We start from the raw sequence: 64,837 nt of genomic DNA, 5'->3' as shown, positions 1-64,837 counted from the left end.
AATTATGGAAAAGATGGTGACAAAAACGGGTGACGTTTTTTTTTTTTTTGAAGTATAAAATATAAATGGTTATTGAAAAAAAATATTCTTTTCTTTTCCTTTAAAACAAATTAGTTACATCTTGGGCGATGCATAAAAAATTTGACCTTTGTGGTCCCATTCTGCCCCTTACTTTTATAACATGGGTTCATTCTAATTCAATAAATCTTTTACAAATATTAAAATTTATTAAATAATTATAAATAATAGATTCTAAAGTTAATAACTCAAATGAATCAAGGTAGATTTTCAAAAGTAAGTCATAAAATTTAAATTCTGAATGCATTTCTATAATTTGAAAATTTTTCACATCTAGGGTGTCCACGGTTTGGATAAAAACCAATCCAAACCGAAAAATCGAACCAAATCGATAAAATAAAACCGATTTTATTTGGGTTTGGTTTGGTTTGATTTGGTTTTAGATTTTTGAAAACCGATAGTATTTGGTTCGGTTATGGTTTTATTCGAAAAAACCGAAGAAATAACCAAACCGAACCGATGAATTATATACATATATTTTATTAATATACCTACTTAATATATTGTTTTTATAAACAACTTTAAAGATCTTACATATATTTTCATTTAAAAAAAATTATAATTTACTTATTGAAAGCAAAAATGCCCCAAATGAAAACATTTATCTTATTGATTTCATGTATATGAGTGTGTATGACAATTCTTTGTGAGACTGAAAATGTTATTGTCTCTTCCTTCTAGGCAAATATAGTGAATTTTAAAGTTTTATTGATAGTAAATTTAGTGATCGAAAGTTCAGTAATTTAAGTCATTCTAACTATTTTTCGTTTTGAATGGATTGTTGTCACTTTTTTCACATTTTGAATGAATTGTTTCTTTTATTTTTGTGTATGGTTAATAACCGAACAAAACCAAACTGAAACCAATAACCATCAAACCGATGAATGTATATTATATTTGGTTTGATTTGGTTTTGATAATTTTAAAACCGATTAAATTGATTTGATTTTAATTTTGATCAATAACCGATCCAAACCAATCCGTGAACACCCCTACATCTAGTAATGGAGAGAACCATGACATTGGATAAAATAAAGAATGAGAAAATGCTCATCATGACACACTTCCTTTATATATTTTTGTATTGATTGAAAAAAAAAAAACTTATCCATCTTAATGCTTTTAACCATTTTTTACAAATTTCACTATTAACCAAAATAACGATTTTTCTGATAAACAACCTCTTATCCTAAAACGCTTTCCTTTTTTTTCTTTCTTTCTTTCATTCTTTTTTTCTGGTTTTGCTTATTAAAGTCTATGGTTCTACCAACCATAGTTAGGTCCTATTCCAGAAAATTAAGAAGCATTAAGTTTTTTATTCATAAAGAACGTTGACACCCTTCATCCTATGCTCATTCAATTCAAACATCCTACAAAAATAATTAGGCCATTCAAGACCCCACTTACATTTAACATGTGTGACCCTTACACTATTGAAACAGATTTTGAAATAGAAAAGGCGCCTTCTTCAACGAAGCTTGTTGAAATATACTACTCTCTGGTTTAAATTGGTTCGTCTTATTTTAATATTGCACGAAGTTTAAAAAAGTAAATTAAAGATGTATCAAAATATTCTAAACAAAACAGAGTACTGAAAAAACGATAAAACAAACAAATAGAAACAGAGAACTACTAGTATTAGTGTACGACATGATAAATTGTTGTAGTTTGATACTTTTCTTTTTGAACTGCTTGCATTCCTTGATGGTAAAAGAGCAAAACACATTCAAATACTGCAACTGCGTGATGCATTACAAAATAAATACTGTATATCCTACGATACGACTGACTGTTCTTTATGAGGAACATAAATCAGTAGTGTGGTAATCAAGTATAAAATTGACTCTTACACGCCATAATTAAGCAGAAAAAACAGCCTCAACAAGAACATGTTTCTTCCTAGGATATCCCAAACCAATCATATGATTAAGATAAACAGTCCCTTCCTTCACAGTTGCTGCGGTACTTAAACGATGAATAGCCCCTTTGGCCTTCCCCACAATAGTGCCACTCTCCCAATCATCAGAGCTCTCAACTAGTCTTGTTGGATTTCCAGCCACAACAAGCTTGGTTGGCGACAGTAACTCCATGCCATCGCCAAATTTCAACGATCCATTGTCAATCTTTACTAGTTTAACTTCATCACCTTTGGCGATTTCAATCTTGAACAAATTGCCAGAGAATGTGTGACCCACCAGTAAGTATCCGTTTGGATGATACACTATTCCGTTTAGCCCAATCAGTTTATTGTACCACTCTTTAGGAGTAAATATTGGGTTCTTGATTGTGTATTTAAGTTCACCATTCGCGCCTACCTTCCATATCTTGTCTGCTTTGGCATCTGTTATGTATGCATTCCCCTCTGTATCAACTACCACATCATCCGCAAATGCTTTTTCATCCTCTGCAGATTTGAGTATAGCATTATTACAGTTAAAATCAAGCAATTAGACAGAGAACTCAAAGATGGATCTAGGATGATCGATTATGTGAGTTCAAACTGCTTTCGTCTCAAACAATAATAAAATCACACTCATTTTGAGCGCACTCACTCTAAATCCTAAATTCGCCTCTGTCGAGAAGTCATTGCTTGATGAGCATATCTCAAAAATGTATAGTAAATGAAGTGTTCCAACACTATCACACCTGGACATGTGAAACAACAATTTGACTACAATAGCACAAGATGCCAGCTTTCAGTGCCTTGTTTATTGCTAACCATTTAATGGCCCTAACTCAATTCCAAGTGATATCTAGTCATAAGTCTTAATATAATAATATCTGCATATGTCTGAGGCTCAATAGTTGGTCAAAATGAAATTTGCAAAGCTATACAGGAACAGATAACAGAAAAATTATTCCAGGTCACATAGAGTGATGTATATAAAAACAATGTTAGAACTTCAAATTCAAAAGGCTTAGCTGTCTCAATAGGCTCATTTCAGTTGTCACATGCAAATACAAAACTTGCAGTACGTCTCAAGTTTCTTTGTTGGAAGAATATTGAATTCTAAAGGGAATGGAACTTTGAAGGGCATGATATAACACAATAAAAAATCTTTAATACAAAAAAATATTGTTAGATGAGCTCCTTATTTTGTTCCCTTTAAATATGTTGCTCGGACTCTTTAAAAATGTGTTGGATCCTTCAGAAGTAGTGTATTTTTGAAGGACTCAACACACGTGTGACAGTATTTTTAGAGAGCCTAAGCAACATAGCTTCAGAACAATTCTCTAACAACTGATCTTTCAAACATTGAGGGGCCATTAGCCGCACAACTAGAAAGAAGATCCACAAAGCAACTGAATAAATAAATCTTTCAAGAGATCCTATGGCAGGAGCCAGGAAGAATGGTACTAGTTGTTCCTTTATGTAAAGTAAGGCACATTTTTTAAGCTTTTATGCTTTCACTTATTCTATCTCATCTTCTACCATAACACCACATGCTAGTCCAGCATTTATAAGATCAAAAGGCAATCAGGGGAAATCATACTTCTTTCAATCATTTTGTCTTTCTTAAACATCACATTTAAATGTCGTGACAACTCCATTTAGCATAGATATTGAAATAATATTTGGTGATTATTTCAAATAATTGTTCAAATTATGCATTTTTTCCACGAATAGAACTTCACAATTTTGAACAAGTTTTCAAACAACCATTTATTTGGCTATGAATTTGATTAACTAATTCACTTCAACTTGAAATAAACAAATTGAAGTTTGAAAAACAAGTGTGAGGAGTATTTCAAACTTCATATTCTCTTGTCAAATGTTCACTCATAAAAGTTCAATTACTTTCCCGGTGAAATTCATGTTCAAACACCACTGAAACTTATAAATACCATTTTTCAACTTGAACTTCAAACATTTTTTTAAAATTTCAATCAAACCATGGACAAGTGATAATAATCTATTATTTCAACTTCAAACTTACAATAATTGAATACAAGTTTATTTAGTACTTCAAGTCATGAAATCCATGTCCAAGCCAGGTCAGAGCCACCCTTGCTCAAGGGGTGTCAAGCGACATTCCTTTGCCGGAAAATTACATTGTATATAGAGGTTAAATTTTGATTTAATAAATATATATACAAGTTAAATTTTTGTTTAGTAGTTAAAGGATTGTGATAACTCCTTGAGGTTGCGTGTTCTAGCCCTAGCCTCATAATTATTTTTTTACTACAATCCTTAGCTCCGCCGCTGGTCATTAAAAGTGATGAACTAAAGAAGAAGAACAAATTTCAAATTAAAAGTGATGAACTAAAGAAGAAGAAGAAAAGTAACAAAAGTTTCTTATTTTTCAAAAACATCAAATGTGATGAAATAAATGCAATCTGGCTTTGACTAAATTGCAAACGTATATGGGAAAATAAAAGTACGTAATCAGATATAAGTTAGGATAGGTTTAGTTATCATGGGATACGTTATATAGAAATAAATTATATTGGAGATTAATTATGTTGGAATTATTTTATTATTGACTGTTTGATTTGTTGTATTCAATATAATATACATTGCATAGATTTTAAGAATAAGTTGTTTGTTTACAGAAATACCCTTCACTTTGTTTAATTTTTTAAATTTTATTTGTAAGCTTTAATTATTCATTCTTAAAAATAAAATTTTCATTTTATGTAACTTAGATTTTTTTATGTGTGCATTTTCATGATTGTACGATATGTGTTTAAGAATAAAGCATTCATCTTATTTAGCTTTAAAATGAAATTTACATCTTAAGTTTGTTAAGTAAAAATGATTTATTATTTATATCACATTATTTAAGCATATATCACTCTTAAATTGTAAAATATTAAAGTTATCTTCATTTTAGTTGATAAAATACAAACTCTCAAGTGATTAAAAAAAGTATAATTAAAAATATGTAATTCAGTAGTAGAGAAATCAAAATATAAATAAACATAAAAATTAGTCAATTATATTTTTTAATAAAAATTATATTTATATATCGTAATCTTTTAATAAAAAAAAATGAAGAATTATCATAAAAATAATCGTAGTGAAGGTTGTAAATATTATACATGGTATTAAAAATAATGTGAATATTCATAGTTATAAAAAGTAATGTATTAAAAAAGTTTAAAGGGATTATTTTGTCTTTTTATCCTGTGATAAATTATCTCGATATTACTATTTCACTCAAAGATAGGAATAATTAAGACCTTAAGGAGTCGTTTGGTTTGAATACAATTTATGATGGAATAAGTTATGCTAAGATTATTTCTTTTTGAGTGTTTGATTTGTTGTATTTAAAATAGGGAAAAAGGACAAAAATACCTCCAAACTATCGTAAATGGTATGCAGATACCCTCTGTCATACTTTTGAGACAATGGTGCTCCTACCATCAAAAAACTAGAGCATATATGCCCTTCACTCTAACGGAAGACTAAATAGGGACACGCAACGCAATCTTATCCGTCAATCCGATATTTAATAAATATCGGGTCTGTGGATAAGATTATGACACGTGTATGGCACCGTTAATATAAAGGGTATATATGCTCTAGTTTTTAGACAGCATGAGTATCAATGTCCCAAAAGTATGATAGAGGGTATATGCATATCATTTACGATAATTCGGAGTATATTTGTCTTTTAGCCCTTCAAAATAATATGCATTGCATAAATTTTAAGAACAAGTTATTTGTTTACAAAAATACAGTTCACAAAGGTGAAAAGTGATGCATAAAAAAAGTTTAAAGGGATATCTTTGTCATTTACTTATTTTATCCCAAAATAAGTTATTCCATGATTACTATACCACCCAAGGAGAATAATAACTTATTCTGATACAAATTATTAATTTCATAATAAGTTATTTCAAACTTACCAATCAAACAACAAATTAAATAACACAATAATTTAATCTCAAAAATATTTAATGTTATACTTCACCCAAAACGAGCCTTAAGTGGTTTCCTACCCACCCAAAAAGAAGTGGAGTATTAATTAAAGCTAAGGAAGATCCGGTAGTGAACTTTACTGCGTTCATTGGCCGGCAAAAAAGGACCACACAACTGAAGCACATCAAAGTATTTTGTAATTTTGATTTTATATATATATAATTTATTGATAAAATTTGAACCTATCTCTGACTCTACCCCACTTATAAGTTTATTTTATAAAGAAAAAAATATGTTAAATATCAATATGTCAATCTACAAGTTGGAAATTTCAATTTACGCGATACATTATTTTTAGTTTGTTTCTAAAAATTAATATATTTCTATAATTAAACTTAACTTTAAAATTCATTTTCTACTCCTAACCAGATATTTTATAATTATATAAATATATAGATTTTTTTTTTTTTTTACCACAAACTTCAAAATTCTTATTCTTGTATTTTTATTCTTAAAATTTCGTGTTGAATAAACAGTACTAGTAGTTATGGCATGAGAGTACTAACTATTTCTAGATATTATTCCCTCTCTTTCATATTAGTTGATCACTTTTCTTTTTACATGCATATTAAGAAATCATAAATAAAAAAATAATTTTACCATTTCATCCCTTAATAACATTTTGAAAATTTTATAAACAAATGTAAATACTTTTTAAAAAAATTATAGCAAAGTAGTAATAAATATTTCTGAAAAGGTGGATGACTAATATAAAATAATTATTTTAATAAGATGATCAACAGAGTTAGCCATGCTTGTTTCTTTTTCCTTTTTCTATTTGGTGACCTACATCATAGGAGCAAAACAACATCACGAATCTCGAGGCAAAATGGTCGCCATCAATGCCGGTCACAAGTGTATAGAAAAAAGTCAAGACAAAAACTAACTTCCAATTCATAACACTAATATTCAATTTATTATATTGTGTACCAATAATTATATTATTTCTCCCTAATTTTAATTGTCATAGTTTTTTTGAGTCAAACAATAATAATTTTGACTAACATTTTAGATATATTCTTATCATATATATATGGAAAAAAAATTGAAATTTATAGTACTTTTCGTATAATTTTTAAATATATAATTTTTTTGTTTAAAACATTAAATTAATAGAATCTAATTTAACTTTAAAATTTACTCAAATTAATTTTCGAAAAAATGCAAAATTAAAAGTGGAGAGAAAGTAGTAATCAATAAAAATGTGTAGGCTTATACTCCATATGTCCCTAATTACTTGTCCATTTTTCATTTTATAGTTGTTTCTAATTACTTGTCCATTTTGACAAATCAAGAAAAGATAATTTTTTTTACCTATTACATCCTCAATTAAATGATTAATTACTTTGAAAAATGTAAAACTTTTCATCCACTTCATAATTATTAAGAGTAAAATGATAAACTCACTATATCAATAATTGTTTTCTTAATTAGTGTGTTAATTAAAAAATAGACAAATAATTAGGGACTGAGAGAGTAACTTTCTTTGTAATAAGTCAATTAATTCATTCATATGTTATTTAGCGAATGATGGGTAATTAATTTGGAAAGGTCATCAGACTACTATAATAAATACAGTAATTATGTAAAGAAAAAAAGAGACTACCTGGACCGCTAAGTTTGGTGAGAAAAACCCGGTTCCACGACGTCAAATCATAGGCAGCCAAAGCGCTATACCGATTCCCCAACACATCAGCGACGGCGACTAAAACCCGGTTCCTTTCCCGGTCTATAGTAAAACCGAGCGACGCATTACCGGTCAAATCAGCCTCTTTCACTACCGGAATTTCCTGTAGCACGTCGCCGGGAGAATAATCGGCCTCAACCGGAATCACACCCAAACCGCCTTCGAAAAAACTGACAATGAACCGGCGGTTAGCATTGTCCCATTTAGAACACTCACGTAACCAGCCGGTGCTGTGATAATGGTAAACGTGAGTCGTCGGAGAAGAAGTTTCTAGATGGATAATAAAGGCGATTGGAATTGCAGATACAAAAAATAGGAGTAGAAGGAACTTGGTTGAACAGAAGAAAGAAGCCATATTTTAGCGTGTGTTATTTTTATGGAGAGAAAAATGTGGTATTTTGATGTTTCTTTTGAGGGTTTATAAGGTGAGAGTGAAAGTATATAGTTAGGTGAAAATTGGAAAGAAGATGGGGGGGGCGTCACCAAATTTGGTGGCGTTTGTTTCAAACGTGTTAATTAAAATTTTCCTATTTTTTAAGGAAAAATATTAATTGAAAAAGGTTTTGAAATGTTTTCCCAATAATTTATAAAAATAAAACTATGTTATTTTCCCCTTTCCTTTTTAGTTGTCATACTGTTTTTTTTTTAAAGTCAGACAATATAAACTTTGACTAACATTTTAAGATGTATTTTTAATCATATTGATATGAAAAAGATTGTAACTTATAATACTTTTCATGTATGTCTTTAAATATCTAATTTTTTATTTTAAAAGATCAAATTAATTTAATTTTAAAAGTTAGTTAAATTAATGTTCGAAAAACCAACATAAATAAAAGAATGGAGGGAGTAGTATTCTTTTTGCCGCCCTTCGTTAAAATTTGGTCATAAAATTATCCTTGGTATTACCAAATTTGCCAGAATCCCTACCCTCATTTGCTACTCTCCGTTTTTTTTTTTTTTTAATTTGTTCGCTTTGAACTTTGTATATTTATAAAAGGGAAAGGCATAAATTTGCTCTATAACTTGTCTCGAAAAGTCAGTTGTACGCTTAAACTATCATGACGATTTATTACACACTTATTCTTGATAAAAAGTGTAACTAATACCACCCCAGAACTGACGTGGAAATAAAATTAAATAAAAAAATAAATTAGGCGCATTTGAGTAAAAAATAAAAGTCAAAAAAAATATTTTTTTGACCCCACCCCCCTCTATTTCATGCTCATCTTTTCTCATTCTCCTTTAGACTTCTTCTTCATTTTTTTTGGGAAAAGGGTCAAATATGCCCCTAAACTATTTGAAAATATCTAGATATACCCTCCGTTTAAAGTTTGGTTCACTCATGCCCTCGCCGTCCAACTTTTGGCATAGATATGCCCTTATGGGCGTTAGTTGGTCTGCTGAACATATCCAGCTCATTTTCCATTTCTTTAAATGTCACATGGAATTGTCGTTTCATTTTGACTTTACCACATGACATTTATATGAAAATGAAAGGGGATCAATTATGCCCCTAAAAAATTTGGACCCATAAACACCTAATCCGACGCATAAATCAACCCTCCCTTTTAAATAAACTATCCAACTCGTTTTCAACAATTTTGTTTAATTTTATTTTTATTTTTGATAAATCCCAAAAATAAGTAATTGATTAATAAAATATAGGAAAAATATGAAAAAAATATATGAAATTAACGCCAAAAATTTACAAATAAATATAGCAACCTTAAATTCAACAATTTCAATAAGTTTTAAAATTTTTTATTTTTTTCGATAAATCCCTAAAATGACTAATTGATTAATAAAAAATATAAAATTAACGCCAAAATTTCACAAATAAATATAGTAACCTTAATTTCAACAATTTCAACAAATTTTTTTAATTTTTATTTTTTTGGGCAAATCCCGAAAATGAATAATTTATTAATAAAAAAAGGAAAAATATGAAAAAAAAATATAAAATTTATGCCAAAAATTCACAAATAAATATAGTAACCTTAAATTCAACAATTTCAAATTTTTTTTTTGGTAAATCCCAAAAATGAGTAATTGATTAATAAAAAATATAAAATTAACGCCAAAAATTCACAAATAAATATAGTAACCTTAAATTCAACAATTTCAACAATTCATTTAATTTTATATTTTTTTTCATATTTTTCCTATTTTTTATTAATCAATTACTCATTTTTTGGGATTTCCCGTAAAAAAAAAAAAAATGTTGAAATTGTTGAATTTAAGGTTACTATATTTATTTGTGAATTTTTGGCATAAATTTTATATTTTTTATTAATCAATTACTCATTTTTAGGATTTACCGAAAAAAATAAAAATTTAAAAAAATTGTTGAAATTGTTGAATTTAAGGTTACTATATTTATTTGAGATTTTTTGGGGTTAACTTTATATTTTTTTTCATATTTTTTATTAATCAATTACTCATTTTCGTGATTTATCGAAAAAAATAAAATTTTAAAAAAATTGTTGAATTTAAGGTTACAATATTTTTTTGTGAATTTTTGGCGTTAATTTTATATTTTTTTTCATATTTTTCCTATTTTATATTAATCAATTACTCATTTTCGGGATTTACCGAAAAAAATAAAAATTTAAAAAAATTTATTGGAAATGGGTCGGGTAGTTTATTTAAAAGGGGGGTTGATTTACGGGTTAGATTAGGTAAACATGGGTCCAAATTTTTTAGGGGCATAATTGATCCCTTTTCATTTTCATATAAATGTCATGTGGTAAAGTCAAAATGACATGACAATTCCATATGACATATAAAGAAATGATAAATGAGCTGGATATGTCCAGCAGACCAACTAACGCCCATAAGGGCATATCTATGCCAAAAGTTGGACGGCGAGGGCATGAGTGAGCCAAACTTTAAACGGAGGCTATATAGACCTTTTCGAATAGTTTAGGGACATATTTGACCCTTTTCCCTTTTTTATCTTATCAAAACTCTACAATTTCTCACTCAATTTTATCATTACTTGAGAATTCTCCACTAATTTTACTCATACTTAATTCAGCAAAGTGATTCACAAAAAAAAAATCTAATCTAAATTTTACACAATCAATTAGCATCAAAATAACATTAAAGAGTCAAACCCTAAGTTCCTAAACATTTATTACCAAGAAAAGTTAATTGCTCCCCACCCCCACTTATCAAGATTATCAAGTTTACACAACGCTGCAAATTTGATAGAATGAGGGTTTGGGTTCAATGATGATTTATACATAGCAAAATTAAAATTGGCTCGACAATATAAAATTAAAATATCAAACTAAAATATTTATTTCAAGTTTCATAACCCATTACCATTTAAACACTACTAACTAAAAAGAAAATTCAAAATAAACCATTACCAATTAAAGTTCATTTGACCCGTATTTGAAAAACTCAAAAGAAAGGAAGGTGTTTAGATAGGGTTAAGAAGCTGAGAAATATAAGTTTTGGGTTCAAAATTAATGTCAATGATAATGACAAGTGGGATGAAACCATATTGAATAATAACTTTGATTTAATTTGCTATCCATGTCCCCCATTCCTTCACGAATTTTCTAACCATCTTTGCTACTCCGTCAATCTTATTTATTGCAATAGTTTGTTTGATATGATTTATAATCAGAAGAAAGGATTGAAAATGGAGTCATTCAGGTAAGAAAGAAGAGAAAAAATAAAGATAAAAATGGTGTCATTCAGGTAAGGAAGAAGAGAGAAAATAGAGGTAAAGTGGTTGGGAAAGAAGAGAAAAAATGAAGAGAGAAGATAGAGGCAAAATTGGTTAGGAAAAAAATGATTTTTTTTTCTAAAATTACACGTGTATGCTTGCATAGGATCTGGCAGACGCGTGCACACAACTCTAGTATGTGTGACTGGGTTTGTACGTTAGAAGGTGGTATTAGTTACACTTTTAACAAAAATAAGTGTGTAATAGGTCGCTATGATAATTTAAGCGTGTAATTGACTTTTCGAGATAACTTCAGGGGTAAATTTATGTCTTTTCCCATTCATAAAATATAATAATGAAAACAAGTTCTTTAAAGACATAGATTTGACTTGACATAATACATAAACTTGACTCTTAACTTGGCGTCAATTAATAACTATGACCTCTAACTTTGAATGTCCACAAATAAACACTAAAACTTTTATAAAATTGAGACACATTCGTCCTACATGACAATTTTGTGGCCTACATGTATTATGACATGTAGGACACGTGTGTCTACTTGTTCAGTTTTATACAAGTTTAAATGTCTACTTGTGCACACCCAAAATTGGAGGACATAGTTATCCGCTGAAGCTAAATTAAGAATTATGTTTATCTATTATGTCGATTTGACTTAAGTCTTTCACTAAAAGACTTTGTAATTAACAAAATTGTTATTACTATTTTTTAAAAATTATTATTTAATTATCTTTATAATATTTAAAAACAAGAAATCTAAATATAAGGTAAGAGGAAAATATATTTTAAAAAATAAGGAACCCATCCTTAAATAAATGGTAAGAGGAAAATATATTTTAGACCAGATGCATCACAAAAAAAATATAAAACAAAATAAAATTACATTAGGAAAAAATAGAAATTTGTCATCGTAATGCGGCCTAAAATTTGGCATATATACAAAAATTCACATTTAAAATTTATGTTAAAAAATTATAAATCACAATAATTAAAAATTTAAAATACTTTTAAAAAATAAAAGTTATGGTCAACAAAAATTTAATTGACTCTAGAAATTATATAATTGTCACAATAAATTGGGGAAGAGAATTAAATGAAATGTGTATTAAGTCGAATTTGGTACAACAAACAACTCAATTATCATTAATTTGACTTTAATTTTTTTATATTTGTCACATAAACTGGCAAAAAGAATTAAATGAAATGTGCAATAAGTCAAATTTCGTACAAAAAATAACTCAATTGTCATTAATTACAAAATAGGGATAGTTTCAAATATTTCCTTAATTTTGTTTTTATGTTCGACTTCTTTTTTTTTTGGAAAAGGGTCTGAAAAATATTCTAACTTTGGTCAAAATTGTTGTTACAGATACCAAACTTTGGAAAGGACCTTTTACCCCCTGTACTATTTAATAATGTATTTTAAAGGTATATATGTGCCTACGTGAACATCATAAGTATTATTGCATCATTTTAAATAGTAATATGTCCACGGGGCACATATATACATTTAAAATACACTATTAAATAATGCAGGGGGTAAAAGGTCCTCCATAAAGTTTGGTATCGTAACAACAATTTCGGCCAAAGTTATAATATTTTTCAGACCATTTTCCTTTTTTTTTTAATATACTTTTATGTAATTCTATTTTATTCCATTCAAATCAATACGTGAGAAAAAATATATTTATTTTGTTTTTTTCTCCATATATTTAGGAGTCTTTAGTTTTGCTGTTTTGCACGTATCCATATACTAGTTACAGTAGCCCGTGCTAGCACGGGCCCAACATATATTTTTATTTTTTATTTTAATTTATGTGACATTAATAAAATTTTAACGGTCAAACAATCTTTTTGTATGTTCTTTAAATTTTAAGTTGTTGATTATTGTGGATATGTAATTTTCAATATTCTCTTTGTCCCAATTTACGTGTCATTGATAGAATTTCGAAAGTCAAGCAAATTTTGTATATGTCTTTTAGATTTTGAAGTTATTTAATTATTATGAGTTATAGTACATTTTACGTATATGTTACTTTTTCTATCCCAAACTATGTGACATTAGTAGAATTTTGAGAGTTGATCAAATTTTTTGTATGTCCTTTAGATTTTGAAGTTGCTAATTATTGTGTGATTTGTAGTACGTTTCATGTTATTTCAAATAATATATGTTATTTCAAATAATATATGTTATTTCCTCTATCCTAATTTATATGACACTAATAGATTTTGAGCTTCAACCAAATTTTATAGATGTCTTTATAATATTTTAGGGTTTAATTACCTCTTTTTTATTTTTAATCCATTAATATGCTTTCTTCACAATTATCAGTAGAGCTACCTTTCAGTGTTGATGGTTTAGCAACATACCCTTAAAAGAACAGACCAACGAAAGCTTTTTCTTATTGCTTATTGTGCGTATTATTAAGTAAAAAGTATTCTAATTAATTCTACTAAAGATTCACTAATTGAATGCTGAGAGAAATTAATTAATGTGAGAAAAGTACTGAAAGAAAGACTTATTCCTACTCCATCCGTCCAATAATTATTGTTTATTATACTATTTTGTAATGTCCTACAATACTTGTCCATTTTATGAAATCAATGGATAGTTTCATTAATTATAGTCATTTTTCAATTATATTTTTTAATACATTATATTTATTATATAAAGAATGATATAGTAATATTACTCTTTTATTTATAATTTCTTAAAAAATGTATAAAGTCAATACTGGAGAAATATTATTGGAGAGAAAATAGTTGATATCAGTCACCAAAGCAATACAACTAAGTAGTAATAAGTGGGGCCCATGTTTTCAGAAAGTTGTGCGAATTATTTGTAGTTTTAAGGGGACAAATTAGTCCAATAGATAAAAAAAATGAAATGCAGCTGCACCACTCCTTTAACTAACCAATTGAATTACATTTTTCATGTGAAATTACAAAAGTAACATCTGAGGATTTTTTTGTCAATTCCCATAAATGGGAAGCTCCTCACATTCACTCTTATTAATAGTAGTAATATAATAATTTTCAAAGTTAAATTAGATTGTATTAATTTGATATTTTAAGCAAAAAAAATAAATATGCAAAATCTATACAAAAAGTACTATAAATTGTAAGTTTTTGCATATGAATATGATGAAAAAACACATTGTAAAATATTAGTTAAAATTCTTATAGTTTGACTCTAAAAAGGAAATCATAACAATTAAAAGTGTATAGAGAGAGTAATAAATAGGTAATTAACTTTCAAGAAGTTTAAAATAAAAGGTTGAAAAAAAGAATAAGATAGACAACATATATTAAAAATTGAAAACATATAAATAACAAATGGGCCCAAATGAGGTCTAACTTTTTGGCTGATAAAGTAGTAGGTAATTAATGGTGTTAAATTGTCCAATAGTATAAATTTTAAAGGTACAACCATAAAAGAAGAATGTACAACACTATCTAAGCACATATCATCCAACACTTGTCATGTGCTAAGTAGTAGATATTCTCACTTATTATATATAGTAATATTACGAGTCAATGTATAGAGATAATAAAATAATAGTAAATGATATTTGTTTATTGTACACTCTTTTAATAATGGGCAGAAAGTTTAATCTAAGTATTTTAATATAAGTAGTTTAGTCTATGTGTTTTGTATGTGTATCTCACGTTAATTAATAAAATTATATTTAAGAAAAATAAAACCATTTAAAAATAACAATTGACATTAAAATAAATGTTATATATATCTAAATTATAAGAATTTCATATTTGAAGAATAAAAAGTTTTTTAAAAAACATAACCTCTCTCTTCAATATTTTTAATTCTTTTATTTATTTAATTAATTATTTTATTTACCATAATTTAAGACTTTTCGTATAGTTTAAATAAGAAAAATTTTAATGAACAAATTTTTTCGTTCAATTTTGAAGTACTAAATATTATGAGTTCTTACTTCTAACCTATTACAAACCAATAAATATTATGAACTATAGCTTTTAAATAATTTCAAAGACATAAATAATAGGACGACTTAATAGCTAATTTAGCATGTGTGAATTACATGCACATGTAGACTTAGAAGTTATTAATAGCAAATTTATCAAAATAATGGACGAGATCTCGAAATTAAGATTCAAAGTTATTGATTACGAACACGTGAAAACATACAAATGAATATAGCAAAGGAGAAAAAGAATGATAATTTATAATTTTGAGTATGAGGATATACCAAATTTTAGTCTACATTATATTGTCATCACAAAATTTCTAAATATATATATAGTATTTGAGATATTAAATACCAAAAATATAAATTATTGAAAGTGTCTTTACTTTCTTTGTCCCAAACATATGGTGTACGTAGATAAAATTTGAAGAGTCGATTAAATTTTTTTTTAATCATATTTTTTGTTAATACCTTTTAAAATTTTAAATTGTTAACTATTACTATAGTTTATAGATCTTTTACATAATGTTTAATCATGTAAATTATTGGAACTTCCTTTTGATAATTTAGTATTTAAAAGACAAAGTGTTTTTTAATGCAATTTTAATTTCGAAACGCACACATATCGATGAAGACATGTGTTTCTAGCCTCTTTTACTGTACTTTATTTGTAATTTAATATTTCAAATATTGATCTTTATTATTTAAATATCACACAATAGATAACGGTAAAAAATACATATGATTTTTTTTTTCTTACTTAAGCTATCAAGTATTTATGTCTTTTATCTGGACTATTATCAACTATTGTTAAGCACACATTGACATATTGACTAATATTTAATGATGTATAGTGTACACTCCGACCCTTAAATAGTGGGATCGTTTGAATTGTTATAACTTCTATCAAATAATTTGAAATTTGATTCTAAAAGAACCTCCCTCCCTCTCTCCACTATTTTTTAATTAATTAAAAAAAATAGTGTTAAATGACACTTCACATGAATAATTAAACGAGTTGATTGAATTTTTGTTTTAATTTTTTTTAAAAATAATGATAAAAACACATATAAAGTATCATTCGTTTGCGAGTTTTCTATCTGAATTATCAAGTGTTTACATTTCCTATATGAATCATCATCTACTATAGTATCATATTACAAAATTTTATTGGCATATTAACTTGTCATACTTTTTTTGGCAATTATATTCAAACATTTAATCTAATTAGGTTCATGGTGTATTTTAATAAATAATTGATGATAATTTAGATTAAAAAAAATATAAATACCAAATTATGAAGACCAAATTGATTACCCGTAGACTAGTAACTGGGCCACGATTATATCGGATTGGCCCATTCGGTTCCAAATAATCCTATATACTCGTAAGTGGTCCCCGTGAACATCGTTTAGGCCTAAAAACAAAAAACAAAAAAAGCAAATAAAATAGCAAATTGTCTAACAGCTATTGGAAAGGGCTTCATTTCTTCTCTCTACTTCATCGTCTTCGTCCGAGCTCTTTCCTATCAGGTAAAACCCTAGCTTTTACTTTATACTCATTGCAATTTTTAATGTTTCTCAAATTGTTTATTTAGATTTGTTCTATACTAGTTTCCTGATCTGCAATGTTATTCTGCAAAGTTTTATAGGATCAACTTACCTGTTTTGCGGCGTTAGTTTTTCTTATTTTTGTTTAATTTTTTTTCATAGATCTGATAGATTTTGCTGTAATTTGTTTTGTTTGTGTGCACTAACTCAGATCTAGAGAGAACTATGCTATTTCTTTTGTTTGACTTGAAAAGGCTTATTTTTCAATCTGGATTGTTGAATAGTTTTGCTGTATATCTGTTGAATTAATCGAAATAAGGAGCTTTACTAGGATTTAAACTGCATACTTGATGTACCTTAGGGCTTAAGGTGAAAGGACTACTAAAACTTAGCCAAGGATTTAGAAGGAGTTGCTGGGAAGCGGAGAATATTGCAGTCTTTGAATTTTTTGATTTTTCTGTATTCAACTAGCATCTCTCTTTATATGCGTGTTTTATACTTGGTAGAATTATCCGAGCCACACAAAAATGGATCCTTCAGTTTAAAGAGACCTTCGAGTCTTCTTTTTAGACGAGTGATTCATGTTTTCAACCTCAGGTAAAAAGAATTTCTTTTGGATTAGTGGTTAATAACATTTAACCTTATTTAAAACTAATACCTTTAAAAATAATTTATACAAAGGCCCATAGATATAAAATTCAAAATATTACCCTTAAACAATGTATTGCTTGTTTGAACCAAACCAGACAACCAAGAGGTTGTTAAAGCAGTCCCTAAATTAAAATATACCTTTGAGTCTCTTATTTAGTGACTCAAGTTTAGTTTTTTTTAGAAGCGACTCTTTTGAGTTTGGTGCTAATGGCACATTTTTAAAGCCTTCAAGTTTTTTTTTTACTTGCACATAGGTCCTACCTTCCCATTTGCCCCTTCCTCCTCAACCTTGCCACCACCTCCTTTCTTTTTGAAACCCTATCATAATAACAACTACAAAAAACTACACTTTAAAATTCTACTATAAAACAGTTTTTAGTAGTTGCTGCTACAAGTTTGACAGTTGTTGCAACAAATTCAAAATATGTAGCAATAACTACTGAAATTGTCGTAACAATTATGAAAAAAGTTGCTACAGCTTTAGTTCTTGCAGCAACTTTAGAATTTGTTGTAACAACTTGTTGAATTTGCTGCAAGCTATCTTCCCCTAGTTAGAAATTTTTATACACAAAATATTCATGTCTAAAGCAAAAACAAATTGTCTAATAATAAAAAGAAAATGAAGAAAAGGAAACTGAAGATGACGAAACATGGAAGAAGATGGAGAAGGAGAGGAGAGGAAATCAAATTTTGGTCCCTTCTTTTATCTCCCTTTTCATCGTTTTCTTCCTTCTCTTTTTGTGTTTCATCATCTACGGACACTGTTTTTCTATTTGTGGAGAATATTTTTGAACTAGTGGATGAGATTTTGCAATCAATCCATCAACATCGGTGGTTGGTGTATGGGATTTCAAAGAGGGAGGCGGTGGCGTTGTGTAAATAAGACAAATTCAGGATTTTAAAAATGTCATTAACACTAGGCACATGAGATTCACTTGTAGCAAAAACGTAAAATTTATTTTACTTTTCCTTGAATAAGAGATTAAAGAGTTACATTTAGAAAAAAGTACCCTAGTGGCTATTAGGGGTAGGGATAAAGGTGAAGTAGGCAGCGACTCTCAGTGCAGCATGACATGTGGTCTTGGGTTATTGATGAAATTTTGCCATTCATCAGTTGAAATATTCCACAAATCATCTACAAGATGTAGCCAAATGGAAAGGATTTATTGCTTTATGGGGGAAGAAGTGCAAGCCTCTTTACCCCACAAAGGTAAGGATAATGTTTGTGTACATCTTATCTTCCCCAGACCCCACATGTGGAATTACACCGGGTATGTTGTTGTTGGGGCAGAAGTGCAAGGATGGATTCAGCAGAGAATATTTTCTCCATGGGTTGGGAAGAAGATGTTTTGGGTTAGAGAGCAATTTAAAATAGTAGAAGGAGAAGTGATAGAATTCAGGAAGGATGGAGGGAGATAGGAAGAAAAAGAATGATATCACGGTAAAAAGTGCAAGCTATGGTCAATTCAAATTTCATGTCAGTGTAATTAGAGGCCAAACAAATTAATGGACTGCTCAGGGAGTTGCAGTGTAGATGGACCAAGTATGAATCGTATGTGTAGGTACTCAGAACTTAAGATAATCTAATCACTTAATTCTCGAACTAGGATGTACTATTTATAGTATATCTAGTGTGGTTGGCATTAGTACTTACACTACTGTGCGCTGGTGGAACAATAGCATAGTACTAGACCCCCAAATGTTTGATGGGACTTGGTTTACTTCCATTCCTATGATGAGGTCCGGTTGTCTCACGTTGCATTACTGTTACCTCAGAGTTTAATTACTTGTAAAAAGATTACCTCAAAGTTTAATTGCCATCAACTCAATGTTTTAGGTAACTGTTTGAGGAAGTCATTCTTCCAGTTGTTTAATATTTGTTTCAATGTAGTTGCATCATTTATCTTGTTGTATGGTTGCGTATAACTTGCTTCTAACTACTTTTCATGCTCTTTTTGAGACCATTTAGTTGTTCTGTTGGTTAATGTGGGTGAGGGGAATTAACTTTTATCCCGTGGTGTTTTTGCAGAAGTTTGCTACATTCGGAATCAAATGGCTGGCCATCGGATTGCACATGCCACATTGAAAGGACCTAGTGTCGTCAAGGAAATAGTTATCGCAAGTGTACTTGGTTTGGCTGCTGGAAGCTTGTGGAAGATGCACCACTGGAATGAGCAAAGAAAAGTTAGGTCATTTTATGACTTGCTGGAGAAGGGTGAAATAAGTATAGTTGCGGAAGAATAGTTTCTCAGGGATCATCTCCTGTGATTTGGCTCTTCAATTAAACATGGACATACTCTTATATCGAAAAAAAAATAAGTTTGAAAACCAAGTATTTCTCCGTCTATTTGTTGTTGCTCCATGTTTGACTTCCAAGTTTTTGATTTTTATTGACCTGCTTGGGACAGGCTAGAATGAATTTTCTTTCATCAGTTTGAAGTGTGCCATTCAACAGGCAAACTCGTGTCCATGTTAAAAGTATATTATTTCTACTTTAATAGGTTCTTTTTAATAAAAGATTCACCAGAAAATTTATCCCCAATCAATACGGGACTGTATTTGCTTAGTCTAAATCTAGGTCTCTGTTCATTATTTGTGATTAAATGGATGTAGATGTGTGCCTGCAGGTCGGTAAAGAGATGGCACTGTTCTGTTGATTTATGCCTAATTATTGCTGGGAAAAACACTTGAACCGTTGGAATCATATTTTGAGTTCCAATCGTGAAGCATTTAGCAACTTTATCACAATCATGTTTGGAATTATCACGAGTGTTTGTTTCACACAGACTAAAGCTGGTGAAATAACATGTTTTTATCTACACACGAGCAGATTTTAGTAATTAAACATCTACAAAGTTAGTTTTTCAATCCTAAAATCTTCTCACACAATCTAATTTGTATTTCCCTGACTCTTTTTCCTTCCAATTTTGAACTATTTTGTTGAGTAATAAGCAACCTCAATTAGCTTGCAACTGATGTAGTAGGCATAGAAAATTGAGGCTCGAAGGTAAGATCATTCTTTCAATTAGAATAAGCTCATGCTCAACAAGAAAAAAATCATTACCAATTTTCTGTTTCCTCCTCCCCCCCCGGCATCTCTTTAATTTTAATGGTTTACAATTTTCTTTTTATTTTTTTAACCCTAAGTTATTACGTACTTCCATATATGCGATGAAAGTCAACTTCAATTCGAGTGTCAACTAAGTTACTTTCCCAGAACCAAATGGCAAAGTAGAGTAAATAAGAAAACATAAAAAGTTAGAACCTAGATATACATTTGTCTAAATCTCAATTTGTAATCGTTATACACAGTACAAAGATGTTTACCATAACCAATATGAACTTTCCCTTTAATTAATGAACAATGGCTTTACACATCTAAATTGTAACCGCACAAAGCAGAACGCAGTATAGTCACCAATGAGGCCGTGTCATAAAGAAACACAGTGTTTTACAAGGGTTCTAATTGTTGCTATAGATATAGATTTTTGTATAAGTTGTCAGCAGGCGGACCTTACCAGATACTCCTGGCTTCATCTCCAGGTAGCTGTCACCCTTAGAATCTACAGTTCAAGAAACAAAGATGGGAAATTAGAGAAGAGAGTGATAACAGTATAAATACCAATGAATAAAATGACCACCAACTAAGCATGGACATTACTAGAATATAAAGATGCAGCAGATAGGCATTGCTGCTACTCATGCTGTAACCTTGTTACTCAAGATTCAAGAAGGTTACTGCAAATAGTGCTTTGGTTATTCAACGGCCAACACACTAGCATAAGAACAATTTGTCAAAAGCAAAAAAAGAGGTATCTGCAAAAGTCTACTGGTTGGTTGGTAAGAATGAAAGGAAGAGTAAAAAGGAGCATTAGTAAATGAGAGTGTATTTCCAAATAAAAGAAGACACACTCCTCTATGTAAACCTACAAATATTAGATTAATGGCATTAATTCTTTCCTTCCGATCCTTTTAAGCAATCAACCACTCGCATATTTAAATACAGAAAGTGAGGCAACAAAATATCTAACAAAATCTAACTCCCATACTGACATGGACAAACTGTACCCAACGAATCTGAGGAGAAGATCCCCACCATATCAACTTATTAGCTATAGATCAAAATTCCTCAAGGTGTTAAAGCATTAAGGTCCCGAGGCCCAACTATCATGATAATCAGGAATGGCAAAACTATGTGTGTATCTGCCACCATTGAGCGATTAAGTGCAGAAAAGTAATTTCAAGTAGTTGGTTAAATTAATTGGCATGGCTAATATAAATAAAATGAGACTACATTTATCCATGCTAAAACACAATACACCTAACTTTGAATAGAAACTCTCCACATGTGCTGTGGGGAATCCATAAGTTAAACTTAATTCAATCAAACAATCAACAACTTGACTAAACTTCCATGACAGAAGAATCAAGTTCTTGATATGAGAAATTTTAGAGCATACTAAGATATTTTCATGAAATATGAATTTACCAAAACAAAGACTTTCTGATACAGTGAAATTTGTCGTCACCCATATTGGCAAATTTTTAAACACCTCCAGCTGCACCAACAGCTTTGCTCTGTAAATCTACTGTCCCTTCTGCATTGTCCTTGCACACTCTAAGATCTGCCTTGACATCTGAAGTATATACACAATGATTTGGAAGCCACCTATCAGTCTCCCAGAGTACATGCATTATACTCTCACGTGCTCCATAACCGTGACTCTCATATGGAAGAATTACAAGGCAACAAAGGGTACCGTGACCTTTCAGTGCATTGAAGAAATTATCTGACTCTATATTTTATGCAAAAAGAAAAACGGTTTTAAGATCAGGACTCTTGAAGTCGAGGCTAGCAAACTCATTAAATAAATCTTGGAAGAACACGGAGTAAACCAAGAACGTCTGCTACTTTATGCAATCAATGAATGTGCAAATAAACACATGCCAATTAGGATCAAACTGTGACTACAGTATGCAGGGAAAGGAGATTCCCGACTTCAAGATTCTTCATGCTACTATGAATTGCTAACTTCTCATTCCCTGTATGCACTACAAACCTCATCTATCTCCATCTCGGATTCATTTTCCAGAAAATCTCCCTCTAAACTACCCATAGTCAGCTTGTTGTTTTCCACTTGAACATTTTCATCTTCTGACTCACTCTCAAACATATCATCATCTTCATATTCCTGCAAATCTGTAAGAGTGTCCATTGTTTCCTTCTTCTTTCTGTAACCAACAAAGCTTAGAACTTTTTCCCTCCAAACAATCAAAGGATGTTTCTCGATCAACTCAGAACCTTCATAAGCACTGTTGATAAATACATGAAACCTTTTGCCTCTTTCTGAAACATAAAAGATCCCAAAATGTTTAAGCAGCAGTCTCATCAGTTTCTGAGGCATTACAAACTCCTTTCTAAAATGAGTCAAGTAATCTGTCACCAACCTCTTTCCGACTGTAAAACTCAGCAGCTCATGCATCACTGCAACTGCTCTCTTATTGAATTCCAGTGTTCCAGCCTTTAATTCACTGGCATCTGCATAAGGTGACAAGTATTCCCGCTTCTGAAAATCCTCTATTTTCCCCTTATATCTGGACAACACTTGTTTATAATCAGGTGGAAATTTCATGGGGAAAGACAAGGAAAGAGGACCAGGTACGTGATCATCTGGCGCATGCATAACCCCCAACGCCTTTCTTTCTAACTCTGTCATAGCCCAACTTGATTTCCAATTTGCAAGCTCTAAGTACTCACTTTCATCATAAGGTTTGAATGGCTGAACAACTCTAAAGTGATCAGGAAACCTCCGCACCCAATGGTTCCTAAAATCCATTGGCAACCCCAAATCTCTTCTGAAATGAACAATTTTATCTAAGGCAAGGCACTTGTCTACAGACATCATCAGCATCCTAGTCACAAGCTCTGCAGCTTTATCACTGTGTTGTTCAATAATAGCCTCCTCTTCCTGGACTAAATCCTCAGCCTCCTTTGTCAGACCACACCACAAGATCCCTCTATCATCCTTGTACAGCTCAAAAAGCTTGGGGGATTTCCGTAGGAAGTTCGAGAGTTTATGGGGTTTTGGGAGGTTTAGTTGTCTTCTATAATCATCAAGTTCCCTAATCGATATGATTTGTTGAGGCTCCTGCTTAAGGACTTCAAATATTAATAGGACTTTGGAGAGTATTTTGTGATTCTCTGTGACTATTTCAAGGTCATGCACCCGCTTCTTCTTGCTTCTGTCTTGGACTCTTTTACTAGTGGTCATTGATCGGTGCCATTGCATGATTGCTGAAGAATCTATGAACAACAACACATTTGATGAATTTAGTTCAGCAGATAAGCATCGACGTCTACCAATAAGGTTGAGCATTGTGTCAAACCACAATAACCAGAAAGGATTCTCCCAGAAGAACAAAGAGGGTATTGCAGTTGTTAGTCCAAATACTAAACAGAGCACTGTATGATCGATGTACTAGCTTCTCCGACCAACGCCACGATGCGGCATGGCAAGTTTTAACACATTGTAGCAGCAAAATAGGCCTCCCAATGAAACCAAATTGGCCTAAGTGAGTTCTCAGGGAAAGTACCTTGAGGGAATATCGAAAAAGAACTCTGTTAAGACTGCTAGTTCACTCTAATCTCACAAATTATACTAGAAAAATCACATATTCATGAGTATATTAATTGAATAGGACAAGGTTGAAAGAAATGAACCTCAACTGCTTCTTACGATTTTTGGGAAGAAGAAACAGAGGACTGTAACTTAATCAGAGCGGCGACTGGACCTCAAGCTCTTGCTGAAATCTTTTGTGTCTGCGAGTGTGAATCGATGAGAAGGAGGTGAATGTGGAGCTGTCTTCTGGAGCTATGATTGACGGTGTGAAATTGGCTGGAGCTCCGGTAGTTATGGGGCAGAACTGGTCGACGGACAGTGAAGAGGCGAGGAGCTCTCTGTTTTCGGCAAAGGGAGGGACGGTGGCTGAGCTCAGTGGACCTGTGGTGGTGCAACGGTGGCTGGTGGTGCAAGGTGGTCAAGTATAACATCACATCTAGGGCATGTTTTTTTTTTTTTTTTTGAGTGTAGTTAATTAATTTTGATGCGTAAGTTGAGTTTTCACTTAATTCTATATTATAAAAATAACACTATGTATTATTGAATATCTAGTGACAGATAAATACTTAGTAATATTTTTCTAATAATATACTTATTTGTCATATATGGACATTTAATTTTTTATTAATTAATTTTTATTTTTAAAATTAAAAAATCTAATGTAGTTATAATATGCAACCAAACATTACATTTATAATTAGTTTATTGTGTAATTATCCAATTATATACCTGCTATGCTAATAATTATATCAAATTCAATTAAGAGACGCTTTCTATATAGGGAAAATTGTATATATAATAACAACAACAACAACAACATACCCAGTGACAAAATTGTATATTTAATAGCAAACTATTAATTCAAATTAAATGCTATAAATATAGTTTGATTTAATTGTACCCCATAGCAAACTGTTGTTATTTCGTCTCTCTCTTGGTGAATCTCTCTCGCCACTCTCATTCTCTCCCTCGCCTCTATCGTTTTTTATACAAATGCAAATGTATAAAATGTGTTTGTATAAAGCGAGAGAAAATTGTATATATACATATATTTTCGTTCCCCTCTCTCCCCTCTCCCAGATCTCGCTCGCCACTCTCCCAGATCTCACTCGCCAGTCTCTCCCTCGCCTCTCTCGCTTATACAAATAGAAATGTATAAATTGCGTTTCTGTTTGTATAAAGCGAGAGAAAATTGTATATACACATGCAAATACATATATCTTCGTCCTATACACTTATAATTATACAATACAAATATTCTCTTGCTCAGTTCTCTTTTGTCTTTCTCTCTTTCTCGCTTTATACAAACACATATTATACAATTGATCTTTTGTATATGTATACCGAAACAGAAACATATTATATACAACTGCTTTCTTTTGTATATGTATAGCGAAATGTACATATTTATGTTTGCTATGGAACGCAATTATGCAAACTATAGCTATAACATACAAATATGATTTTGTGTTTGCTATATGTGAAAGTTGTTCTTCTAAATATACATTTAGTATAAAGACATTCTTCACACTATAACAATTGATGAACTCATTTAATTGACACATGAATAACTAAGAAAGTTTATTTAGTGGACAGTCATATAAGAGGACTAATAAAACTCTCCTTAAATGTTCATAAACAATCTGTTTCATTAAAGGTCGGGGGGAATTCCATAGTTGGGTACAAATAAACCAGTTAAAGACGAGTAGGCAAGGCGTTAGGCTAGTGTCAGTGGGGGTACATAAACGAGGACAAATTACATGATTTTGTACTGATCAGTTTTGATTTGTCGAGTGACGATTGCTCCATAGGACGTGAGGGGCCTGTCTTATAATAAAGGGGTACTCTCTTCTCTGATGTGCGCTATATTATTGTGTCCTATTCCTTAAGGAATGATCCGGGATTAAGCCACGTGGCAATACCCGCCAAAAGAAAGGGGGCCTTGAGTACTCAAATGCGTACGAGAAAAGGACAATTATTTAGCGCACTTAAATCTAGTGGATGTGGTTCCGTATTCATGAAAAGCCAAGTTTAAACTTATTAAGAAGAAATAGTAAAGGAAAAAATGTATACACATTGAATGCTGATTCACTAAAAAACTTACTAGAAAAAAATTTAATTGATACAAATCTTGATTAAGAAAAAAAATAATGAAAAGAGTGCAATGTATATTTGACTCCCTTAGTAAGTATATTATTTGTATCTCGAAGATAATGCATTTTAATTTTATGGTTTAACTTTTTAAAAGTCAATGTTATTAATATCTTAGTCACTAGGTATGCCATATTATTAATTAATTGACTCCGTTGAGTATCTATCTTACTGTTTGTTGAACATTATGTGTAGAAAAAACTTAAGTAAAATGTTAATTTATTTGATCCCTTTTATGTATCTTCCCTTTTGTTGAGTTATGTCAATAGCATGTTTATCTAATATTGTTAGAATTTTTTTCTTCTTCAATGAAAGATAAAATAATTACAAAGTATGTTGAGTTATTAATTCAATCATCTCATATTTTTTGATAATTTCATGAATAACTATCATCTCCATATAATTTGAAAATGTAATAGTCATTACTTTTTTATCAAATGACATGAAACAATTATACCCAAATAAGTAAATAGATAGCATATTTTGGATCAGACTCTATATGGTTCAGTTTAATCATTTGTAAATTGAACTCATTATAAGAAAATAATATCCAATTGTCCCTCAAAACTATCTTGAAAATATATACGACTAGCACCATTTTAGTGTATTCTTATTATGGAGGAATTAAATTTTGCTGATAAGCTTCTTTAAAACTATATTTGCCGTTTACTATTGACAAGATACATTAATATCTTAATTTTTTTAGATAAGAAATTTTATTACAACTCATTTACAAGGATGCTTAGTTAAATTAAATGATTGCACATTCGTCTGAGGGCTTAATAAAAGTTTACTGTTCATAATTTATTTATTTTTTACGTTTGGTTTGTATATCAATACAAATAAAAAATTACAAAGAACACTAACTCGAAGGATCACATCTACCACCATGCTTTATTAATACTAATAAGAAGCCGTCCATTACAAGAAAATGAAGATTATTGAATAAAAAAAAATAGGAATTAGATGAGGGTGACGACTAGCTAGAGAAAAAATTGAGAAGAGAGAGAAACACTCAAACAAAAGAAAAGAAATATGTTTTGAATGAATTTTAACTGTTTTGAGCTAAACAAGGAAAACAAATATTCTTTTTTTTATGAATCTCCTATTTTTACGTCTCCTATTAATTATCATTAATTTTTCAAATCATTTACTATTAATATATCCGCTTTTACCTTATTTATTTTTCACACTAATTAATTCTTGCTGTTAATTTAAATCATTTTTTATTTTACTAAAATGTTAAAATCTGCAATTTTTTATTGTTATAACTTGAAAGATAATTTAATAATGTCATAACTTATAATTATTAGTCCTATATATGTCAATTATAAAATTTTCGCTTTTTATATATAAATATGGTTGTTTTTGAAGAGAGTTTAAAAGAATGATAACTCAATAAGAAATACGTTAAATTTCCATCGGATATTTTTCTATTCGTCTCTTTTCCTCTACTACCTCTTTAATTTACACTTTCATATTTTCTTTTTATTTTACCACTAAAGTTATTACATCTCCCAGAGGTAAATGTCAAAGTAGAACCAACTAAGAACACAACATAAAAAGTTGGACGAAATCATAACCTAGCAATACATTGAGTACTGAATCAACAATTTCTAATCGTTGTACAGAGCAAAGATGTTTAGCATATCCAATATGAACTTTCCCTTCTAATTAATGAACAATAGCTTTACACTTCCAAAATGTAATCGCGCAAAGCACAGCGCTGTATTGTCACCCATGACATTAAAGAAGCACAACGTTTTATGAAAATACACAACCTGCACTCCTTTATAAGGGTTCTTATTTGTTGAATAGAATTATTGTATATGTCATCAGCACACGGACCTAACTGGGGACGCCTGGCTTCATCTCCAAGGTAGCTTGTCACCCTCAAAATCTACAGGTCAAGAAACAAATATGGGCAATTAGAGAAAAGAGAGGAACAAGAATATAAATTTGTGTGAATTAGGTAACTAGAAATAGTGTTTTGGTCATTCAACGCACTTGCATTGGGACAATTTGGAAAAAGGAAAAGAGAGGTATTTGAGAGGGTCTAATGGTAAGTAGCTAAGAATGGAAGGAAAAATAGAAAGGAGCATTAGTAAATGATGTGAATTTTTTTCACATAAAAGAAAACACATCTCTCTATGTAAATCTACAAAATTAAAAACGGCATTAATGTTTTCCTTTCCTATACTTCAAACCAGTCAACACCTTGCATCCTTAATGCAGAAAGCAAGGCATCACTCTCTATACTGAACATGGACCGAGTGAACCAATGAATTTGAGGAGGTTTCCAACCACAAACATATTACCTATTAGAATATAGATCTACTCAAGGTGTTCAAGGATAAAGGTCTATGACTATCACAATGATAAGGAATAACAAAGCTGTGTGTGAATTTGCCATTATGGATCGATAAAGTGCAGAGAAAAGTAGTTCAAATTTTTGGTGTTAATTAACTTGGATAATATGAATAAAATGAGAAACACAAAGCGCGTAACTTTGGATAGAAATTCTCCACATGAGCTGTGGGGAATCCAGACGTTAAACTTTATTCAAGCAAACAATCAATCAACTTGACTTCCATGACAGAAGAACAACTTCTTGATATGAGAAATTTTAGAACATGGGATTATATATTCATGAAATAGGAATTTACCACAATAAAGACCTTCTGATAGAGTGAAATTGGTCATCATCCAAATTGGCAAGCTCTTGAACACCTCCAGCAGCACCAACAGCTTTGCTTTGTGAATCTACTGTGCCTTCTGCATTGTCCTTGCACACGCTAACATCTGCCTTGACATCTGAAGAATAGACACAATGCTTTTGGAGCCACCTATCAGTCTCCCAGAGTGTATGCATTATACTCTCCCGTGCTCCATAACCATGACTCTCATATGGTAGAATTACAAGGCGACAAAGTGCACCATGGCCTTTCAGTGCATTGAAGAAACGATCTGACTGTATTTTTATGCAAAAAGAAAAAGGGTTTTAAGGATCAAGACTATTGAAAGCTAGCAAACTCATTAAATAGATCTTGGAAGAACCAGAAAATGTACGGAGTAAACCAAGAACCGCTGCTACTATGTTGCGTATGTTAGTTGATGGGAAATATTCAAGGAAGATATGGGTATCTTAAAACGTGATACTGAAATAAGAATAAGAGGACCATCATTTTACCTGCATTGTCAAGGTTCCTGGATTGTTGTCCTCCTCCCCATGGATAAGCAAGATAGGCTTTTTAATCTTATTGGCTGACATAAAAGGGCTCATCTCAACATAAGTACTGGTCGCCTGCCAAAGTGTTCTCTCCTCGTTCTGGGAAAAAAAAGTTCTTAGCAATGCGAGTGAATGAACTAAATCCTCCTAGAATGCAGAGAGACACACCAACTCATAAGGACTTTAGACTGGTTGGTCATACACATGACTGGGGAGGACTACCTGGAACCCAAAAGGTGTTAGTGTTCTGTTATAAGCACCAGAACGAGCAATTCCACAACAGAAAAGATGAGGTGCATGCGCAAGGAGGTTTGCTGTCATGAATGCCCCATATGAATGACCACCAACAGCAATTTTGTTTGGATCAGCCACCTAAAAAACAAAGCACCAGAAAACTCAGCCGTAATTTCTAAGTTTCATGCAACATATGTTTAGCAAGAAGAAGAAAAACTTACTCCACGGCGTATAACTTCTTCCACTGCAGCCTCAGCGCTTGCAACAAGTTGTTCTATGTACCTGGTTAAACCAGCATTTATTCAATAAACACCCAAATCTCCAAGTTCAAGATAGAAAAGTAAAAGAATTCACTTCAGCACAAGATGTAGACATAAATTATCCTTAAAATTAGCTCCGGAACATCAATAGTCTACAAGGAGGAGCAGAGGAAGCAAGTCCACTCAACATCCCACGACACCCTCTGTTCCCCACCCCAAAGAAAAGCAAAAAAGAGAGTAAAAGGGTGTAATAATGCTTCATCCCTTGTCAGTAATCACACAGGCGTAAAATTTTATGGAGGAAAACTTCAGTAGAATAGGTACACGCGGCATGGTAGTCAGCACGATACTCATACAAAGTGAAGTTTTTTGAGAAGAATTGAGTTCGTGGTTTTGATGGAGAAGTCCAATATGCGCTCCAACAAACAAATTTCAGAGGGACCAATTTTTTAGTAAATTAGCTTAGGGTGGGCTTAACCATCTAAAAACAAAGCACAGGCTCTGATTCATAAGAACAGTATAAAGATCAAACTTTCAGCAAGCACTATGAAGTTCAACTCATTTCATAAAAAACGACTAGAGCACCAATCAGCTCAAAACACAGGAGTAACTGATCAAGATGCAACTGAAAGAAAAACATGCAAAAGAAAGGAAATCTAAAATGAAAGGCAGTAGCTAGTCACATCATTTTCCAATAGAGCAATTAAAAAGAACGGAAGAACCAAGGAGAGCAGGATTTCACTTCCGGATGCTCATTGTACTGTAAGTTTTACCAGATAAACTGTTAGAACCCTTGTTAGAATCCTTGTGAATATTCTAGAAGATATGTAAATATAGTAGGTAACTTAATTTACTCCTACTGTACTTAGGTATTGATTTGTATTGATTTTCTTTCCTTTTTAGAGATAAACATAGTTATTTCAACCCCATAGCTTGAGGGAATAATCAAACCGAGTTCCTCTCATTTCTCATCCGCTTCACATGATATTAGAGTTTGGTTAAGGCCAATGACATAGGAAGAGAAAGTTCTAAACTTGGAAAAAATTTAAGGTAACTTTTCTTGGCTGTCTGATGAGATTCATTTCCCTAGGTGTTGCGACCAAATGAAATCACCACGAGAAGCGGAAGAACAGCGCGAGCAAACCCTAGCCAGCTCCGTCACGGTCTGACCTTCCACGCACCTCGTACATCAATCAGACAAATGCACTTTCCGACAAGATCTGCACACACGCCTAAGCGTGAGCACTGTTGTCGCCACTTTCTGGTGAGTTCTTTTTTCCATATCGCCTCGCCTCCTTATTCAAGACCATCAGATTCCGAGCACTCCCCGGCAAGACAATTCATCTTTCCACGATAAACCAAAAAATGCTCATGTTGCTCAGACTGAATCCAATGGTAATCTAACCAATCAGATGTTCTCTATATATGAGGAAGAAAGAATACAACGGCTATCTTCAGTATCAAGCAAATAAGCAGACATTTCCATCAATAGCTTTTGTTGCTCAGACGGATAATCTTGTTGTTTGTATCTCACAATCCACAACACTTTGTCCTTAGGTCATGGACTCAGACGCTTCTGACGACATTTCTAGTAAGAAATAGACATTTCCTGATATAACTTATTCTCCTTGGTCTCTTCCCACTATTATGTTAGCTAATGGCTCTATGGGTTCGATCAAGTCAATCCTTTACCTTCTTTGACTCTGAATAATGTTCTTTTTGTCACTGATCCTTTCAGCCTTCTGTCAATCAGTCATTTAGCTAAGACTTTAAACTGTTTCATCTCATTCTTTAGTGACTTATTTTAAATACAAGACCTTAGTACGGGAAGGATGATTGGTCAAGGGCGTGAGCCAGATGGACTTTATTATCTCAATTCCCCCAGCTCCACTATTGTTTGTTTGGTCTCCGACTTTCCAAATTAATCCACAAGCGATTTTCAAGAAAATGCTTGAGTTTTTAGCAAAAGTGTCTCTCCGGGTTGTATCAAATATTGTCAGTTGAAAGGCCTGAAAGACAGCATTTTTTTTGTTTGGGGGGGGGGGGGGGTAGTAGCTGGAACACATGAAAATTATGGTATCATTTCCAAAATTTGCCTAGACAAGATATGCCTTATTTACAAGATGGAAGATCTGTAGAATTTACCTGTCATTGGCCTCTTCATCACCCTCTCCAATAATTGGAATTGTCGGCCCTGACAAGACAGCAAACCTGAAATTTATGGTTCCGAACCAAACAGATCCCCAACAAAGATTAATACGCCCACACAAGCAAAATAACAGATATAATGAACAAAATTATTATGGATAATACAGAGAACAGAGACACACCTCCTTGCTAACCATAGGAGGGGGGATGTTGGCCCAATTCCAGCAAACTCATTTGGGGAACCTCGAACTTGGCTAGCTGCCTCTTTACTCTTAAATTCTCCAGGGTATGACCATACAAGGCATGGAAGGGGTCCATCTCTTGAGGGATCATAACCTGGTGGAAGATATAGGGTTGCAGTAAGTTGAACTCCATCTTTCCTCTGATACCTGATCATTTCTTTTTGCAACGATTCCAACTGTGGGTATGGATGAGGGAAGTTTGTAATTTGACATGCTCTTTTCTCAGGCCAGCTCAGAAGGTAGTACTGAGTGTTTTCAGTTTTGGATTCTTTAGAAGTGAGTATCTTCAACTCATTTATTGACAACTCCCCTTCCTTCTGATCAGACATCAAAGCAACAACAGTCTCAAAATATTTTTCCTTGTCACTCTGCCATATTCGTTCCTTACTCCCTGTATTTCTGAAATAATTCATGTCAGGTCATTTTCTTTGGCAAATGAAAAATATGGGAACAAGCATATACCACCAAACCTACATGTCAAACAAATCGAGAAACGGAATGTTCCCTTCTGGGGTAGCGCCACTTCCATTTAACAATATATAAGTGTCCCCATCATCTTCCTTCTTCACCTTCGCAATAACATATGTTCCAGCAGGAGTTCTCCGAGACATGGGAGAACCAGGATCAGAATACACATCTTCTGATGATCGATCAAATAGTATCCGGGGATTTACATCCTCTGATCCGGGAGATATAACCCATGTCCTCACCTTCCTTGTTTTGTACCACGATTCGTAAACCAATGCAAGTGTATCATCACACCAGGAAATCCCTCTGTACGTGTAGGAAGATCCCAATATAAGAACAACATAATTAATTGGACAATAATCTTTGTTCATAATTCTCGGTTGTTTACTTGACAAGTGAATCCCCTTGTCAAAAATAGAGGATAAATCACACCTGTTTCTTGTAAAGGCAATCATTGATAGCAATACTATCAAGGAGCATGTATTCTCATACAACCCTATATAACAAGTGATACATGCTTTCAAGTATCACTAATAAAGTTTATATCCAATTATTTTGCAAAATGAAAAAGGAAAAGTTATCAATTCTTTTTAAACATGGAAACTCAAGTCAAATATGGTTTTTTTACCAAGTAAAAGTTCACTTGAGGATTTTGAAATATGTTTTTTTTAAATGGTATGTTCTAAGGACTTTGAATTATGTTATTGCACCCTTCCACCAATATGAATTGAAAATTCAACTGCTTCTAAGTAGCATTACAATAAATGTTATCACAAAGCGGGAATCGATTAAAACGAAGTTGGCCAAATACTTCAATTGGCATAGTGGCATCAAAAACTGAACCATTGATGATTTCCATACTCTAATACAAAGTATAATTTGCAATCTAATACACCACAAGTAATATCTTCCTACCAAAAAATATTAATCATCTTCAAGCATGTATTAAAAATAAATGAAAAAGAAGTTGTTTCAACACACATATGAACTCCACAGGTATAAATCACATCTGTTGAGCAACAATTGTACAAAACACAGCAGGTACAAGTTTGTACATACCCATAACGAAGGTCCAGTTTATGTAAAATTTTAGGTTGTTCATTGTCATGTGGTGCAGGAGATTGTGTATAAACTATGTCACGTGGAGAAACGTCGACTTTAGCATCACCACCATCTTGTGTCTCAACCCTGAAACAGTTTCAGGAGAAACACATCAAATTAGTGACAATACCGACAATAAAGCATCAAATAAACGATGATACAGACAATTCCACAATTCAATGTGCAACTATCATAAATTGCCACTTCAAAGGGGTAATAAGTACTAGATTAGTATTAGCATCGAGATATTAGTGGATAAAAGAAACAAGTCATTCACATGAGAGAACACCTACCTTTCTTATCCCTTCTTTATAGACCTGTAATCATTCCATATTTCTTTTATGCTTATTTCCATCAAAAATAAAACATATATGCATATTGTGTGTGTTTTTTCTGATCTGAGGAATCATAAGCCTATAATATGAAGTTAAAAATCAGTTACAAAATCTGGACAAGTTATAAGACTGTTATTCAACCCCACTCCACCCAAAACCAGGGAAACGAGGCAGGGTTTGGTAACCAGTGCCTTCAGGAGTTAGCTAAACGACTTGTGTTTTAGATCACAAGTTCAACCCCAGGACAAACATACTAAGTTCAGCATTTGAGTAGAGGAGCGGGTCAAACATCCCCGAGTATCACAGATTGTGGTTGGCTCCAAATTAATTTCAAAAAGAACAATGGTTGGCTCCAAGTGGATTTTTCAGTCAAAAGAAAAAAATACTAGAATAGATTTCTGTATGCATACCAATAGAGAGTCGACGGTTTATCTGCTCTCCAATTGATTGATCGCATCCCTTTCCTCACACTATTGAATGCAATAGGAATATCTTCGGCAAGGGGTAAATCACAAAGTTCTCTCACAAATTCTCCATTGGCTTTCCACAGTTCAACCTTTTTGGGAAACCTTCCGCATGGTACAACAAATGAAAAAGGCTTGTGAGTTGAGGAGATCAAAATGTATGTTTGGTCTGGGGAGGGGTCCATTGAAGTGTATATAGCTGGTGGACCAAAGAGCTTCATTTCCCCATCTAAAGAAGCCAAAACCAGCTGTGTGGTAGCATAATACTCAAACAGATCTTCATCATATTCATCTTTGAGCAGATCCTGATAAGTTCTAGCTTGAATAACATTCTTTTTCTCATTAGATTGAATCTTGGGGCCAGAGGGAACCAAAGGTTTCCTTGGTGGATCTCCACGAGATAACGGGATGGTACATACCAAAAGAGTTGAGTCATTCACCCAAACAAAGCTGATAATAACAGAAACAGAGTTGTCAGTACAGGGGGGATAGTAGCATGGAATCAGCAAACTTTCCTCTTAATGACAGAATGGAAAATGACATACTTGTCAAAAACAGCATTTACATATACATCTGGTGACTTGAAAAGAGGTCTGGCTTTCCCAGTATCCACATTAGCAACCCATACTCTCAGTTTGCTGCTACTGCCATCATCCTGATACAACAATCAAAAATTAGATCTACCTTGTGACAAAGGACAAGGACCTTGTGTGAAATTAGGCATAAAAATGTCAGAATTATACAAAGTAAAACAGCTAAAGGAAAATCTACGATTAAATTTTCCATAACATCAACATACAAGTTTTATAGACATACACATAGACACGCTTTGCATATATATCAAAATACCTCATCAAGGCGGACACTGAAGGCTAAATGCTGACCATTGTTGGACCTTCATAAACGAATAAACAATCAGATGAAGAGAAATCATAATAATTGATCCAAATATAGAGGTAAATTAGGTCTCTATATGAAGAAAACATCTATATATAAAGGAGAATATGCAAGGAAAAGAGATTACCATGTCACGAAATTAATTTTAGCACCTTCGGGGAGACCCTGGATCTCTTTTTCCGGTCCTAGGCTACCATCTTCCATTAACTGATGGATGGCTATACCAGTATAGAAAGACCTGAGAAAGAACATCATAAGATCTTGTACGGGTGCTGCTTATTGACGATTGAAGTACTACAACCATCAAGGCATCAATCTTACTATTTTTAAAACAAGAAAACACTTCTCTCTAAGATTTTAAAAAAAGAAAGGAAGACGAACTATACCAGCAAGGAGAGCTTAATCTATGTAAAGAACATAAGAGACACCAACTATACAGCCAGAGGAAATAAAATAACCTAACATAGCGTCTCCAGCACTTGAGTGCTTGAAGGAAAGATCATGAGAAGCTTCATCATTACTCACATGCGACTCCTGGTATTACATTTCCCGTCGATGCGGATTCCAGCAAGCTTCTCCTCGGGTCTTGCTAAATCTGACAAAGGTGGCAAGGATCTCCGCTTAAGAAAAAGTATTTTATCCCTTAATGGAGAGAATGACAGTGCTGGAAGTGGTGGAGCATCAACAATATCTCTAATCTCAAAGGGAGGAAGACGATATCCCGTGACTGATGCTGATTCTACATCTGGTAAAGTTTATGAGAAAACAAGAAGATTTAATCACCATTTGTGAACTATGCTAATTCTATTCAAAGAAAGTTAAAAAAAAAGAGTTAAAGAGTCTCTAAAATATGGAAACCAGGGCAATAAAAAGAATGGGAAAATAAATGAACTTATGAAATATACATTACCACACACCCCACCCCACCCAAAAAAAAACGTAATTAGCCTATCCAGTTTAATCTACAGAAGGTAAATACCCATATGTAAACATAAAGCGTGTGCAGTGATAGGGGAGAAAAAACATGAAGCAAAGGAAGAGGCTTAACGGATGGGCATGGAGAAAAGCGAATGACTTTATTATTGTCTTCAAGAACTAAAACAGTGAGGATAATTTTCATCCATGATTCAAAGCTTTCCAGCTTATAAAATCCACTGAAGGAGGCTTTAGCTATGTTACTTCAATAGGAAGTTAAATTGCCTCAGAGATGAGGAACAAAAAGCACATCATTTCATACTAAGGAGTTCGTTTAAATGTGAGTTGCCTTACGGCCTAAGATCTGGAATAAGTGCATGTGTACTTTGGCAAAGATTCTCCTTTCTCTGTGTTTCTCATTTTAGCATGTAAGGAAATCATTTCTTCAGTAGCACATTCAAAGAACTTTTAGATGCTAACAACTTGCAGGAATGAAAATCAAAGAGTATCAGACCCAAATCCCATAAAATTCTTCAAGAATTAAGTGGTTGATATAAATCAATCAATCAACATTCAACAATCCACAATCCACAATCCAAACCAGTAAGATTGGTTACACAAATCCCCTTTCATTGATTCCGCTCAATCAGATCCTTTCCATTCCAATAAAAGAAAATTGGTTTTTAAACCAAACTAGACAAACCGTAAATCCCACACTTCTCTAATTTTTTTTATGAATTTCTATTCTAATAGAAAACAACTAGTTAAACTCCAATATATCAACTAAACGGCTAAATAGCGGTACTGCAGCGGTTCTCTTACTTTATCCATTTTTTACTAAAACAGGATTCATTGACATCACCTATGAGAATTTACCAACTCTTCTCCTTTTATTCATCAAAGCTCCTCCTAATCTCCATCAAGTTAAGGACTTAACCTAATCTATCATCGGAAGAATGGAATACATCATTTACTAACAGATTATTCAGGCTCCATTTCATTCCAGTCCTATAAAAATTATATTTCAAGACAAAGTGATAGTTCTCTGAATCAAATACATATCTATACACAGATAACTAGCTTAGCCGAAGTAGTTAGTATCACGAATTAAGGTTAACTCGCAGCACTAAGGAAAAAAAGAGGAGTTAGTCCAAAGTACCGTCATCATAAGCAACAGAAGCAGTAGCATCAGCAGCGCCATTAGAGCCAGTGCCATTTCCACCGTCCTCAGCAGTAAGGGCGTTGACGGGGACAAGATGGTGAAATCTAGAGGAAGCCATAGTGGATTTCGCCTTGAATTGCTTGCCCGCGACGAATCTTCTAGATTGCGCACGGAGCAACGGCGGCGAATGGAGGCGTTTGACGGCGAGAGGGAGAGAAGAAGATGAGAAGAAGAGGGTTTTGGGAAGAAAGGGAGAAGTAGTAGAGTGTAGAGAGAGTAGAGAGAAACGATGATAGACTTTGGGAAGGGTCATGGCGAACGCTTCATACATTTCAATTATTCAATCAAATCCCTTTGACAGATTCCAAAGTAAAATGTTTTTTCCTTTTTTATTCAACAAGGCATGAGATGCCTTGTTTTGTCAAAGATATTTATTTTTTAGTGGGAGTGGAAAATACTCAAAATTAAAAGGAAAAAAAAAGTAGTATTGAAATTCGAATTCTTTTAACACTATTTGGTGAATGTTAGTCAAGATTCCTTTATATTGTGAAAAAAATATTAGACATTAGCCACTCCCACTATACCAAAAAAGAATGGCTAAAACTCAATTGAGAGGAGATAAAACTTTTGACGAAATGGCTTACCGTCTAGTGATATTAGTGAAAGTTCCTCGTATTATAAGTGTGAGTTCGATTCTCATTTCTTCCCTTTCATGATTTTCCAATGTAACGCAGTTTTTAAAGGAGAAACTATCTAATTAGACATACTCCACTACCATATATATTATGATTACCTATATTTTTGAAATATTACATATATTATCACTAATTAAAAGTTGGGCAAATTACAACAATCATATATTTTTAAGGCAAAATTACAATATATCCCTTAAAAGTTTATAATTACAGATATCCCTCAAACGGATATAATAATATAAGCGCTGATACATTTATCTGATACGCAAGATACATTAATCGTTAAGTAAGATACATTACATTTTATACATGGTACACTAATCTAATGTACATTTTATACATGATACACTAATCTGATGCGCGAGATACACTAATCTGATGCGCTGATACATTAATCTAATGCGCGAGATACACTAATCTGATGCATGAAAATGAGGGATTTTGGAGATTTGTAAAACATATAGGGGATAATGGTAATAAGTAAACTAAAAGGTGGAATTTCTGTAATTAATCCTTAAAAGTTTCATATCATATAATAAGGAAAATACACCTAGATAAATGTATTTTTCCTATCAGATATACTAAAATAGGAAGAGAGGCGAGCGAAATTTGTTATATATCCTAGATACATGTGAATCAATACATGTATTTGTATGTATCTGGTGTGATTCACGTGTATCTGGGGTACCAAATACATAGGAGAATGATGAACGAGATGGGATAGAGGCAAGCGAGATTTGTTATGTATCTCAGGTACATGTAAATCCACTTGAATATAGTGTATCTAGAACAAATTACACCTAATTTTGACTTTATGTATCTTGAAAGACATGTATTTAGACGCACCAAAATCTGATAAAATACGTAATATTGCAAATTAGAATGTATCTAAGTAACTAGCTCCTAAGCTAGTGGGATTTAGGTAAGTTTCCCAATTTTTTAAAACATAACGATAAGTAATGGATTTACAACAAGTTTAAACCTTGACAAAATGAAGGAATATTATTAAGATTTACATAGGAAAGGTTTTTCTTTCACTAACTAGAAATTAACAAGAGTGAGTTGCTTTCTCCATCACTCTTATTAGTTTTGGTGAGGTGAAGTAGAAACTGCAGCCCATTTCCCACATCATACAATATTAGACCCAACCTCCCACCAATCCAACTACCAAATTGGCTTCCCAAAAGAAAACCCAACCATCTAGTTTTCCCTTCCCCAATAATACCTCCAATATATGACCCCATCAATGTGCCAACACTCCTAATAATTGCCTCATACAATGTGCCACCAACATATATAGTCTCAAAAAAGTCCCATCCTGATGACACCATTGGCCCCATAATGTGTTTTGCTTGTAAAGATGCTCTTTTTGCCACAGCATTTCCAACTTGTTGCCCTGTTTTCACTGCATCTTCAAGACTTAGTCCTTTGGACAAGCTTTCTTGAACTGCTTCTTTAGTTGCTTCATTTCTGACCTTGTGCACATGAGTTGCTCTAATGTAGTGTAAATAAATCTTCACCAATTCCTTGAGTATGCAGCCTATGGTTCCATAACTCATGTCGAAGCAGTTTATGAATGTGAATCTTTCTGTCCTGCTTCTCGAAGCTGATTCTTCTCCGACTAACTGTCTACATTTTTCAGCTGCAGAAGACAAACATGAGAACATATTTGCTGATGATCAACTCACAAGAACATAAAGACAAATACCAAGAGCCAGACGAAGCCAGGATTAAGATTTTGGGTTCTAAATTTCCTTTAGAACCATAATCAATTTTGTTAGGAGTTCACAAATTAATATACATATATATTTAATTAATTTTCTAGTACAAATATAGGGTCTACAGAAAAGCTACTGGGTTCATCTAAACCCACAAACCTCCCTAGCTCCGCCTCTACCAAGAGGAAAATTTGACAAGATTATGTTAACAACAATAATTACGTCTCAATTCCTAGGAAGTTGGAGTTAACTATATGAATTCGAGTTCATAAATTAGGAGGCGAGTGTACGTAGATATATACCTATGAAACTCAGAACCAAAATTGCTGTCAAAGAGAGCAACTGTGCTCTCATCTTTGCAGAAATTTGTACTTTTTTCTTGTCTCAAAACTCAAGGACCTAATTAATTTTGTGTATGAGGAGGAACAGGGAAGAGATATATTTATCAGTTTTAATATGTTAATTGGATATAGTTCCTAGAGGGAAAGGAATATCCATAAATCATTTGTCCTAAAGGAAAAGGAATGCAAGTAAAAGTGTTCAGATAAAGGAAAGGAAGCAAAGATGTCAAGGAAACAGAAAACTTGAGTTCAAAATTAAGCACATTCATTTCAATGTTTAATTAGAATTTCCATGTTTCCTCCTTCCACAGATACCCCATCCTAGTTCTTGCTTTTTTTCAACAACACTTAAGAGTGTGTTCGGTACCGAGTATTTCCAATTTTTTCATGTTCGTTTCATTAAAAAATTTGAAAAATTTTTTTCTCTAGAAATAAGGAACATGATTTTCCTAATGAAAATCAAGTATTACAAGTATCGCTCTATATCGGCAGTAGCCTCTCCACCCTTCAACACGCCCCCATCCCCACCAGCCAAACACTTACCTTTCATTCTCACATTTTATAGTATTTGTCTGGATTATATATATATGTATGCTTTTAAGATATTATTTTTTGCTTACGTATTGAACATAAAAAATTAAAACAAAAAAGAACTCATTAAGTATTTTCTTAATTCCTTCATGTATTCAGTATTGAGACATTTGTTTTTATGTTTGGTGGTCTCTATGGGAGGTAGCCAAAATACAATTGCCAAGAAAGTCTAATATTTTTTCTTTCCAATCCCCATTCTCTGAACCAATAAAAAAAAAGGCTAATGGATATTTAGGAGAACATCCAAAACTTGGCTAGATTATTTCTTAAAATGATGCTTAAAAACTGACCAATAATTAAAGTGATAATATCTCAAATGATTCCTCAACTATGAATAACTTTCTCAAAAAGTTACTCAAATATGAATAGTTTTCTTAGAAATTCACTCAATTTTATTTTATAACCCAAAAGTCACTCAACTATGAATTGTTATTTTAAAAAGTCACTCAACTATTTGTATTTTCATAGAACGTCACATGTAGCAAACTAATTTCTTTCTTTTCCTTTTCTCTTTTTCTGTATTTACAAGAATAGATCGTGTCATTTATATTTCCCTAAAGTCCCTATGTCGACATCATGAATGACATGGAATAACAAGTGTGTGGTGCCCTTTAAGAAAAAAACAAGCAGCTCCTTTGATTTTTTCGAAACTTTGGACTTCTTAGTGCTGAAATATCAGAAGTTTGAGCTAGTCATAACCACTCGGATTTAACTTATTATACAATATAAAGAAACTTTACATTATCAATTTACTTTAACATATTACAATTATGAGCAATTAATTATATATAATTATTTTAAATTTAAGTTATTACTATAATTTTTAAAAGTATATTAATATGTATATACTACTAGAAATAAAGAATTTTCTCACCGCCAGTCAGTGAATTTTCAATTTCTCACTCATTTTTCACCGAACCAGCTCATTGAGTGAAAAAAAAAATTCTCACTGAATTAGTGAGAAACTTCGTAATTTTTCCAAATGTTTTCCTCACCAATTCAATCAAAATATATGTAGAAATAGCCGTTGAACATTTTTGAACGACAAAACAATGATTTTTTTAGTAGTGAATAGTGATAAAAGTTGAACTCTAGTGCTTGAACCTTTTGTTCACACTTCATTTTGAACACTGATTAACAAGGACTTTATATTCAACTTAACTAAGCTTAATTGTTTGATTCAATAACCTTGAATTTCTGTGAACAATAAAAAAATCCATGGCTGAACTGAACCATCATATAAAATTCAATTAACACACGGAATAATATCAAGCTTGATGCTTTAGATTTTGTATTTTTATACCATAAAAGATCTTAAGAGTAGATATTTTACCACAATACTATCTTTCAAGACGTGCATATCTTTCTTTGGTTATAAAAATGATAAGAAATGTGTGCTCATTAGTCATTCCATCCTCTGCTTATATAACCATAACCTTATCACACACGTAAAACATATCATAACAGAGTAACCACACACACACACAAAAAAAATGGCAACAATTGCTGGTGTTAGTCTCACTAGTCCAAAATTCTTGGCCAAAAATTCCAACTCTCCCAATTTTAAGCCATTTAAGTTCCCATGCCTTAACAATCCATGGAAAAAATCATCAACAAAATTTGGGCTTGTGTGTACAGCAACACCAGATAACAAGCTTTCTGACCTTGTGGCTGATAGTGTTAAGGGGGCAGAGGAAGCGTGCAATGAGAATCCAGCTAGTGGAGAATGCGCGGCGGCTTGGGATGTTGTGGAAGAGGCAAGTGCAGCGGCTAGTCATGCAAGGGACAAGAAGAAGCAGGAAGATGTTTTGGAAAATTATTGCAAGGAAAATCCAGAGACTGATGAGTGCCGTACATATGATAGTTGATACTAGTTTTGTGTTATTTAAGCATTATGCTTTACTTTATTCCCAATTTGAATCTTGAATGCTATGAATTGGGCTATTGATATGTATAATGAAAGGATTCTTCCTCTCTCAAAATACTATACAAACATTCTGATGTTGTGGTAACAGCGGATCTAGAATTTTTATCCTTGAGAATCGAACCTTAGACCTTGGGGTGCATTTTCTCTAGTCAAAATTTATATGTGTACATAAATTTTTTTCCGAAGGAGTTCAGGTTAATGTCCTCCGGTCCTCCTAGATGATCAGCCCCAGCCTAAAAGCCTTGATCTGCTTTGTGTGAAGCAGAATCTTTCGTCTGTTGCTTGAACCTTTAGTAGCTCTTAGATGGTCCGAAGAGATAATTTAAAATACTTGGAGAGACAAATCAGAAAAATGGCAGACATAAAAGAAATTGATTCATTATTTGTAATATATATGACCTATCCAACCCATAATTTCAATTATTCAATAAACTATTAAACTAATACGAGTTGTATGTTTTAGTCCATTCATCAATGTAATTGAGACTAATAAAACAGTGACGAGAAATTGAAACTTACTGGGTTTTATGCTTTTTCTAATAATGGTATTATGTGAGCGCATAATTCTACCGACTAAGACTTGCACAGGTAGAGAATCATCTTTTGTGCTTTTACAATCAATACTATCTTACTTTTAACTTTAAATCAAAAGCTATATATAGTATTCAATAGTTACTTTCATGCTCGAAATCCCTTTTGACGCAACATTTCCAACTCCCCCGTACCTAATCCATGGCGAAAGAAAAAGATCATTTGGCTTCCACTTTCTACCGTCTAATCATTCATTATTGGAGGTTTTAGCCAAGAAGTTGATGAACAGTAATTTTCATTTACAATTCGTACTCGTTAGTCAATGATGGATAAGCCTAGTCATTCCACGGATATTTGCCAGATCTTTGACATGGTAAAAGGTTGTCTTGGCATGAAACTTAACATGATGGTTTACCTCAGGCCAGGGCACACGAAGTACTGAAATGGCAAACCTATTTCTTTAAGAAACAGAAGATACATGTTGGCAATTGTGTATTATGACATGTAAATATCAACGAGATCATGAAATTATACACAGCGATATGGAACAAAGCTTGAACTATGGTAATTTTGGAGTAACCTCCATGTTCTAATTCTTGAACGGCCTGTAGCATTCAACATTCAAAAGATCCAAACAATCAACACTTCCCACAAACATTGTGACAAACAGAAACACAATTACTCACAACTAGTTGAATGAAAAGAGCAATCTTGCAGAAACAAAAAAGGGTCATCTCGTTCACACAACTTGAGATTTTTATTTATAAAACTAGAGACTAAAGATCATTGACAAAGTACTAGAAATTGCTAATCCATCAAAGCTAAACATTACAGTAGAGAATCTATAGTCATAAACTGACACAAAGCGAGCACAAGAAAAGCTACTAACTCACATTACAGATACACAAGATGTAGTGACTGCATAAAGGAAGACTTCAGCAACCAGTGACAAGGTTCTCTTCCGCTGCAACTGTTGCATGTAAATTGAATCCAAGAGGGTACAAGGAGCACCCCGTTAAGAAAGAACCCGAGAGCTAGGATCATGGTAGTCCAATAATGCAAAGAGGTTGCTCAAAACTGAAACATATCAGCAGAGGCAGTAATGGGTTGAATTGGGCAAGGGAGCTGCCAGGGCTCAAGCAAAGTGTCTGGAATTTCAGGGATGTCCACAGCAAGTCCATTAGCATCAGCCCAGAAACGAGTGAGGGAATTCAGCGAATCTAAGCGTTCAGTCAGTTCAGCCATTTGAGCCCTCAAGACATTGTTCTCCGCATCAAGGGTGTGGAAGTTTCTTCCAACAGATTCGATCCTCTCACGCCAGATAGTGCTCTGATTCTGCAGCTGCGTCAATTGGCTCATCAACTCCTCCAAATGCTGCTGCTTCTTCTTCCGTGACCGCCTTGCAGATTCACGGTTAGACTCCATTCTCTTTCGTTTTCTCTCATCATTAGTAGCATATCGCTGGCCATCAGAACCCGAACTAGCTGGTTGCTGAGTCGAAGCCATGTCTTTGTGTAGTTTGTTCAACAAAAATATGAATTCAAAAAAGGGGAGGTAACTACTTTTTTCTTGTTCGGTTTCTGGATTTGGTACTTGTAATTTCTAGATCAAACAGAAAGAGGGTTCAAGGGTTTGAGGTGGGCTAATTCATGAAAACACATAGAACCAGTACAGGAAGACAACAGAGAAAGAGTGCATAATGCGAACTCGACGCAGGTGGATCATGAAGAATTTGAAACTAACATAGAGAAACTGTTTATAAAAACCTCAATCAAAGAAACAATAAACGATTATATCAAATTAGTAACAATTCAATGGTTGTTGTGTAAATCCAAATCCAAACAGTGCCTTCAGCAATCAAACGCAAATCAATCTGCAAAACGCAAAACAGAACATAAACTATCAGAAAAAAAATAAAACAAATTCAACAATCCAGGTGTATAAAAATCAATCAACCCAACACAATCACAATTAAATTAAGATCCTCGATCCTCTGTATGTCTAAATAAATTCAGAATTACTCATAATTAAACTAGTTCTACACAAACCCTAAAGTTCTTCGCTAAGCTGGATAGGGTAGGGCAATTATAATGTTTGAAATTAAATTTATACAACCCAATCATGGATATCCATTTGGGAAGTGGGATAAATTAGGCCGGAATTATAATTCGATTATAATCTCAAGATAATTTAGTCCGCCTACCAAACAACCCCAAAGCCAACCCAATTCATCATCAAATTAAAAAGCACATGCAAGCAAAAATTAAAAACTCAAAAAAAAAAAAAAAAACACTAAAAAGAAAACAAAAAAATGAAAAGATAAGATAAGAGGAGAAAATAATTTAGACATACCAATCAAATGAAGAACCAATTGTGGGCGAAAGAAGGTCTAAATGAAGGCAAAAAGAGGGTTTATATAGGAAGAGGAGGTAGGTATTTTGGTAAATATTGGCATATGTTTGTAATTTTTTATAAAGCAAAAGTTAGTGCGATTGACGTAATCAGGAAGGTGGTTGGCGTGTAAATTGAAAAAGTAATGATGACAGCTAAGCAAAAGGAAAAATTGTCTCGTCGGTATATCCTAAAAGACAAAGGAATCTTCCACGGATCTTCTCTTTTCTGTGGGCGATATCTTTTATTTTTTTGACCATCTCATTTTCTTAATTATTCTTTTCTTTTCTTAATTATTACTCAAGTTAAATAAAATTATTTTAATGTTACAATAACTTAATGAGTCTTGAAGTACAAATGATCAAAATTTTAATATCAGTTTCATTTATTCATAATTATTTTCATCGTCCATCATTATCTATTATCACTATTCATTTCCAACAACCAATCGATTGTAGCATCACAATTAATTATTTACTTAAGTATAATCATCACCATTAATCATTATAACCACAATAATCGTTATCACCATTCATCAATATACATTGCCGAACTACTATAACTGTCACAAGTCACAATTTATAATTATCACCATCAATCATCATTGCCGCAACAAGTCAACAATCATCAATTACTTTTGGTAATTACTATGCAGTATAATTCACTGAAAATTGGTGAAGAAGATGAAGAGAAGGGCTTAAAGTTGGACAACAAAAAGGGCGGAAACTAAGACCATTTTTATTTATTTTTGGCTTTAAATTAGACTCAAAAATATTACTCGTCCCTAATTACTTGTCCACTTTTTCTTTTTTAGTTGTTTCTAATTACTTGTCCATTTTGACAAGGGACAATTTTTTTTACCTATTATACCCTTAATTAATTACTTTGAAAAATGTAAAACTTCTTGAAACTCTTAAGTTTTTAATTCATCAATTTCATAATTAATAGGGGTAAATGATAAACTCATTATGTCAATCATTGTTTTCTTAATAGGTGTGTCAATTCAAAAGTGGACAAGTAATTAAGGTCATAAGGAGTATTTATTTTATATTTAATTTTTTATCACGTCAACTTTAAGGGTGATATTAAATTTATTTATTAAGTAATACAAGTGTATAATATATCATCATGATAGTGTAAGAGTGTATTCGACTTTTCAAAACAAATTCAAGGAAGAATCTATATCTTTGTCAACCTACATTTATGTTCCAAAACAAGTTTAAAAGATGAAAAATCTTTAACTTTCTAATGATTTTTGTCCTTTCAACTTTTATTTTTCTTAATTTTGCTAATAACGTTATGCCAACATATCCCTCTATTCTTTGAGTTATAGAGTGAAAAACAAATTTTACATTTTAACGTTATGTGAAAATACTCTTTTGCATCGTAAGTATCTTTCAGATTCATAGCATATATGGTTGGATAGTCATGTCATTGTGAATTTTTTAAGAAATTCTCCTTTAATTCATAAAGTACATTTGTACATAAGGTGTCAAACTAGATTTCACTTTTTTTAGAGCTTCTCTATTGTGGATCAATTTAGTTCTTGTAGAGATGGAGAAATAGAAGTTTTTTCTTGAATTTCTTGAGAATTAAAAAAAAAAAAAAACACGACAAAACGAGTCGTTTAATATTAATTAACACAATTATTTTACATTTCTTTTATCAACTTGAATTTTCGATGATCAATTGAGTTCAATTTGTATATAAAACTTTCTTTTCTCATTTCTTTTCTTTCATGTTAGCACGCTCTCTGTGTCACATTTATTTTATAATAATTTGATATATAAAACAAATTTAACTTGTAGTGAAAAATACATAGCTACAAACAATTTACTGAAAATTGTAGATAAACTTTAAAAAAGGGAAAAACAAAAATCAGAGGAGGTTTTAAACTATTACTTACAAAGCTAAAAAAAGATCAAAAGACAACTTCATCAATGATCCTCGTTACAACATTTCTTTGATTATATAGAGACGTACTAAGTTAAAGGGATCCGGCTCCTCTCCATTTTCTCCAATTTCTAGCTTGGATTGGAGACACATGTCATAGTTTAAAATTAATGATTGAGATCTAATTAATTAAAGCATATAAACACCATTTTTCAATCAATTATCTTTATCCTCTTCATCCATATAAGTATCAATGTAGAATATAATATTGATTGCATTACATTATAGTGTTAAATATGATTGATTTTGTAGAATGCAATATTACAAGTGAATCAATAGCAGAATGCAATATTTCATTTCACAGTGACAATTCTATTGATGAAGATGATAAAATATTTGATTGGTAGTTACGTTGATGTTTATATACTAAATGATAAAGAGATTGTACCTGCATTAAGCGCAAAATTCATGTGTGCAAAAGAAATTTCTGACAAAATTATGAGTATAAATTAGACAATAAGTACAACATCAAAATATACGTCACTAATAAAAACATTAAACAAATATTTTTTTTACATGTTCACTTTGTATTTCTTTCAACTATGATCATTATATTTGCCTCAACAATTTTAAATTTCTCAATACGCTATATCAAAATACTTACTTCCTCCTCTAGTTCTTTGGACAATTTTTTTTTCTTTGAATATTTTCTTGCACCACAAGATAATATAAATTCATTGGTGTTTGGACTAACTTGTCTATACCAGCCTATACAATCGAAAAGTACAGATTTGCATGATATTTTGTCTAAAATGTTTGGGTAAATAGATGTCAACAAAGTATAGGACTAGTCTCGTTAGCTGAATCAGATCTTAGAAACACATGAGTTAGTGTCTCTTGTTGAGGTCTTTCATCATAACACCAACATTTGGATGGGCCCTCGAGATCCCATCTTCTCATTCTATCATCATGGATTTTAAATTTCCACAATCTTCAAATTATGAAAGACATTTTAAAAGGAATACTCTTTGCCTACATCCACTTGTAAGTTTTGTTCTCCTCTTCCTTATGTCTGATATAGTGCCAAACAGATTTTATTGAGAAACAAGAGGTAGTTTCTCGATAACATGACCTGGGCCTATTTCTGCCACTTTCGAATCTTTCTACCAAAATTCGTTATTACGAAGCACGTTTTAATGGTAAAACGTTACTCCTAGTAACGATTCTATCCAATCAAATCACGTCTCCCAACTTAGAATCTTTGTACGAAATCTGACGTTAAAGTCGTTACTATGAGTCACGTTTTAAGACTAAAACGTTACTATGAGTAACGATTCTATCGAATCATGTCACGGGGCCCTAGAGATGTCTTATTGATTTGATCTGCCAATAAAACGTTACTATATGTTACGCTTTAACTTTAAAACGTGACTGACAGGAACAACAAACTGTTAAAGTGTTCCTTTTACAATTTGACCACGGATCATTATAAGAAATGGTGGTGTAGAATGTTTTTCACATTCCAATAATTTTCTACAAAGCTTCTGTTTATGTGCCCCATTGTTGAATCAATACTCACAAAATTTTAATAGGTAAGTCTTGTCAATATGTTGTAATGTATTTATAAAAACATATTTTTAATAACTATAATGCATCTTATTTTTGTGTGTAGGATTTTTGATGGCTAATTTTGAAGATAACGTGATGATTGCTTTGTATTGGGGTGGTGAAATAATCACTGAAATGAATAAATTTCGATATAACGAATGTGCAAGAATGATTGTAAGCATGTCTATTTCGACCAACTACATTGAATTAATTAAATTGTTGCATGAGAAAATGGGGACTGATGGTGAAAATATTCAATTGGATATTTCTGGAAAATATCCATGCTCATTTCAAGGTAACATTACAAGATTTATTGAGTTCAAAATTGAGAATGACCAATCTTTGCTACAATTTTTTGCCATTCCTCAGAAATTTTTGAACAAGATTGATATAAATCTTTTGGAGATGTATATAAAGATTAGACCAATAAATCAAGATAATCTATTTCGAATGAATGATCAACATGGTTATCATATGAATTTATTGGCTCAAAATTATGGATTTGCCACAATCAGTCAACCCCATTATGCATACAGTGCAACACATGGTATCCATCAATCATTTGGTGTAGGCCTTAACGAACATGAAAATCGATCATTTGTTGAATGCTCGAGTAGTCAAAGACATATGGAGAGTAGCCACAACCAATATGAAACCAGGTAGAGTAATCTTTTCATATAAAAGATACTAATTCTATTTAGTAGCATGAATAATTAATTATTTTCATTTTATGTATTTCATGAAATTGACTTTTTTTTCTACAGAGAAGATGAAAACCTTTGATTTGTGTAATGATGCACATGCTCAAAGAAGTGATGAAAATTCGGAGGAGGATGAACCTTCAAAAGATGATGGAGAGAGTAAAGCCATTGAAAGTGAATCCGATGAAGATATTGGAGATTTACCTCAAAATAATTGTGGGGTAAATCTTCAAAATCAATTTGATCAGGATATATCTGAAATACAAAATAATGATATACCTTACTTTACAACATTGGAGAACGAGGAAGATATTTTTATCTCTACTCGTGAATCTGAAATGAAATATTGTTCTGTTTGGTCCGAGGATGCAAAAAAAGATTTAGAAAAAGATATGTGTTTTAGCAGCAAAGCTAAGTTGAAACGAGCTGTGACAATTTGGAGTTTGCGCAAAAATAAAGAATTCAAGGTTGTAATATCAACTAAGAGCATATGGACTGTGAGATGCAGGTTTTATGATTCATTGGGTTGTCTATGGTTTCTTCGAGGTCGGAAGGTTGGAGGTAGTCTTTGGAAGATAGGAAAGTATTTTAATAATCATAGATGTGAGACTGAAGGGCTTACAACAAGTCATACTAACTTAGATACCAATTTAATTGCATCTTTGTTTTTAAATCAAATACGTAAAAATCCCAAATTGTTGGTAGTGGATGTCATTTCTAAGGTTCATGAAAAATTTGGTCATCAAGTAACATATAGAAAAGCGTGGCTTGGGCGTCAACGCGCATTTACATTGGTATATGGTGATTTTCAGAAATCATTTAGTGAGCTTCCTAAGTTTTTTGCAGCTTTTCAATACTCTAATCCTGGAACAGTTGTGGAATAGAAACACGAAGAGTCAATGAGTTCGCCAGAGGTAAAAACTTTCAAATTTGTATTTTGGGCTTTCAAGCCATGCATTGATGGATTCCAAACTTGTCGTCCTGTTATTTCAGTAGATGGAACTCATATGTATGGTAAATATGAGATAAAATTGTTAATTGTTGTTGGAGTTGACGGAAATGATAACATTCTTCCTCTTGCGTTTGCTATTGTTGACAAGGAGTCGAAAGTGGCATGGAAATGGTTTTTTAGGAAACTGAGTACACATGTGATAAAGGATAGAGAAGACATATGTATTATCTCTGATAGGGCAAAAGGAATCTTGACTAGTTTATCAGAATTGTGGCAATTTCAGGAGCCTCGAGCCTTTCATCGATTTTGTTTAAGGCATCTTAAAAGTAACTTTCAATCTCAATTTCCAAACAGGGACCTCAGTAATTTGATGTGGAGGGCTGCTACTGCTCATCAAGTAAGGAAGTTTGAAGCTTTGATGTGGGAAATTCAAGAAGAAAATAGAGAAGCATATGAATACCTCATGCGAATTCCATTGAACAGATGGACTGTTAGCCATGATGATGGAAAAAGATGGGGAGTATTGACAACAAATCTTTCAGAGTCTTTCAACGGACTTCTAAAGAAAGCTCGAGGCTTGCCTGTCACTGCCATGGTTAGACTTTTATTGGAGCAAACCGTTGAACGATATACTTATAGATGTCAAACAACTCACCAACTTGTTGAGCAAAATGAATTATGGACAAGCAGTTTCAAAATGAAGTGGGAAAAGAACTATGAAGGTTCAAAAAAACACTTTGTTTATGATTGGAATATATCCACAGGGGTATATGAGGTTAGATCTATACAGATTGATGGTACTGGTGGTAATCCTCACTGTGTTTCATTAAGTGAAAAAAAATGTGATTGTGAAAAATGGGCAAATTTGCACTTTCCGTGTTCAAATGTCATGAAGGTTACTGAAAGAATGTGAGCACTAGCTAGAAATTTTGTAAGCGAGCATTTCACAACAGAGAATTATGTTACAACATATTTTGGGTCGTTCTCACCGATTGGGCACGAGGCATATTGGCAATCGCCGAGTTTTATAATGAAAAGTAATGAATTCTATCGTCGTCCCAATCGATCAAGGACTGCTAGAATTCCTAATGAGATGGATCGTGATCCTACATTATATGGGCGGGCTTGTGGATTGTGTAGACAGATCGGGCATGATAGGCGTAGATGTCCAACTCGAAATCAAACTTAAGTGGGTAGTCTAAATACATATATTTACTTTCAAATAACTCTAATTATGTATCTTGCTTCATTTTAATTTGTATGGCATCATTTGTATTTTTCAAGTTGTTCAAATATTCATGACCAAGTTCATGATTCTGTATGTCTCACTTGAAAATGATCTCGAATGTTTCAAACACTTCTTTTCACTCTTGTACAATTCACACATTGATCCAATCAATCTCACAATTCTACACAAAACAGGATATCAATTCAATCAAATGCTACCAAAACAAGAACATACAAAACACTCAGTGGTAAAATAAACCAAATACGTTCTACCACCAAACTCTTAACTTCAAGATTCCAAAACAAAACCAAATAAAGTTCCAATCTTTACACTACCACCGAACTCTTCACTTTTTTAGATTCAATGGGCAAGATTCGGATTTATACATCCATTTTGGTGCCTTTATACTTCTATTCACAAAGTGCAAGTAAATACCCAGACCAAGCAGTGATTATAATGCTAAGTTACTGCAACTAGAATACTAAAATTAGTCTGTTATGTCATCAACTCCAGCATCAATTTCCATTAGTGGCTGCAATATTCAGCAGCACTACAATTTTTCACTACTTATTCTTTGCTCTTGTTACGCCCTGAGCTACCCCCAAGATGCGGACACGGGACCTAGGACCACAAGTGATCCCAAGCTAACCCTACTGGCATGATCATGAGCATACTAAAGATAATAAACTGATGCAGAAGCTAATTCATAAATAAATTTGAAAAGATGGGGAATACCGATATACTATAATTGAATATATCAAATCTGAGAGTTTAATACAAAAGAAATATCAAACTTAAAACACTAAGCTGAATCTAACTATGTCTGAAATAAGCCTCTAAACTGACTAAAAATGTTGGGACATGCCCCAACTAGGTCTAGCAAAACTGAAACTAAAGACTAAAAGCGATAAAGATAAACATGTCACTAGTCCTCGAAGAATGAGGACTCACCACTGATGCTGCTGAACTGAAGATCGAGAACCAATCTAAGCGTGATCTGGATACTGAGAACCTGAACCTACATCACGAGAAGATGTAGCGCACGTATGCGTCAGTACTTGAAAGGTACTGAGCAGGCAGGATAGAGTAAAGCTGAAAGAGCATATAACTGAACAAAGCAATAAAACAATGAAATAATCTGAACATGATATAGATACTGAATACTGAGCTAACTGAATGCAATGACCAATTTATAACATGCTGACTGAATACTGAATGAACTGTAAATGTGGTCAATGCAATAGAGTCTGATTGAACTGTGAGAGCTACTAATAACCGACATAAAACCACATGAGCTAAATGTGGAGTCCGATGTATACGCCCCATCGAGAGGACCCAATATACCCTGCCAGAGGTATAGAGGCATACTGGCGTGATCACTAAACTAATGTTGCCCACAGAGGGGACTTACACCTACGTGGCTCGTAGTTCTGGGACTATATGGGTACGCTGAAACCCTAGTCCAACTCGATATTATGCTACTCCCATTGAATTAAGTAGTTAACTGGTTATGACTGAATTTCTGTAAATACTGGATAGCTCGAACTGAACATGCAAACTGAGAATGCAACAATTAATCTGATAATGATGCATTCATAAACTGAGGCATGTATAACTGAATACTGAAATATCTGACCTAGCATGTGTAATTCAAGAACTAAAGAAATACATAGCTAGGGTTCTAAAATTCATGCGATAAACTGAGCAATAACATGATAATCTGATTTGGAACATTTAAATAACTAACTCATGATGATCTGTTCAAATTCTAGAAACCCTAGGTCTGTTCATAATTATGGAATCAAGAATCTGATTGAATTCTAGGGACCTAATGGGCGAAAGGAACCCACTAGTGAAATCCCACATACCTGGTGACGAATTCCACGGAGAAATCTTTCGATTTTGGGGCTGGAACTGATGGAACCTTGCTGTGTTCTTGAACTAGGGTTCTTGACTTCTCTTCTCCTTTTAGCGTTCTAATTTTCTAAGTTTTGATTAATGATTTTGACTAAGGTAAGTTCTAGTTATGTTTCTAGGCTTAAACTAATTAAAACCTCATGATTTAGGGTCTAAACGACGTATCTTAGGGGTTAAATGAAATAGGAAAAGACCAAAAGACCCTTGAATTAGCTGCTTTCGGAGTGACTGACGGACCTGACTGACGGTCCGTCAATCAATCGACGGTCCGTCGATTGGGTCCGTAGGTCGAGTCTGCCCGACAGGGCTTCACTAAAACGAAGATAAATTTTTACTCGGAGGTCGGAATTTAGCAAACTCGGTGGCGTTGGAAAGATAATTCAATTATCTATCTAACCATAGGTCATGGGACACATAATTCATTTTTTGCTAAAATTTATGACCATCTGAAGTTGACCCATCAGAATTTTTTCATCTAACTAGCTGCTAACCTCATCTACGGTCAGACCTACGGACCGTGGATCGAATGACGGTCCGTGCTGATCGACCGTAGTTTGTGTCAGAGGCTGGTAAGGGAAGTCTCGATCCACGAACACAGACCACGAACCGTGGGTCTGTCCGTGAGTCGGGACTTAGCCAATTTTCTGAGCTGGCTGGGGAGGGGTTGCAGTGGTGAACCACGGTCCACCAGCACGGGCCGTGGTCTGACCTACGGTCCGTGGATGGTGACCGTAAGTTGCACCTGCAACTTCTCAAAATCTGCATTTTTGTCTATTTTAAATACGGGGTGTTACAACTCTTTTTTTTTTTTACATGTTGGATAGCATAGTGGCCACCTGTAAAGAAAATATAAATGTTCTATTATTCAAAAGGAGAGTGAAGCCAAAAGTAATAAAATGTAAGATATTACCTGTCCCACAAGGCTTTAGTTTAATTTTACGTTTTTCTCTCCTTGATGGTTCACCATCTTGATTATTCGTATCATCGCCTTCATTTGCATCCTTTGGATCATTATCGTCCACTTGATTATTCGGGTCATCTAAATTATTAATGGCATCAGGGGTCTCAATGATCATTGGCACAGGCGATGAGGTAAAGTTTGGGACATTCTCAAAATTTTGAGGTTGATAATTACCAACAACATTCTCAAGTGATGAAAGACTTGGATGGCTTGATATTTGTAGATTCTGTGGAATCACATATGGCATGATATCTGTTTGTGACAGTTGATATGTCATATTTGATGCCTGAGTGAATTCATGAGTGCAGTCTTTTGAAATGGAACCAATATTATAATCAGATGTTGCTTGATAATCTTCTGGGACTGCTTGGGCATTTTCTGTAGCCTGATCCATTTCAACATGTGCTTGTCTTCTTTCAACAACACGTTCTCTTCTACCAGCAACACCATCTTTTCCTCGCCTACGAACTGGGGGATGCAACTGGGTAGGTTGTACCATATCTCTTCTATAATCGGCTGACACATGAACCCTATCAGCCTCATGGACATATTTCAAACAATCAGAACCTTGATCCCACACCATTTTTCTAAACATGTATAAAGCCTCATATGATGAATTATCACCAAGTGTTTTAGCTTCATCAACCATCGAATGAATATGGCGTACCTAAGAGCAAATGAGGCATTTATAATTAAGTTTAGAATTTAATATTTAAAGACACTTATTCACCACGAGAATCAATCCAATTTTTTTCTTTAATGTATACCAAAATAATGATACCAAAACTTGAAGACGAACACCTTCTTTTACTCAAAAATCTCACCACACGACTCAAACTTGGCCTTTGACAGAAAAAGTTCACAACATGGTAACATTACAAAAAAATCCACAGCTCAAATATGCAGTTCAAGATCCCTGTACCTATTTGCAAATCATACAGACCCTATGCATTTAAAACAGACCAATCCAATTGCCCACTCTCAAAGTAGACATGCTACTGTACATGTATATATGCATTAATAAAATTAATTAGTAGCTTTAGTAACTATCAAAAGTATCTTATATTAAGTAAAAGTACCATAAATATCAATTAAGTAAGAACAATTAAATGAGGTGACACATACCATAGTTTCATATGCCGTTGAATTAGGCACATAACCTTGTTGACTTTGAGGACACGGATTAGGATTACCAATAACAAGACGAGTAATGCGCCTAAACCAAATAAGGTAGGGGTCATCATACCGAAATGGTTCATGATTGACCGGTGCATCACAACTATATTGGAGCCGTTGGTTCCAAAGTGATAACCATTGTGCATGTTCCAATTCCCAATTTGTATTTGGTCTTCCCCGACGATCATGACGAAAGTGTGTGGAATCAAATGGAAACGGAGTTGGAATAGCTTGTTGCAATCCAAATTGTCTCATAACACGATCTGTCAAATGAACCTCGACTACATTCCAACAAAAGATTGGAACTCTAACCCGCCATATGTTTCGTCCAGCGTGACAATAGACAGGAAGACTCTCAATCAAGTCATCAGGATATGGTTCCCAAATAAACTACATGAAAAAGTAAAAAAATAAAATGAGTCTTTACATTTACAATCTTTATAAAAAAAATAAAAATGATATGCATTGTACCTGTTCTTCTATCTTAGAGTCAAGGGCATCCCTATAAACTTTCAACACATGCTTGGTAGTATTCGTCCAACTAAGATGCGCAAACCATCTAGTAGCATGTGGACCCCTAGGAAAATCAACAAAAGCAGTTCTCGCATCTTTCTTGGCTACTATCTGAGGACTGAGGACAGTGACTCTCTCCCATGCCCAAATCTATTAAAAAAAAGTTTTAAGATTACATCTTTTAAAGTTTCCATCATCCAATAATGCTATGGAGACAAATCAAAGTTTACATCTTTCAAAACTAGTAAATTATAAGAAATACAAATAAATAATTTGTACAATTTTTAGGTATACCTGAAGTAATCATAGAAATCCGGCTATTTCATTTTGGGTAGTCTGTGAGGCTTTACAAAGAAAATGACATAAGTAAGCTAAGATCGCACTCCCCCAACTATAAGACCCAATTTTATCGATGTCCTCGAGCATAGGCAAGTACATAAGCTTCAAATAACCACCAGATGTATCCGCCATCAACATACCCGCAATCATCCAGAACATGTAACATCTGGCCTTCTGATTGATCATATCTTGTGTTGCCGTGTTCGGCAACTCTGGTTGGCTTAGCATGTATGCATTAAATGCAGCGACCTTGAGGGAATTTGCTTTGAAGTCTTCACGAGATGGAATGAAACCTAATAATCTTTGACAAATGTTTTGTCAATCCCCTATGGTCTTTATCGTCTCATTACCAAGTACTGGATCACCATTCACAGGTAATCCATACAACACCTCTACGTCCTGTAAGGTGACTGTTGCTTCACCTGTCCTAAAGTGAAAAGTATGAGTTTCGGGACACCATCGCTCAACTAATGCAGTGATCAAACTGCGGTCGATAGCAGGACGATTAGCTTTGTAAACACCATACAATCCACATAATCTAATCACTTCAAGGACTCGTGGATGGATAGGATATTTTTCTACAATCTTCCAAAAATTTCCATCTTCTTTCATCGTATTAAGAATCATATTAGAACTTCCTTCCCATATATCCTGTGATCTATGAGTGAGTTGTCCCGTTAATACATCCAATTCAAGTGGACCGGGATCCAACTTGTATTCACTATTATCCGCCATAAAAGAAAATACCTATGAGATACATATGAAAGTAAACTTAAATGTTAGCTCAAATATTCTTATGTGATTTTTTCTTGACATTCATCGAAAAAAGAGAAGCATATATTAGACAAAGCGAATTAGGAACTTGGATAGGCAGCATGCTATTAATATGGCTCTAATTAACAATGTATTGATACCAGGTGAAAATGATCCCAAAAAAGTGTCTTGAAAGATCTAAAAATTTATTTGGCATTACAGAGATTGTATCTTCTTCATATTAGAAAAATAGAAAACTTGGAAGTTTATATAAAATAGTATCTGGCCGGAGCAATGTATGCTCTTACAATCAAAGCCATTTTCTTTATGCAGTTGATACCTTTGCTCATCGGAGCTTCCGTTATTCGAATCAACGGTAGTTGGGATGTGAAAGTTGCTACACAGGCAAATCAGAAAATCATAGAGAGTTCGAGTTCACTGGCCATGAAAGGAGTGTCGAAAAATAGTCCAAAAAAATTAAAATCAAATCAAATCTATAACAAAATAGAATCCTATGTTTTGTTTTTCATCAAACAAGGATAACTAATAGACAAACATCAACTTATGTTCTCCGGATGTAAGTTTACAATACTGATAATCTTGTCCAAGAAATGTAGATAATATCCCAACTGACAATTGAAGGAAAACAAACTAAGAACCATTTCAATTGTAATGAAGGCCGAAGTAAGACCAAAATTGGGTGTTCATTCATGGGTTTTTCATCAAAAAAGGAATCCTATATTGAAACTCAATTTCATGGGATTTTCCTCAATTTACAAAAGACAGAATTCTTCTATGGATTTGTCAAGCCTTACTTCGTAAAGAAAAATCAAACCTTGAACAAGAAAATTACCTTAAAATAGTTATGGCGCTGAATCTCCTTCTTCCGGCAACACCAGCGGCAAGAATTGGGAACTAAACGGTGTTCGCAGCGCTAGATGAGATTGAGGTTAGGGCAGGGGTGAAATTTCAAAGTAGAACTGAAATTGGGTTTAGAGTAGGTTAAATCGTATAAGGGTCAAAATTGGGTTTATGGAAAATTTAGAATTAAATGTATAAATATATACAAAATGTTACCCGTAGTAACGTTTTCTTACTTAACGTCGTATAAAACGTTACCCATAGTAACGTTTTCCTACTTAACGTCGTCCCTTTGTCCGTTTATTCTTTTGAAATAAAATATGGGCTAATACGTTACTGCCAACAACGTTTATACTAGTTTTGTAAAGTTTCAAAAAATTGTATTATTATTGTAAATTGATTTAAATAGTAGCTTGTTTTGGTCAAAAATTCAGCTTTACCCAGCATTGTAATATGGGAATTATGGAGAAATAAAATGAAACATGAAGGGAAGAAAATATCAGTAGCACGAATTATTCACAATGTCACTAGAAATATGTATATGTTGGTAAGACTAAAGAACCCTTGTATGTCCTGTCTTGTTAATTCATCTGATATGCCGATAGAATAGACAAATTACAGACCTAAAATGAGGGTAAAGAGAGTCTTATGGGAATTCCCACCAAATGGGTGGGTGAAATACAATATAGATGAAGCTTCTCGGGGAAATTCGGGTCTCAATTCCTATGCCTTTTGTTTGAGGAATGATAAGGGTGATGTTGAATACGCAGAAGGAGCAAGCATAGTGTAAATTTTTGTTTTAATATGCGAAGATGGTGATGAATCGTTCTCATATATTGCCAGAATCTTTTCGATTGTCATCTCGCACCTAGAAACGACTATAAAGAGTTTAAAATATGAAAATATTGATTTTTGGAAAGAATAAGGAAATCTAGAAATTGTCTAAGTTAAGAAAGTGAGTTTTGGCCATTTTCAAACGGCCATAAATCCTAGCTCAGGATGATTTAGGAGCAGCTCTTGATATGGTTGGAAATACCTTGGAGATATCTTTCCAACGCCATGAAGTTTGCGCGATTTCGACATCATATGAGTGAGATATGCCTTTCGGAAGTTGGGTTGTTGGATTGAGGAAAGTCCCAATCCGTAATTAAGGAAGGGCAAAGCAGTATTTTCTCTAATTTATTTCCTAATTTGTTTTAGGGATTTATTGGGGTAAAAACTTATTTTTGTCATATTAGAAAATTTAAATTCACGCTTAGGGCTTGGAGAAAAGAGAAAAAAAGAAATAAAGGGAGAAAAACCAAGATTTCGCCAAGAACGTCAAGCGTTTGGAGTGAAATTTGTCGGGGTGATCCCTATTAAGGTATGTGAGATATTTTCGTGTTGGGTTAGTTCACCCACACACCAACTTGTTTCAATTCAGCTATTTGGAGTTGTTTACATGTTAAGAAGTGAAGTTCTTGAAGAACATTGTTAAATTCTTGTTGGTTGATTGTTGAATGCCCAGTGTTGATTTGATTTGTGTTTTCGGGTTATTTTTCGAGTTAAATCTATTGGGTATTGAGGGCACTAATGATCCTAAATGTTTGGGGAAAGAACCATAGAAGTTTAGAGGGTTTAGAGATGAAAAACGAGAGAGAAAAGTCGGAGTTTGCTCGGCAAGGGGTTGGGGAGCCGCGCCTCTCAGAGCGCCCCACTTCAGAGTCTAAAGTTTGGCCTTTGGGGCGACGCACCAGCCAGAGCGCCACAACTTCAATTCTGAAGTTTGTGCTCTGGCTCCCCACGCCTCTTAGAGCGCCAAGGACGCCAGTTTATCCCATTCTTCCCCCATCTTTTCGTACTAGTTTCTAAGTGATGAACCTATGTTTCCTAGTCAATTCCAACACTTTAAAGTACATCTAAACACCATGAAATCATCCATAAACATGAAATCACGAACCTTGAATCCATAATTCAATTCAAGGAAAGTTAAGTTCAAAGTCAAAGAAGTTCAGAGTCAAGTCTAAAAGTTAATGAAGCAAGTGAAATCAAAGTTTCTTAAAGTTTTCAAGGGTCTTTACCAATGTTTTAACGTCATTTTAAGACTTAGGTTTTGAAGTTAAGCAAGAGTAAAGCTATGGTTTGAAGTTCTTTTCTTCAAAGAAATATATGGGGACTATGTATTCCCAAGGAAGTTTAAAAGAAATGTTTTCACATTTAAACAGGATTGGAAACTGAGATTTCTAAAGAACTTTCGGGCTAGTTTTTAGAAAAGAGTAATCGCTTTCTAAATGAAAAAAGAAGGGAAACTTTGATTTCCAAGATAACCTTTGAGCTAAGTTTTTGAGCACTAATCTCAAATCACAGAGGAAATATGTTGTAAAAACATAAGAGCTAGTACATTTTTTTGGGAGTAGTATTGAGCACCGAATTGGGGGAGTGTTCAAAGAACCCACAGCCCCCATAGAACCATGTAGCCACCAACATAGGTAGAAGAGGTTTATACTTTTTAGATAAATCATTTTCAAATTAGACTAGTGGATCTATTAGGCAGTTCAGATTCTATATCTTTGGCCAGGTATAGGATGTTCTGGCAGCGTGAAGCTGATCGTTGTATCATCACTATAGCTCATATGTGATGGTTGTCAGTTAGAGAAACTCCCACAACAGTTATTGTATTTTTATATACATCAGTTCATTTGTATTTCTACATATATCTCAGATTTATTGTATCTTTGCATACACACAGAGTTTATAGCAGGTTTTAAACAACTTTTCTTTATATTGCACTTGTTTTAAATTGTTTTATATTAAAATGAGTCAGTCAGGTTAAGTTGAGTTGAGCCAGGTAAGTTATTTAGTTTCTTTCAGATTCCTTCTTGCCTATGTATTGCTTAGCATTCCAACTCGCATACTTGTACATTCAATATATTGATGCCAGTTGGCCTGCATCTTATTATGATGCAGACGCAGGTAACCAAAATCAGCATCCAGCACCTCGTTAATCCAGTTGAGCAGCTCAGAGTCAGTGGTGAGCCTCTTTGCATCCTGGAGGACTCTTTTATTTGTTTTCAGTCTTTCATTTATTATGATGTTGTGGGGTTTGTCCCAACATCTATTTCAGTATTTTAGAGGCTTCATAGACAGTCAGATAGTTATTAGTACAGATGTCTTTCTTTATTAATGACTTAAGTGCCATTTTGGACAGTTTATTATTCTTTAAGTTGTTATATGAGACTTTTTATTTGAGTTAAGTCTTCCGCTGAGTTAAGTATGCCAGGCCAATGGTTCGCTTGGGGCCAGCAATGGTCTCCGAGTGCCAGGCACGTTCAGGATGTAGGCTCGGGGCGTGACACATAGAGAATACTACTAATGCAGTTGCAGAAGCTAAAGTTATACTAGAGGCATGCAAGCATTGCAAGCAGTCACAACACAGGCAAAATTATTATTCAGTTTGACTCAATGTTAATGTACAAAGTGCCAAAAGGAAAATGGGCATGTCAGGTAATTGCACATATAGTGACAGAAATTAGAGTATGTTTACAAGAGAGACAATTCATTTTCCAACACATTCTAAGAGAAGGAAACAAATTAGTAAACCATTTAGCAAAAATATCTATTGACAAAGATAATTGCACATTCACAAGTTTTAATAGCATAGAGACTGAGGGGAGGAGAATCATCAACAATGATAAACTACTATGCTCGTACTTAAGAGTATCACCGTTAAAGGGATAGGGGGCAAGGAAATGCTACAACATAAAGTTTTCCACCAGCAACATAATAACAAAGACCTAGAAGGCAACAAAAAGGGGAAAATGCTATTTAGCCTATGCTATTTCAGCCAACAAAAAAGACTCGACAAAATGGGAGATCTGAGTCAGGATTGAAACTTTTAACCTGAAGGAAGCCAACAACACTCTTAAAGGGGGGCAGAGCAGAACTACCATTGCACTCTGTCACATGACCACCTACAGGAAGATAGTGAGTAGATATCAGAAAAAAAGGAAAATGAGGAAAATAAGCATGAGGACTTACCTAATAAAGATGTTTTCCTCCTTTAGACAAGATCTGACAAGAAAAACAACAAGCACAACCTATAAAATCTGAGAACACAACTGGAAATGAACAAGGAAGTCAGAAAGAAGAAAGGATGACGAACTCAGATAACAAGATACTTACTCTTGTTAGCTGCTTCATCAACAATCAGCTGAAAGAACATTAGTATCACATTGATAATCTATAGCAAGAGTAGACGGAGAGCTGGATTGGTCCAATAAGGCAGCATCATTAGGTGAAGAAATGAAAATCAAGAGAAGAGGAAAAGAAAGCGGCGAAGGGACAAAGAAAGTGAAGGGGACCTAATTAGAAAACCCTACCCTGGTATAGATATATTATATATATCATTTATCCGGATTGGGTTGAGCTTGAGCCTCGATTTTACTCATTTGTGTTGGTTATTTTTCTTATTTTAGTAATGGGCTATGCCCGTGGAGGCGTAAAAAGGTGTAAATCTTTTTCCTTTTCATTGTTTTGCAAAGTCATGAATAAAAGGCCGAATTTTGTCGGAAAAAAATAGTTAAAATTTGAATTCAACATTTCATGTTATTACACATATACCTCAAACACTAGACATTCCCTAAGTGACATGATTTATGCCTTTTTATCTAAGAAAGTTATGCATAATTAACGAAATTTCAAGAGATATAGGAAATTACAAAAATCATTAATATTTCACATCATAAAATTAAAAGAGAAACATACTCTAACAAATATGAAAGATAATGGGAGAACATTACACCACATCAATAGAAACAAACAACCCCAAATACTTCGAGCGATATATGATTCCAAATGTCCAGCAAGAACCATTTGTGTCAGTGTCATTAAGTGTTGTTAGGAGCGCTTCAACCTAGTACATGTCTATATAATTAATTATAAGGGTGCTGTTAATGACAACAATTGTTATCAATGGAAGAAGAAAGCTAAAAACACGAAATATATATAATTGATCATACAAAAATTAATGCGGATAAAAAAAATCAAATAATTATGATAATTAATACTAAATGACATGTCTAGTCATAATCTTTTCTTGAATACTCAACAAAAAACTTTTATCGCTCTATTTCCGTGGATGAAGAATTGATCCGTAACAGAGAGACTTTAAAAAAAAGTGTTAGAGTTGACAAAGAAAAAATTATCATGTTAAACATAGGATCTATGTCAACTAGGTCTCGTGTTGTAAATATTAATAATGCATTTGCAAAGCTGTAAATAAATTTTCAATCAATTATTACTCAATTATCTATAAGCGTGTAATATAAAGCTACTTCAACTAATACATGTACCTGAAAATACAATATAGATTTTACGAATAACATTAATGTGGAGTAATATGAATTATCTAATTGAACAAATATATAGTGAACATCACTTTCTTCAAAGTAAATGATAAACTGAATAGAAGTTTCACAAATAAATAATTCAAACTGTAAATGAATGCCGATCATTAATAAACCTAGTAAAATCCTTTTAAACATGCTCACTTATATCAGTATATGTAATTCAAAATATGTATATGAATGTCCCAAATTTAAGTTCGCATCATTTAAATATTAATGGTTTTACCATTATTTGAAGTTATTCAATATCTATAAAAATAAACACATTTACGTCATTTGAAGATTATCAATTTTATCACCATCTTAGATTGTTCAATATCTCTAAATGATCAAGTTCATGTCATCTAAAGATTAGCAATTCTGTCACATTTCTAATATACCAAATTTAATGTTTTTCGAAAGATTATCTTTTATTAATAAAATAAAACACAAATTTATTGAAATATCAGCCATAATAAGTATTATGTGTCAATATTTTTCAAATAAAGAATAATTTAAAGTTGATTATACATCTCTATTAAGCACTGACTTATTCAACTGCTAATTAATTTTTTAGAAAGTTATTTTTTTATGTTAATTAAAAAAA

At 33.0% G+C, this 64,837-nt stretch overlaps 8 protein-coding genes across 8 annotated transcripts; 3 read left to right on the top strand and 5 right to left on the bottom strand.

Moving 5' to 3' along the window:
- Positions 1-1,753: 1,753 nt before the first annotated feature.
- On the bottom strand, positions 1,754-8,085 carry LOC125810590 (uncharacterized). Its single transcript, XM_049490064.1, has 2 exons — positions 7,611-8,085; positions 1,754-2,482 (listed from the first exon to the last, which is right to left on the bottom strand). The coding sequence occupies exons 1-2, from the start codon at positions 8,044-8,046 to the stop codon at positions 1,938-1,940; spliced, it is 981 nt and encodes a 326-aa protein (XP_049346021.1). The 5' UTR covers positions 8,047-8,085; the 3' UTR covers positions 1,754-1,937.
- Positions 8,086-16,791: 8,706 nt separating this feature from the next.
- Positions 16,792-20,085, top strand: LOC125810589 (cytochrome c oxidase subunit 5C-2). Its single transcript, XM_049490063.1, has 2 exons — positions 16,792-16,876; positions 19,575-20,085. Exon 2 carries the CDS (start codon positions 19,598-19,600, stop codon positions 19,787-19,789), a length of 192 nt encoding a protein of 63 aa, XP_049346020.1. The 5' UTR covers positions 16,792-16,876; positions 19,575-19,597; the 3' UTR covers positions 19,790-20,085.
- Positions 20,086-22,175: 2,090 nt separating this feature from the next.
- On the bottom strand, positions 22,176-24,029 carry LOC125810617 (protein WHAT'S THIS FACTOR 1 homolog, chloroplastic). Its single transcript, XM_049490089.1, has one exon. The coding sequence runs from the start codon at positions 23,920-23,922 to the stop codon at positions 22,582-22,584; it is 1,341 nt and encodes a 446-aa protein (XP_049346046.1). The 5' UTR covers positions 23,923-24,029; the 3' UTR covers positions 22,176-22,581.
- A 3,860-nt stretch (positions 24,030-27,889) lies between these two features.
- On the bottom strand, positions 27,890-38,139 carry LOC125810424 (probable glutamyl endopeptidase, chloroplastic). Its single transcript, XM_049489907.1, has 15 exons — positions 37,769-38,139; positions 36,220-36,439; positions 35,822-35,932; positions 35,647-35,692; positions 35,343-35,452; positions 34,744-35,247; positions 33,957-34,085; positions 32,904-33,203; positions 32,370-32,828; positions 32,185-32,250; positions 30,001-30,061; positions 29,768-29,917; positions 29,507-29,644; positions 28,983-29,287; positions 27,890-28,216 (listed from the first exon to the last, which is right to left on the bottom strand). Coding segments are annotated over exons 1-15 (2,934 nt in total). The 5' UTR covers positions 38,103-38,139; the 3' UTR covers positions 27,890-28,215.
- A 1,361-nt stretch (positions 38,140-39,500) lies between these two features.
- LOC125810564 (uncharacterized) lies at positions 39,501-40,548 on the bottom strand. Its single transcript, XM_049490038.1, has 2 exons — positions 40,487-40,548; positions 39,501-40,108 (listed from the first exon to the last, which is right to left on the bottom strand). The coding sequence occupies exons 1-2, from the start codon at positions 40,536-40,538 to the stop codon at positions 39,504-39,506; spliced, it is 657 nt and encodes a 218-aa protein (XP_049345995.1). The 5' UTR covers positions 40,539-40,548; the 3' UTR covers positions 39,501-39,503.
- Positions 40,549-42,566: 2,018 nt separating this feature from the next.
- On the top strand, positions 42,567-43,128 carry LOC125810479 (calvin cycle protein CP12-1, chloroplastic-like). Its single transcript, XM_049489949.1, has one exon. It carries the CDS (start codon positions 42,610-42,612, stop codon positions 42,982-42,984), a length of 375 nt encoding a protein of 124 aa, XP_049345906.1. The 5' UTR covers positions 42,567-42,609; the 3' UTR covers positions 42,985-43,128.
- A 1,157-nt stretch (positions 43,129-44,285) lies between these two features.
- On the bottom strand, positions 44,286-45,958 carry LOC125810478 (bZIP transcription factor 53-like). Its single transcript, XM_049489947.1, has 2 exons — positions 45,927-45,958; positions 44,286-45,447 (listed from the first exon to the last, which is right to left on the bottom strand). Exon 2 carries the CDS (start codon positions 45,078-45,080, stop codon positions 44,646-44,648), a length of 435 nt encoding a protein of 144 aa, XP_049345904.1. The 5' UTR covers positions 45,081-45,447; positions 45,927-45,958; the 3' UTR covers positions 44,286-44,645.
- Positions 45,959-51,066: 5,108 nt separating this feature from the next.
- LOC125810434 (uncharacterized) lies at positions 51,067-52,032 on the top strand. Its single transcript, XM_049489920.1, has one exon. The coding sequence runs from the start codon at positions 51,067-51,069 to the stop codon at positions 52,030-52,032; it is 966 nt and encodes a 321-aa protein (XP_049345877.1).
- Positions 52,033-64,837: the final 12,805 nt, after the last annotated feature.

This window comes from Solanum verrucosum, unplaced genomic scaffold (assembly GCF_900185275.1).
Source record: "Solanum verrucosum unplaced genomic scaffold, falcon-dt-bn FXZP01000118.1, whole genome shotgun sequence".
In the NCBI taxonomy this organism is placed as follows: Eukaryota; Viridiplantae; Streptophyta; class Magnoliopsida; order Solanales; family Solanaceae; genus Solanum; species Solanum verrucosum.
This window is presented reverse-complemented; position numbering and strand designations above follow the sequence as displayed.

Bases quoted from the DNA above. Each gene is read 5' to 3' on its own strand.
- LOC125810590 (XM_049490064.1), bottom strand. From the start codon at position 8,046: ATGGCTTCTTTCTTCTGTTCAACCAAGTTCCTTCTACTCCTATTTTTT. The intron at 2,483-7,610 runs GTAGTCTCTTTT...TCAAATCTGCAG, and splicing joins CACCAAACTTAGCGGTCCAG to AGGATGAAAAAGCATTTGCG.
- LOC125810589 (XM_049490063.1), top strand. From the start codon at position 19,598: ATGGCTGGCCATCGGATTGCACATGCCACATTGAAAGGACCTAGTGTC.
- LOC125810617 (XM_049490089.1), bottom strand. From the start codon at position 23,922: ATGCTCAACCTTATTGGTAGACGTCGATGCTTATCTGCTGAACTAAAT.
- LOC125810424 (XM_049489907.1), bottom strand. From the start codon at position 38,102: ATGTATGAAGCGTTCGCCATGACCCTTCCCAAAGTCTATCATCGTTTC. The intron at 35,933-36,219 runs GTGAGTAATGAT...GTTCTTTCTCAG, and splicing joins TGTAATACCAGGAGTCGCAT to GTCTTTCTATACTGGTATAG. The intron at 30,062-32,184 runs GTAAATTCTACA...TGGTTTAACCAG, and splicing joins GATGAAGAGGCCAATGACAG to GTACATAGAACAACTTGTTG.
- LOC125810564 (XM_049490038.1), bottom strand. From the start codon at position 40,538: ATGAGAGCACAGTTGCTCTCTTTGACAGCAATTTTGGTTCTGAGTTTC. The intron at 40,109-40,486 runs GTATATATCTAC...TGTCTTCTGCAG, and splicing joins TTTGGTTCTGAGTTTCATAG to CTGAAAAATGTAGACAGTTA.
- LOC125810479 (XM_049489949.1), top strand. From the start codon at position 42,610: ATGGCAACAATTGCTGGTGTTAGTCTCACTAGTCCAAAATTCTTGGCC.
- LOC125810478 (XM_049489947.1), bottom strand. From the start codon at position 45,080: ATGGCTTCGACTCAGCAACCAGCTAGTTCGGGTTCTGATGGCCAGCGA.
- LOC125810434 (XM_049489920.1), top strand. From the start codon at position 51,067: ATGAGTTCGCCAGAGGTAAAAACTTTCAAATTTGTATTTTGGGCTTTC.